The sequence below is a fragment of the Empidonax traillii genome, unplaced genomic scaffold (genome assembly GCF_003031625.1).
Source record: "Empidonax traillii isolate 1590-97213 ecotype Southwest subspecies unplaced genomic scaffold, ASM303162v1 scaffold286:size1162393, whole genome shotgun sequence".
Lineage (NCBI taxonomy): Eukaryota > Metazoa > Chordata > Aves > Passeriformes > Tyrannidae > Empidonax > Empidonax traillii.
Window position 1 is genome coordinate 660,855 of NW_020955479.1, and position 60,653 is coordinate 721,507.

A 60,653-nucleotide genomic window follows, 5' to 3' on the forward strand; every position below is an offset into this window, starting at 1 on the left:
GCCAGGATAAATGGTATTTTGCTTTCTCAAGGCTGTTTTGGGGACTGAAGAGAGCTCTTGGCTCTGGCTCCACTGCCACACGCTGCCAGGTAAGTTTAATTAAGAAAAAAATACATATACGAGTTGTGCCAGCTTTAAAGAGAGGTGCCCACGAACAGCTCTGGTGCAGCTTAGCACAGCTTCCCCTCCCCAGAATCTGAGTGGGAGGCTCCCTATAACATTTTATAGCTTCATGATATTATTATTATTATGATTTATTATTATTTTATGAGCTTTTAGGTAAAGCTGCTGCTCAGCTGTTGGAGAGCCCAGCCCTGCCTTTAACCCAGCCCAGGTGCTCAGGCACACACGTGGTGGGGGCTCATTGCAGCCACTGAGCTGTCATCAGCCCAGACATTTCTCCTGCTCCCCACCTGTGCCCTCCTGGCACCAGGACATGGAAAATTCCCCAGGCACAATGCTGGGCTTGTGAGATCTGCCCTGGCTGGCTCCTGCTCACGGGGCTGGGGGGGCTCTTCTGCACAAACACACGAGCTGATTGACAAAGGGATCACCCTGAGCTGGCAGGGACATGGGGGGTGCTCAGTTGAACAGGCAAGAAGGGGAAGGGGAGGCTGCAAACACCTTCCAGTTCTGATGCTCGTGGTCGTGTGTATAAATTCCCATTTATATGAAAGGCCTTTTAGGTTGGGAAAGTGATTTAAAAGGGCAGCAGGGGAAGGGATAATCATGCTCACACTTTTGCTGATCAGCAAGAATTGAGCTCATAGCATGTAATTTTTTCCTCAGGGCTCTGACCCTACAGAGGCTACTAAAGTTAAATGCTGGGAACTCCCAACTATTTTTCTATTAATTCTCTGAGAGCCACTGTCCAAAATATGGTGCAGGTAGCTGCTTGCAGGAACATCACCCTCCCAGAGCAGCAATCAAAAACAATATTCAGCCTGTTCTCCTCCAAACTAGCAGAATCCAGTTGTACCTGGTTATTCCATCTTATTCTACACAAGCATAATTTTTTCCCTTAATTCTCCTGGTGCACCTGTGCCCTGCATCTCCACACTGTATCACACCTCGCCCTGCTTTCTCTCCTAGATCTCCTAAGTGCTCCTCTCCCATGGGACAGCTCCAGCTGTGCAGGGAGAGCACAGCAAACACTCAGAGAAACAGGTGATTTTACGGACCAGAGGATGAAAAACACACACACCATCAACATGTTCATCCCCCCTCATCTTCTGCATCCTTAACCAGTGGAGAACAGCATTTTCTCACACTTCCAAGGAGCCCCTCCCAGAAGCTCTGCTGCCTCCTGTTTAATCCCAGTGGGGCTGAGTGGATTTCCCTTTGCCAGAAGGTCTCCCTCTCAGCCTGCCTTCGCCAGGATCCGCTCAGGTTCAGTCTCTGAGTTTTTCTCAGAGAAGGCAGAGGGGGAAGTATTTGTTTCCCAGTTCCAGATTTTCTCCTGCACTTACATGTTTGTCCATGAAAAAAAAAAAAAATCCCTCTATTGTAAAATTTGTCAAATGAGACCACCCAAGTGGCCAAAGGGAGGGAATTGGGAAGGAGGAAGAAATGCCTTGAAAACCATTTTCTTTTTGATGGTTTAGAAAGGGAATTGAATGTTATTGTCTCACTTTAAATATGTTCTTTATGAGGAGGTCATGTAGCAGGCACATAATTTTCTAATTACAACCGTGCAGATAACATGGAAACAAAATATATGGAGATTTTCCAAAACAGAGGACGCAGTTTCAAACAATATACTGTACAGTTCATCTTCCAAGTCCCAAAATAAAGCAAAGAGCTTTGCTCAGAATGAACTAGATATAGCTGTAAGCTGCTAATCACTTCCTTTTACCCACTGGTTTATTGTCAGCAGAAAACCTAAATTCAGTCAGTCACCAGATAATAACTGGAAAATGTTGTCTGAGCTTTGATGGAGTTTTCTCAGGACGTGCTGGTGCCATCCATGGGAACAGTGTCCCTAAACCCACTCACAGGAAAGGAGGAATTCTGACCCGCTGTAGCAACACCAAGATCCAGACAGTTTTCCCAGCAAAACTTGCTCACTGCAAACTGCATGAAGGGAACTGCACGATCAGATCCCATTAAATTGGCAGGAAATGAGGCTTAAGTGAAAACCAGTGTTCATTTTCAAACATCTCAGGCAGTGCTGCTGTTCCACCAGGGTTGGTGAGACTGATTTTCCCCCCCATCCCTCTGGTGCTTTAGCTCCCCAAAGTGGGTTTACTGGGCTAGAACAAGGTGTCCTGTGCTGTCCACCTGCCCTGGGACCTGCAGGGTCAGACGTGCTCTGGACATGATCCACTAGTGCCTGGTTCCATAGCAGGGCCAGTTCCTTCAGGGAGGTGGAAAATTGTGGGACAGCGCTGGGAACGTGACCCCAAGATGCCCTTCTTGGTCTGTCCCACCTCCTGAGGTTGAAGGAGGGGTTGCATTTGGGTACAAAATGGGATTACAAGTTATCTATGCCTTTTATCCCTCCCCAGATTTGCCTTCACCAGAAAAAGTATCCTGCGAGCTTCAGGACTGGTAATGCCTTTGTGCAAAGCTTCATCTCTGGGGTAAGCAGGGAGAGTCACAACTCAAGGCACAGCAGAAGGCCCTGGTGAATGCCAGGAGGGAGCAGGACAACTCCTGACCAGCCAGGACTTCAACATCCTCAGGGAATGGCACAGTGACTTTGTATCTGTTATTCACAACTCTCCAATACACATTTTCCCAGCAGACAAAAAAAAAAAAAAAAAAAATCAAGTGTCCCTTTGGCTCCATCCAGCTGGATTTGACCATAATGAGTGATCAGGGTTTTCCAAGGAGGGTAATTTAAATGTGTTTACACTGCCACTACCCCCCCTGCTTTGTTTGCCCAAGATGCTCAGGATAAAGGGATGTGTCTCTGGTCTCTTTGTAGTTGAAGTAACGCAGTAGCTTGTAATTGAGTGGATCATTTTTAGGCTAAACAGTTCTGGTTGCAATCCTGGATAATGACAAATTACCGTGGAGTGAAAGGGAAGATGATGGGCTGGATTTCGAGCTCCTGCTCCAGAGAAAAGCCTGATTTGGGAGAACCCAGAGATGCCTCTCAGCTTCTTTGCTCACATCCCTCCCTGTCGAAAGCAAACCCATCCTTCTCCTTCACCACATCTGTTCCTGATGCTCAGGAATGCAAACTTAATACACACAATAGATGAAGCAGCTGGGAACTTCTGACCAAGCACAGAATAACCCTTTATGACCTGGAGTGACCGACCTACCTATGCAGTTAATGCACTCACTGCTCCTGCTGCTTCCAGTTACACTCTCAAGTAAAGCTCAAGCAACCTAAATTTCCTCGTGGCCTTTAGAAATTTAGACCAGGAATGTGATTTCATAGGTTTGCTCCAGGATGAGAAAAAGATAGGGGGAAAAAAGCGCATTGAATAAAGTAAAAGAACCCACATGGAATAAGGACATAAAAAGAGCAGCAAAGGACAGAAGGGGAAGGCAGGAGCAACCCCAGGCAAAGCAAACTGCTCTTTTTGTTCAAATGCTTTCTGTCCGAGCCTGCCCAGCAAGAAAAGCCCCTTTGAAAAGGGGCAGAGCTGGATTTCACACCTGTAAGCTGGACCTGCTGCTCCTGGCATGGAGATGGCCACAAAGACCCAAGTCAGCTCGGATCAGTGTCAGAGCAGTGGGGGCATAAAGGGGGCTGAGCCTTCCCCTTCACACCGCATTGCTCCAGAAGAAAGCTGTGTTTGTTCCAGGGGGGCTGAATAGGCTTTGGGGTTTTAGTGGGGGAGTGGTTTTTTTGTTTAGGGTTTTGGGTTCTTTTGTGGCTTCTTTATTATGTTTGGGAGGGGTTTGTTTCTGTTGGGTGTTTCTTGTTGTTGTTGTTGTTTTGTTTGGGTTTTTCTTTTGCTTTGTTTTTAAGCATCCACTTTGTATCTGTTTCTATCCCCAAAAGGGAGAGGAGTTCTGCAAATCCCCATTCAAGCCTCCCTGGGCAGCAGTGAGGAGCTGTGCTGTCAGAAGGCTCAGCCTCCTTGGGCAGGAGCACAACCCACCTCATTGCTGCAGCAAAACACCCATCCCCAAAAACCAGCTTTGACAGATCACAGTGAATCAGCTGCTGGCCCACCCCACCCCACGCTCCATTCACTGATCCCACACAGACACCACCGAATTTGTTCACCAGGAGCAGTTTTTAACCTGGGGATGTTCCAGAAAAGCTGCTGCTTTTCTACCCTGTCCCTGCCCCTTTTGGGCTGAATCCTGGTCCCCACCTCAGCTTGGCGAGTTCGGACCCTGGCACAAGGCAAAAATAGGTGACTGCCAGGGATCCACAAATTTGGAACCCCTCAAGGGCAAGTCTTTGGGCGCACCCCATGCCAGGCTATGTCTCAGGGTGCATCATTTCCTCTTGGTACTTTACAGAAAATAACTAGATCCCCCCAAATCCCGTTCAAAGGCACTGCCAGTGGAGTCAGTTCTCCCATCCCTGCACCAGGAATTAACGGCCTATCAGTGCCGTAATGTCTGTCCTTAACCCGGGGACCATTTGAAGCCCAGTATCTTCCCCATTCTGCACATTTCTTTTGCCAGGCAGTTCTAACGAGGTCAGAATTATTTTCCTCCCTTTGCTCTAATCTCCTCGAAGAACAAAAAGAAGTATGAAAAGAAAACACAATATTTATTGTAAATCAGTGACTTCTGCATTAAAATGATCAAAGTGTGTTTGCTGCACACTTGAAGTTCAGATGCAAAGGGATTTCCAACTTAAATAAATAAAAGATTGTTTTTCTGTAATGCAAATTGCGAGGGAGCAATCGGCACAAAGTCGTCAGGCGCGCTCTGCAGAAGGACTGGCCCACTCCTGCACCCCACATATTTTGCATGGATGATGCTCTTCATCTTTTCAAAGGAACCACCACTCCACCAGGGCATGCTAATGCGTGCCAAGGGGGTAAAGTGGACTCCACTTGATGTCTGATTACAATATGCAGCTTAATAATATAATTTCTCAGTTCAGATATTGATCCTTGGGAGCGAAGCAGTGCTGGGAATAGAGCGGAGCAGGGGGTGGAGAAATATCTGCTGCCTGTTTTCTCATCTAACAACTCCCCAAAGAGACAGAGCCTTACCCATCCCACACACCCAGGCGTGACAAGAGATCAAAACTCGCTGGGGACACGCACTGTGCCTTTCAGGTAAGTCAGACTATTATTAATGATCATAAAAGAAGCTATCAAGGTATTTTACATTTCTTTCATCTGGCAAGCCTGTGAGCACGTTTATTAATTGAGGAAGCCTCACTTTTCTGCAAGGTAGACTTTAACATTTCTTTACTACATCGGGAAGCCACGGCATGGGGAAGGCTCTGCTCACCCAGCACGGGCAGGGCACGGCACAGACACCACAGTCCTGTAACGGGGTACAGGGCACTGCCCCAGCCCCCCAAATCGAGGGCAACACCCTACCCTGTGCACCTGAACCTCAGGCAGGAGAGCAGACCCAAAGCCAACCTGCTCAGACTCCGGGCTGTGCTGGTGTGAGCAGAACAGCACTGCTAAAATTCGGAAAATAATCCATATTCCTGAAAAAAAGGGATCTCCTGCCATCTGGCACTACCCTCCCTCAGCCCTTACCACACTGCACAGAGCCAGCAGTCAGTACATGGAGGTGCAGCACACCCAGCACTGCTCATTTCTCAAGGACAGCCAGCCAAAGCTGGGAATATTTTCCCACATGGCAGTGGCACTTCAGCCAATGTGATGTTTTCTCCCTTCTCCCCGTGTTTTCGGAAGTTGTTCTGGTTAACCCCACGACCACCACAGCTACCACCACCATCCTGCGTGTCAGGAGCACTCACTCATCTCCAGGAGACATGTGGGCCCTGAAACCACCAGAAAAAAAATCCCCTCTGAAGATCAGGGACACGCTCATGTCGACATGTCCAAAGGGCAGGAAGGGGATTAGTGCATCAAAGTGACTAATTAGGGCAATGAGTTGTTTCTGAGACAAGACCAGCTCCAGTTGAAGGGATGTGAAGCGCCAGCTGAACCTGGAATATTTGTGGCAGACTCTTGGACCCCGTGAAAACCAGCACATGTGTTTCACTGTGTGCTAAGTGGGCACTCCTGGTTAAGTGTGTGAAGCAAAACATGTGCGTAAGTGTTTGCAGAATTCGGGGCTAAATCTAAAACTGATGGGCAATGGAGGGATCAAAACTTGAGGAGAGCAAGTTCACTCGCCCTCCACGGCTTCAACCAGACCATTTCACAAGATCCACTAAGAAAGTGCAAAGTTCAACCTCAGCACATTCCAAGCTCACTTGTACTGGTCCAGATTTTATCAAAACTACACCAGATTTTTAGGTTTTTCTCCCCCCACCTCTAAAAACAGGAGAAGACCAGCACAGCTCCAGGCCCTGACCAAGGATCGTGCTGCAGAGCTTGGATTCAGAGTAAAGCCTCCCTAAATTTCAGGATCCCCCTGTCCTGCACAGTTTACAACCTCCAGCTCCATGAGATGCAATTGCTTGACCCAAGGACAGCCTGTGACAGCCTCGAGGTGTGTTGTGCGCTCACCTTGTAGGTGACCACCACGAACTGAGCACAAACACTGCACTTTTAATCAGCTACAGCATCAGCTGCTGTATTCCAGCTGGCAGGAGCAGTATGGACTCAGCTCAGCAGGATGCTGTTTGTTTAGCTGGAAGTCTAGAACACGGCTCTTACTTATGCATCTGGGTGAATGACTGTATTAAACTTTAATTTCTTCCAAATAGAATAAAAATAGACACTCATATACAAATTAGCCACTGCTTTATGTACATTGTGTACCCCATAATTAGCAGGTGATATCCACTCTTTAATTTAAAAAAAAAAATAAAGTTGTTATGCTAAATAGGAGGGTTTTTTCTTAATTACAGGCTAATCCTATTTCCTCAGAACATGTGATATTTTCTTATCTCCCAAAATGGGAAAAGCACATTTGAATGGGAAGCATGTTTGTGTTCCAGATTGCCATGGATCTCAATATTCTCTGGAGCTGGAAAACAGGGAGGAAAGCTCCAAAGAATTACAGACCCTGGGGGCAAAGAGGCACCTTGGTTTGGCCACTCTGTGCCAGAGTCTCACAGCTCTGCCTTACACCTCCCTCAAGCTCTCCTGTGCCAGGTACCCCAGGCTGGCATCCTCAGCACTGTGTCCAGCCAGACAGGGAGCCCAGGCAGCCAAACAAGATTTTCAGACACATCCCTGGCATTTAATATCTGCACTTCAAGACAGGCACAGGGGCTGGTGAAATAAGACATCCCACTCAACATCTACAATTTCCCCAAAGGACCCCCCCTCCCACAAAAAATGTGAATTAAAACTAAACCTGGCAGAGTCTTTTGGCTGTGAGAGTTATCCTGCCAAAAATATAGAGTAGAGAAACCAGGGAAGTGAAGCAACAAGCCTCGTGTTGGATCAGCAGTGGGGCTGGAAACAACACCCAGCCAGTGCCTTCCTCTAACCACGGGCCTCGGTGGCTTTTGTGTTTCTCTTTCCATTATGCATACCCTTCCCTTTTCCCTTAATGATTTAGTGATGTTTGTTCCCTCACACTGCGTGCAGACCTTGCAGATCAAAATAGCCAGTCATCTAAAAAAAATTCCTCATCCTTTGTTCTTCAAAGAAACCAAATAATCTCAATCCTTTGAGAGAACTCAAAGGGTGAAGGCAAAGCATCAGGACTGATGAGAACAATAGCGGTGTATCCCCCCGACGGACGAGCATCTCCAGTGCTCTGTGGTTATTAAAAAAAAAAAAAAAAAAAAAAAAAAAAAAAAAAAAAAAAAAAAAAAAAAAAAAAAAAAAAAAAAAAGAAGGAAGGATTCCTTGTAGTGAAAATTCTTGGGTCAATTACTTGTTGCCACAGGGAGATTTCCTAGGAATTTTATTGTTATTATCACCATTCGATGATTATCTGTAGCAAAACAAAGGTGAATTTTGATGCGAGGAGATGCGATGTTTGGTAAATCTCAAACAACAGAAAGTAGAAGGGGGTGGAGTGCTGGGAGATCAAAGTCCCCTTGATTCCTGTAATGTTTTGGAGCCAATGCTGGACATTTACTGATGCTTTCAGGGGCCTGAAGTTCTTTTTTTTTTTTTTTTTCGTCACTTTGGAAAGGTTAAAGAGTGGTAAAATAGCAACTGGCCATATAACCACAACATTTCTGCAGCGAGCAGGGTCTCCCTGCCCATCCCTCACTGCTTGTGTCAGGGAAGGAAAACCCTTCAGTCCAGGACGTGGCAGTGGCAAAGGCTGGTTTGCCTTTTCTTTGGGACCAAAGAGAAAAGGAAATATCAGAAAGGGAAGAGGCCAAAGCATTTCCCCCACACTGGACTGGTGTCTTCCTTTGACAAAAGCAGGTGAGCATTAATTATCTTTTTAAGAATGAAAAATTAATGTAAAATACCGTATTTTTCACCCTCAGACACGAATTGTTGTGCATTTTCCAATCAGCTACAGCAGAAATGCTCTGATTCACACCTGGAACTTTGACAGACAGCAAAGCTTTGATTCGAAGCCCTTCCTCAGGCTCTGACAACCCCACTAAAGGATTTGCAGGTCCCAACTCCACTGGGGTAAGGGACAACCAGACACAGCCTCCACCTGCACAACCCCTTTGCTGGGGAGCTGGTGGCTTCACACGGGGATGGGATGGACAGTTTGTGTTTCCCCCGCCCTATTTTCCACATGGCAGGACACTGGGATTTTGCCCTGCTCTGAATCACATCCCAGGGGAGCCCGAGGTGCCTGCAGTTGCTCAGAGAAGCAAAGGTACCTGCCATGGCAAGTCTGGCAGAAGCAGGGCCAGAAGAAAGGATGGCTCCCATTGAACTGGTTGCCTGAAGAGAATTAATCCACTAAACATATGTTCTGGAAATGATACATTTGGATATGAGGGCTGATAGGAAAATGCCACCTGGGTATCAAGTGGGAAGCTGAAATATGCCTATCAAGCCAGTACTCTTTGATCACCAGCAGTGACTCATCATTTACACATCACAGCAGGATGCTCAACTCCACAAGGCACAGTCAGCCCAAAAGGAACACGGATCAGCTGAGTATTTATGTCTTAAAAATGTGCAGCCATTGAATAAATAACAAAAAACAACCTAGTCAGCCTCCCAAGGGCAGCATCACCCTAAGCTCAGACAATTTACACGTGTTTGACACAACTATGAGCCCCACTGCTCACCAGAGTCGAGGTGTTCCCATGAACACCACGGCAGGGACCAGGCTCTCCCTGCACTCCCAGGGCTGGGAGCAGGGAGCAGCCCAGCCACAAACCACACAGCCACTCTGCAGAAAACCCTCCCCCAGCCCGTGCACGGAGCTCACCTTCACAGCCTGGGGGTGGCTCAGCCCGACATCAGACACTCCCTGGTCTCCTCATCCTTCGGCTTCGCGGGTGTTCATCAGAGCAGCGACAGCACAGGACCCTCTGCCACGTTGGCACAGCTGAGCAGCCACGTGGAAGGCCACGTCAACAGTGTTCTCAGCCCCCTCCACGTCCCAGGGAAGGAGCAGGGCACTCCTGCAGCCACTCTTAAAGGCAGCATCCCTGGGGAAGGCTGGGCATGTTCTCAAGGCAAAACAAGAGGCACCTGTGCTGAGCTGCCCTCCCCTCCCCTCTCCTAATGTGCCCACCTGGGCTCCCTTCCCAGCTCCTCTCTGAGGAGAAGGTCATCCCTCCCCCACCATCCCCCTCCCACTGCACCAGGCAGGGATCAGCCCCCAGCACCTGTTTGTGACGTAGAGACATAGAATGTACATGGAGTCATGGAATGGTTTGGGTTGGAAGGGACATTAAAGCCCATCCAGTGCCATCCCCTGCCATGGACAGGAACACTTTCCACTAGCCCAGGTTGTTCCAATACCTGGCCTTGGACACTTCCAGGGATGGGGCAGCCACAGCTTCTCTGGGCAACCTGTGCCAGGGCCTCCCCACCCTCACAGGGGAGAGTTTGTCCTAATCTGTGGTCTAACCCTTCCCTCTGTCAATGGGGAGCCATTCTCCCTTGTCCTGTCACTCCATGCCCTTTTCACAAGTCCCTCTCCATCCCTCTTGTAGCCCCTTTAGGTGCTGGGAATATCCAGGACAAAACCCTGGGCTCACGTGGCTCTCCTCTCAAGTCCAGCGTTCAGCTGAGCTTTGCCCAAAGACTTTGGCTCAAGTTTTCAAAGCCCTGGAGCAAACCTGGTCCCAGTTTTGAGCTGATCTGAACTCACTTTAAGCTGATTTATAGTTCAGCATTAAAAAATAACAACAAAACCAAATGTTTCCTGAAATGGCCACTTTGACCATAATTTATGTGGGGCCAGATGGAACTTAGTGTTTTTAATTAAACTTCATCTGGATTTTGTAATTTCAGTTGTGTTCTTTTTCAGAGCAAAACATGGAAGAAGGAGTGGAAAGCAGCAATTAATTCACATAAAATGTAATGGGGGGGGTAGTTACATAAATGTCTTGCAGCAGAGCAGTGTCCTTCCAGGTACATCCAGCTGCAAATGGAACACAACAGTGGAAGTGCTGCTTTGAGCTTGCCCCTGTACTGCTTGCCCAGGATTTGTTTCCCAAAGCCACACCTGATTCTGCAGTCCTTTTGCATCAAGTGTGCCATGCATAATACTGCATCCAAGCCATTTGGACACTGCCTTGTAGCTCTTTTCCTTGAGATGCTGGTATTTTAATAGCCAGGATTAACTCACAGCAAAAGCTGAACCTTTGACATTTCATCCTAGCAAGTAACTCACAAATTGATGCTAATATTTGGCTGTGCTCAGCAGAGACCCAGTCAACACTTTACAAAAATTTGCTCCTCCCTGAGGTTCCAAGGCTGGGTATTTTGTTGATTTTTTTTTTTTTTTTTTTACAAGGGGAAGAATATCTGGAACCTTTTAATGGATTAAAAATAAGTTGCAGTTGATCATTTGTTTGCGAGACAGAAAAGGCTTCAAAGATCCACAAGCGGATTAAGCGGGAGCGGTGGGATGATTCACAGGCTGATACGGGCCACCAGGCAGGAAGCGTCTCAAATGACTTGCTCCTTTGTGCCAGCATCAAAGCACCCCTAAATGACTGGCAGACCCCTCCTGGCCACCCTCCTGGGGGTCCAGGGTGGCAGCAGTGACGCAGTGACACGAGGTGTTCGAGGTTTTGGGGAGGAAGAGGGGACTCTGCCTCCTCGCTCACCCCGCTGCGTTGTGTCTGCGGTTTATGGCAGAAGCTCGTGCCAAAGCGTGTGTTTTATAGCCATAACCTTCTCTTCGTGTTGTTTTTTCCTGCCCTGCTTTTCTTTCTTTGTCTTCCCATCCCTCCTTTATCTTTTTGTTGTTGTTTTTTGGCTGGGCAGGAGGAAGCCGGGTGTGTGTGTCAAAGTCTGCAGCTTGAGCAATGGTCCCCTCTTTGTTCCTGCCTTATAACCAGGGCTCCTGTGCCAAGAAATGCCATCCCAGAGGGAGCAGGGTGCCTGGTGCTGATGCAGGGGCAGCTGAGGGTCACCTTGTGGGAGATGGATTTATGGCCCACTGAAGACAATGGGAAGAACACCCCTGACAGAACTGGGTTGTGGGTGAAGCTTGGGCTGATTGATTCAGGAAACACTGAGTAAAGGGTTGGAGAAGACAATTATGAGTTGTAAAATTGCTGCTGGCAGTCCTGGACCCACAATTGCTCTCTTTTAATGTCTTTCTACCTTTATTCTGAAGGTTCTGGGGGTAAAAGGGAGATTTCTGCAACCTCAGTCCTGCAAAGCTGGGCAGGGATGAGCAATGACGAGGTGTGGGATAATTCCTAATTGCAGCTGCCCAAGAGCAATGACAGCCAAGGGAGCTGTGGATCAGGGAGAGGGTCCTGAGCTGGCCAAGGGACACCTTCTGCCCCTGAGGTGCAAGGATTTGACATTTCACAAACTCAAGGAGGTCAAACTTCCCATCACTGGAAGTTTTCCAAACACATCCTATCCCTGGAAATGTTCAAGGCCAGGTTGGATGGGGCCCTGAGCAGCCTGGTCTAGTAGAGGGTGTCCCTGCCCATGGCAGGACGGTGGAATGAGATGATCTTGGAGGTCCCTTCCAACCCAAATCATTGTTTGAACTTTTGCTCAAAGGCTGCCAAGAGAAAGTTGGACCCTAGGGCAGAAGGCAGAGAGCTCGCTGGATTCCAGAGGCCAAGGATTAAGCCCACTGATCTTTGCAGAAAGGCTGCAGGAGATGGAGGCTGTCCACGTTAATTCAAGGCAGATACACAAGCATGGACCATGTGGCAGCAAAACTTCCAGATTTCACAGCAAAGGATTGGTGGTTTAATGGAGTGTACTGTGGAATTAGCTGGGAAAACTCTGCATAAAGGGAGGAGAAATATTGCATATACAGCATGTGAGATCATTATATTACAGAGACTTTCAGCACCATCTCATAAGGAACACTGAAAAAGACCTTATAAGAGACTAAAAAAATCCCTCACCTCTTAACATCCTGCACTTTTAACCAAAGGCTTGACTTGCACAGAGAGCAATGCTTTTCATATTTAAATCCCATCAGCACGATGATGGCAGGCCAGGAGGAAATATATCCAGGCTTTGGAGCCCAGCTATGAAGAGGGAACATATGAAAATGGGGTCAGCTGGGAAAAGAAGCTGACAGAAACCCCAGTGTGGCCACCAGCTGGGTGTCTGGCTGTGAAAGGCAGCAAGTCACTCTGTTCCACCAAGTCACCTTCATCCTCAGGTGGGTCTGGTGCTCCAGACGCTCTGTGGAAGAGCAGGAGCTGCTCTCTCATCACCAGGGCAGAGACCCCTGTGCTTTGAGATGGTTTGGAGCAGAACTGAGTGGAGCTGTACAGGTGGTGGGAGGTCCATCACTGTTCTCTCCAAAGCCATTCTGTCCCAGGCAGAGCACACAAATTGGGGGCTGTGGTCCCCTGTGCTGCTCTGGCTCCCAGTGCCTCTCCCTCCTGCAGTCCTGGTGATGGTGCCCAGGCAAACCCAGAACAAGAGCCAGCAGGTCCCTCTGCCAAGCATTCCAGCCCTTGGATCCATGCTCACAATGCTCTCTCCTGTCTTTTGGCACTCCAGTAGTCTGGCAGCTTCCAGCTACTGGAGCTGGTGCTGCTTTTATTTGCTGCCAGAGAAAACTCTCAGCCCACAGCTCTGACCAGCCATTGGGTTTGCAGCTTCCCAGCTCTCAGAGGTCTTTCAAAGTAGCTCTTTCTTTTGAGTTTGGCGAAACCACTGGCTTTGGTGAGATCTGCTGCTTCTCTTTGGATCTGGGGTGTTTCCTCACACGAGCACAACTCCCTCCACTCATGCAGATGGTGCTCTGAGTCACCCATTACACCCAGGCAGTTGGAAAGGGGCTGTCCTGCCCCCCAGCCCTGCACCTGGGCTCTCCTCTGCACCTTTTTCCTGGGCATCACAGCAAGGAGAACGCCCAGAGTGAAGGTGAACACGTATTTGGTCACATATTGCACATCCTGCTCAGCTCTGCACACACAGACTGGCAGACACCTCCCTCACCCACCCAGGGTGCTGCCAACCCGCAGTCAGGGGTCAGGCAGGGAACCTGTCTCTACTATCTCCCAAAATTTACCTTTCCTAACAAGGCTAAAAAGATGGTGTCTTAATGAGATGGGAAAAGTACATCAAGCTCATTAACTAATTACGAGGGAAAGTCCCTGCAGCAGATGCCTGCATTGCCTGAAGTACTGCTTACTCTTAACTGCTAACTCTGAAAAGGATTCTGCTTTTAAAGCATTATTTTGTTCCAACAGCACAACAGAGTCATTTATTTTTTATCATGCCTCTCCAAGCTCACCCCTTGCAGCTTTTACAAAGCTGGTGTGTGAGAGGCAGGGGCTGGGGGCACGGGCAGACATCCCTACAGCTTGCTGGGACCATTCCCCACTGGCACCAGCTGCCCTTTGAGGGACCATCCAGTGCCCAACACACTTTCACTGGCTTCAACTGGTGCCTCTACAGCTCTGTCAGGACCAAAATACCAAATGACCTGAGGGATGAGGGCTGGAGTATGAACTTATCAAACTGCCGAGAATAAACTCCTTATGGTCGGCAGGAGACTGTCCTCCTTTCCAGTGGGAGCTGATAAAGGAGGAGAAGGAGATGAATCTTGTGGCTACTCCTCATTGCACCAGATAAAAACTTAAACTAGAAATTCCATTTATATCCCTGAGCACCTATCATTGCTTCTGAACCAGGCACAGCTGTCATGTTGGGGCTGGACTATTCAAAGGTTGGATATTGGGAAGAAATTCTTCCCTGTGAGGGTGGGCAGGCCCTGGCACAGGTTACCCAGAGAAGCTTTGGCTGCCCCATCCCTGGAAGTGTCCAAGGCCAGGTTGGACAGAACTTGGAGCAACCTGGGCTGGTGGAAGGTGTCCCTGCCCATGGCAGGGGGTGGAATGAGATGATCTTTAAGGCCCCCAAAACATTCACCCCAAAAACATTTCCTCCCCATTAACTCCTAATGAGAACTGAAGAAGTTTCAGAGAACTGCAAAAACAAAAGGACCCAAATTTTGCAAGAGCCTATCCCAACCCAAACTTCCCAAAGCCCGATGGACCTGGAATTCTCCCTGAGGAGCAGCAGCTCGAGCTCACCACCACCCCCTGACAAGCAGGCAGTGCTCTCTGTGACCACCCCTGCACAGGAGAGCTCTTCAGGTGCCTGTCCCCTGCACTACAGGCAGCAAACCCTAAACATTTTCTAATTGTGTTGTAATCTCAGCTCTCACATGACCTCAGCGACAGAAAATGGCCAAACTCAGGGGGAAGCTGTTTGCACACACCTATCATTAGCTCTTTTCCTCCCACCCCCCCACAACCCACTTCAAACAAACAAACAAACGACTGGAAAAAAAAAAACCCCACAGCCCGCGAGGGTGTTGCTGCTGTTTTCCTTTCCCTAGAAAGCCCGAGGAATTGCATGGTCAGGGAACTTCAGCTGTCCGGGGAGAAGTGAAACCCACACCGGCGGGAACAATCCGCGCCTCTGCTTTCGGGAGCGTTATCAATAAGGGGAGTCATAAATCGCCCGCGGAACAGGAACCCGGAGACCAAAGCCGTGTAACTCAAACAGGCTCAAAGCAAAAGAGTCCCTTTAGTGTGAGGGTGGTCTGTGTAAAGTTAGGAGACACCTGCTAGCAAGTCCTGAGACACAAGCATCTGTGTAAACTTGCCCCCTCCCTGCGCCCGCAGCCCTTATAAGGTGTTGAATGAAGCAGTTTCATGAAAAAGGCTCTGTTTGGGGCAGTTCTAAGGCTCCCATGTACCTAAGCAAAACAGAGCCGGTGCTGTGCAGCCCTGGGATGGATTACCAGGGACCACAGGGAGGCCTATTAATTATGGTGACACGCTGATCTGCTCGCTGAGGGGTGGCTTGGGTTGGGTGTCCGGGCGATAACAGCCCTCTCTGTGCGAGGGTTTGCGGGGAGCACAGTAAAATCCAGAGGGTCTGAGGAAACCAGAGCTTGGGGGGGGGACCCAAAGCTGAACGAGCATGTCCAGAGGGCTGAGAGTTTGGGGGGGGGGTCAGACCCACGCCCCCTGTGAGTGGCACCCCCAGTCCCACTGCAGCACCGTGGTGAGGGAGGGGGTTGGCAGCACAGATTTTGGCCATCCCACTGTGGTCCTTCACCCCCTTGGATCAGCAGCCAGCAGGATTTGAGCACTGACTTATTTTTAATTGGAAAGCAAATGCCAAACAGTGAAACCTCTGCACACAAGGCCATCACACCTTCTTATGAATTAAACAGTGGAAACGCTTCAGCGCTGGCAAGGCTGAAATCTGGAAATACCAATATTTCACCAAAGAGGTTTTTAACATGCAGAAGTGTCACATGTATTGCTCTGAAGTTTCTAGCTGTGGGTGAAATCTTCTCATCATCAACTCTCAATATAATATGTGCTTATCTTAAAGGACATTTACTTTCCTGTGCTTACAGCCTGTATTTGAATTGTCAAATGACACTTTGCTGAAATTATTAAAACCTGGAGGTCACAGAGAACCCGACTTGAAAGCGGGAACACACATCCTTTGGTCTGAGCAAAAGTGCATATTTGGAATTTTAAATGCAAATTTTTTTTTTTTTTTTTTTTTTTTTTTTTTTTTTTTTTTTTTTTTTTTTTTTTTTTTTTTTTTTTTTTTTTTTTTTTTTTTTTTTTTTTTTTTTTTTTTTTTTTTTTTTTTTTTTTTTTAAGAATCGCTTTTCCAGCAGCCAAGTACAGATGGAGCATTTGAAAGAAGGTTCTGCTTTAATTTTTCGACAAGGGCTGTGAAGAGACACCGCTCTGCTGCGAGAGGGAAGGGCTGGGGCAAAGCCCCAACTGCAGTGGGGAGCCTGGAGGGGTGAGCAGGGGTCTCACCCTCACACAGCTCTCTCTGCTGATGTTTCTGGTGGCTGTTTTACAGCAGGGGAGACCTCAGGTGAGCTGGCAGCCTGGTCCTTCAGGGAGGGAGGCCAGACAGGGAGGGCTGTGCAGGGCACTGGGTGCTGTCCCCCACCAGCCTCCGACCTCTGGCTCTTGTCCCAAGCCCCAGTGGACAGCCAGGCTCTGGCAGATGATGTATCCAGGCTCCAGCTGCTGGGATACTCAGCGTGGCTCAGGCTGAGGAAAGGCAGGAGGTATCTGGCTTATATACCCTGACTACAGGAATGTTTTCCTTCTGAGGGATAAGGCTTATCTGTTCCCCTCGCTCACACTTCCTTTTAGGGTGTTCAGCGGACAGGTGGGAAGGAGAGAGTAAAGATGTTCAACACCTCTCTCAAGAAAACCCTCCATGTGCCCTCTCATCATCTGTGTGCAACAATTCCATAACCACGCAGAGCCACTGGCCCTTTCAAACCTCCAGGAGCTACAGAATCACAGAACAGGCTGAGCTGGAAAGGACCCAGGGGGATCATCAAATCCAGCTCCTGACCCTGCACAGGACCAACCCCAGGAGTCACACCACGTACCTGAGAGCATCATCCAAACAGCAGGGCTGCTGCCCTCCCTCCCTGCCCGTCCTCTCCCTCGTCACCTCGTTCTGATGAAGGTGTTCAGTATTTTAGCTCTATGAAGCTAAATACAAAGCACTTGAGGCAAAGGGTGGAGATTCATCTGCCTCTGCCCTGAGGTGAGTGACTTCTGCACTCTCACCTACAGGTGCCAAAGCAGTGCTGCAGCCTGAACTCCAGCACCCGAAGGGGAGCACCAGCAATGCAGAGGTCACTCTGAAGAGTAGCAGAGCAGAACTGGGAAGAAATTTCCTACAAAAAAGGGCCCTTCCCTTTTTTCCCCTTCTACCACAAGTAGAGATGAGGTCTGAGGTGTGCAGACTCCGGCCCTACCTCACTCAAGCGCTGACAGAGGGCAGTGACACCACCATCACTGCACTTACCAGGGCACCTGCAAACATGCTCCAGTCTCTGGCCCAGGGTTTTCACCTCTGCCCAGGTATTCCACCTCCACAACCTGAACTCTTTCACATAGATGTGCTTACAGTCACCTCTTCATTCTGCTGTAAATCCAGAACCTTCTTCACTAACATAACATAACCTGACTCAACTACTCAGGCTCCATCCTGGTTCCTGCCCAGAGAGTGGGACGCTGCCTGCCAGCTCCTCACCCTCCTCTCCACCAGCAGAGCCTGCTCCTCAGCCCTGTTTCCATCCCTCCTGGAGAGCTCCTTGGTGCTGATCTGAAGTTTGGATGCAGTGTTGTTTTTATATATAAATGACATTATGACAAATGATGAAGGATTAAATTACACTTCAATCAAATCATGCCAAACCAGTAGGGATCGAGGTCCCAGTGGAAAGTATACATGGNGGGGATTTGGCCTAAAATGAAACATTTTCCTTTTAAGTTGAACATTTGAAAATGGCTGGGAGGAAAGAGCTGAAACACTGTAATGGCTGATACTGAAGAACAGTCTGGGACTTTTGCTTTTCGAGAACAGAAGGCAGGGAGAGAGCTGTGGTGTGAAAAAGGCAACGCTGTGTGCCTTGAAGGGGAAGGTGTTTGCAGCAGCCCATCTCCTGCAGACACTGAAAGCCCCCTGCAAGGCACTAACCCAATTAGCTTTGCGAAGAGCTGTGCTCTGCAAAGGCAAAGGCACTGACAGTGGGTTTGGTAAAGGCTAAAGACAAGCTTCACTCTGCCTTGCACTCCATCAGAGCCGCTTTATTATCTTTGTGTTACCAGATCTTGCAAGGGTTGGCTCCAGAGCCTTCAGCACTGCAGCTCTGTCCAGCCAGAAACCTCTCTCCACTGTTGTGAATGAATTCTGCAGAAGCAGCCATTCCATGGATGAGTTTGGCTGTAGAGAGACAGACAGACAGACAGGCACTGTGCTCTAGGATTTGCAGGTTGTTATAAATATTACCCACCTCCTTCTGATTTCTGAGTGTAAATCCTGGGTATTGTGTCCAACAGATCCCGTCAGTGGTCAGGCTTTGGAATAAAGTGGTGGAGTCACTGTCTCTGTGAGTGTTCAAGAGGTGTGGCACTTGGGGACATGGTTTAGGGGTGATTATGGCGGTGCTGGGTGATGGTTGGACTCAGTGATCTGGAAAGTCTCTTCCAGCCTTGATGATTCAGTGATTCTGTGATCAATGAAAGCCCAAACAAGCCAAGCAGAAGACAACAGATTCTCCTTTGGCCTCTGAAAGGTTGGTTCAGCTGCGACACGCTCCAGGTTGGCATCAGTTTGATGAGCTCAGACCAACACACAGCCTTCCTGGCAGATGAGAACATTTCAGTGAACACTTCTGAAAGCTTTGGCTCTGTGACTGCATGCGAACCATGTGATGTCTGAAAAGGTGGAAGACCTTTACCCACCTCCTCATCTGATTATTGCTGTCCTCAAGCAAAGGTCACCCATGAACCTGAAGAAGGAATGATGGACAATCATTACATTGTATAGTTTACATGATTCTGGTCATAAAATGTGTGTCCACCTTGTGGGTACCTGCTAGAAGAACCTCTTCCGTTTCAGAAATGAAAACCCTAATCTTGCCAAAATTAAAGGCAAAAAGAGCCCTCCACTGGGTCTAAAATGCCACTCTCGTGGCATGGCAATGCCACTTCCACTGAGAGAAGAAGGAAGCCCTCAAAAGCACACACATGGACACATGTCCACACGTGCTCAGGCACATGCTGCAGCCTGTACCTCGACAGGATAAAATCAGAAGATCATCCCTTTCCCAAAGTCTTTTTGCTATGAATTTTTTCCCTGTGGTAACAGGTTTTTCAAAGTATTTTAAAGAATAACTTCAGCAATAATTCCCAGGAAACCATTTGTTACCTATGGTTAATGTCCAATCTGCTCACGTCGCAGCTCAACTTTCTGACACAGAAATCAAGGAGAACACTTGCAGAAATCAAGACCCAAATTGGTTCAGCCTCTGAGGATAATAACGACTTAGAAATATGTATAAATTTAAGTGGTTTTGAATAAGAACAGTGTTTCAAAAAGCACTCGAATTGTTACTTTGAAATAAGCCATTATTTTCTGCTTTTTTAAAATTCCAGTCTTTAATAGGGGATGAGACCCAGACTGTCAAGAACCAAGGAGAGTTTTTGATGCAAATGAAAAGCAGCATTTAAGAAGTGCAAGTGTCCCATAATAGAGCCCAGAGCAAATTGCCAGCTCCCAGATCTGCCTGGAGCATCCAGGGCTCCATCCAGCCCAGGAAATTGGAGCAGGGGGGTTTAGAGGCCACGTCCTCTCCAGTGCTGACCTCATGGCTGACCTGGTTTCTTCTGGTGAGACCCCAGGGCTCACACCACAGCCCCACACTCAGGTGTCTCCAGTCAAAGACCAAAGAAAGTCCAACCTGGAGTCAGAGCCAGATGTCCCACATGGACAGATGTGGCCATGGCAGGAAAGGGATGGATGGGAGCTGAGCTCCTGAAGGCTCCTTGGGCTGTTTTTTTCTACCCCTGCCAAAAGTCCAGAACAAACATTTTGCTCCAGTGGAATTTGTAAGGAAAAACCTTTCTGTCCCCCAGTGCCATACAGGGAGAAAAAACATCTGGCAAGGATGCCACAGCCACACATTTTTTGACCCCTTCCAGGGACGGTGAGTCTTATCACTTCCCTTGGGTGTTTTGTTCCAGTGTTTTACAATCCCTTCTATGAAATTTTTTTCCTACCATCCAATCCAAACCCCCCTGCTGGTGCATCCACAGAGGGAGAGGCTGCCCCGCGTGCTGGGAGGGAGGTGGGATCAGGGAGGAAGGTGGGATCGGGGAGGATTCCTGCTGCAGCGGAGCACAGCACAATGGGAGAGCGTCAGCAGAGCAGAAACAGGAGCTGGCCCCAGACAAAAGGCCCAATTATCCATCCTCCTGCAAACAAACAGCCCCTCAGCCCAACTTTTTTTCAAAGATGGCTCAGAAGAGAAAAGGGCCACGGGATCGGAGGGATCAGCCTAAGTCATGTACATCTATTTAACAAGAAAACTCATTGATAAGCAAACCACCTGATGCTTGCACAGCAGAAAAGAAAACACCTGGTTCTGCCTGTGGGTTGATAAGCCAATATCTTTAATCTTTTTTTTTTTTCCTCTCTTGATGACTGAAGTACACACTCTGTGCGGCCCTATGCTCCAGCCACATTGGTAATAGTAACAAAGCTTTGATGTCCCCCTCATTCAACAGAATGTTGTTTAGTTCAAAGAGAAGAACAGAGGCAATTCTTTGCTTTTAAATTATTAGCTCCCTAAGTCTTCTGTAATGATATAGTTTGACTGAAGTGTGCAGTTTATTAACTACATAAAGACGATATTATTAGAGCGGAGAAAGGCAGCCGAAAGTTTTGCCTTTCAGCTCAGCAGCAGGGGTTTTTGATACTTTGATCTCAATCAATGCTAAATGTCTTTGTGAGATAGAGGGAGCAGCAGAAATTACCTTTGGCACCATGACTACATCAATTATTTAGTTCTTTTTCTTATAAATTAAAGTGTTCTTCAACTTTTACCCCAATTTTTTCTTCATCTTCCTTTTTTTTTTTTTTCTTTTATTTTCTTTTTTTTTTTTTCCCCCCTTCAGTTATTGGGTCGGGGGGGAAAGGCTGACTGGAAGAAGTCTGGGTGTGAGCATTAATAAAAATCCCACTGACATTTCCCAGTCCTGGTCTGGGAGAGTCTTCTCTGGGTGAGCAGATGGATAAATGTGAACAACAACAGCAAAGGGTGAGCTCCAGGTAGTGTGCTGTTTAACCAGATGACTGTGTAGGCTGTTGTTCCAAATTTGTTTCTCTTTAGACTAAAATCCTTCTTTTTTTTTTCCTTCCTCTTGGTCTTTTCCAGTACTGCTAGCATGAATACAACTGGAAAAATGGGATACCTGACCAGAAAGATGGAGAAAGACTCTTTACAAAAGCCTACAGTGACAGGACAGGGGGAATGGCTTCCCAATAGCTTCCAACTGACAGAGAGTAGGGAGAGTCATCATTCCTAGAAGTGTGCAAAAACCACCTTAATGTGACCTCTGGGGACATGGTTTGGTGGTGAATACAGTGGTGCTGGGTTAATGGTTGGGTTCCGTGATCTCACAGGGCTTTTCCAACCTTCACAATTCCATGGTCTATGATTCCAGTGTCCTGAGGCTGAAAGTAGAGCTTGCAGAGCAGCAGGCCACAGTTGTTGAAGCATGAACTGTGGGAACTTCTACATACCTATATGTGGACTGTGCTGGAGAACCACCAAATTCTGTTTTCATGGCGATCAAAGTTTCGCAAGAAGGAGGACTTGAGACAGTGTGCTGGGCTGCTATGGCAACATGAATTTTAAAAAGTAAACTGACTTGCAAGAGCTTATCTCTTACCCTTCAGTGTGGTGCAGAACAGATCTGGCAACCTCTGCCTAAAAGAGAGGTGCTCTGGTGTACTGCAAAAAATGCATAAAACATATCCCTGGCAGCGAGGGGAGAATCACCCTGGTGGCTGGGTTTGTCCCTGCATCCCTGAGGCTCCTGCACCCTGAAAAGCCAAGTTACGGTGGTTCTTTCATGACATATTTATCCCAGCTCAGGCATTCGGGTGCTGGGGTGAATGCAGCATTGAATCTCTTCGGCTGGGCTGCCACCCCATTCCGGGAGCAGGGAGGGCTGTAAGGGGATGCAAGCCCCGCTCAAGAGGTGGATTCCGCCCACGGAGCGGCGTTTCCAAGAGCACCGTGACGTGGGCTCGGTTTACAGCTCGGCTTTCAAGCCACCCTCACAAAATGTAGAGGCAGCGGTGTCGGGAACTCTCCTGACAGCTCCTTTCAGGAGGGGATGCCGTGAAGAGCTGTCACACTCTGAGTCAGCTGTTCTGCCAGGGCTGGCATTCCAGGCAGGAAGAGCCTGCTCGTGGAGCTATCCCAACCACGCCGCCTGCCAAAACCACACTGGGAATCCCATGGGAACAAGCCCTCTCCTGAGCCAGCTGGTACTTCCTGCTCCCGAGGCCTGATCCTGCTGGATGCTGAGCATTCTTTGTTCCATTTTTAAATTCATGAGGCTTGAGCAATGCGCGGTCCGAGACCCCGGAGGGGGAACAGCCCCTTGGTGTTTTCAGGCGTGTGGCCCAGCTGGAGAGGAGGGAGTGAAATGTCAGGCTTGAGGGGAGATCTGAGAGATGCCAATCGCCTGGAAAATGGATCTTTAATCTGGATATTTTAACCAGGTTCTCCGAGCTGGCCATGGCCCCCCACAGCCTTCTCCTCTGTACCCCAGCCCCTCAGTACAGCCAAAGAGGGGCTCCCCCAAAACCAGCTGCCCCTCACAGCATCCACATCCCACTCAAGGCTCCAGGGAGAGGATCACCAGCATGGGACTCGCTCCCATCCTATCCCAACAGTGTCCCCTTGAGGTTGGTGGCTGAGGCAGCCTGGGAAAAGCCCTCACAGAGCTGTGGGAGAACCCCCAGAAGCTGCTCTTTATTTCCAGGCTGACCCACACAACAAATCCCGAAGGGTCAGCCTGACTGAAGGATGCTGGAGGAACCCTCTCCAACCTGGGGCGTGGGACCTCCACACCTGGCAGCGGAGCACTCGGAGAACCACTCGGATTAAGCGTCCTCCTTCACAAGTTCACTCTGTGAGCATCCACGTTCAACCACCGCAGCCCGTCCTGCAGCACAGCAGCTCGGACTGGGAGCGTGGGAGCTCCTCCAGCACCTCCAGGAGCTGGAGCAGGGCCATGGCTGCTCCGTGGGGCTGTGCAGCTGCTGTGGAGAGGGGACGGGGCTTCCTCACTGCTGCTGCCGCCGCCGGAGTCTCCTTTCTTCTGTCAGCCAAGCAGCAGGGAGTTTTCTGAGAAACTGCCCACAGGGAGCGATCACTTTTTCCAGTCATTAACCTCACACATCCCTCACATTATCGGAATACCTTGGATGTCTAAGTTGCTGCAGTGAGCTAATTCCTCCAGGTGACTGCAGGCAGCGTTAAGTGGGCTCCTGCACAGCGAGGGGATTTGAACTGCCAGAGCTGAAAGCGCTCCCGACTCCAGCACGCCAGGCCTCCAGCGGGGGCAGAGCCTCAGATGTCACCGTGCCAGCACAGAGCGGTGGCAGGAGGGATCCAGGGCCTCTGGAGCTGTCGTGTTCCTCCTCCACTCAGCAGGCACTTGGGGGGTCCACGGGAGAAGGGAGGAGAGCAAGGCACTGGCTTGAGGTGCACAAGGCAGAGACCACTCTCCCTGCCACAGGAAAAACCTGCAGGAGTTCTCATGTTGAAAGATATTGGGAGGGAAAAAAGCAGTGCCCTGAAGGGAAAAATGTTGGGAACCCCCAGTGCGGGCCTCTGGGATAAGGATGTACCTGTCTGTCTGGGTGTCACTGCATCCCAGCCCTGACAGAGCAGCATTTTTGGATCCTGAAGTCCTTCCTCTGGTGTAGGAGATGAACATGAGGAGTAGAACACAAGGAGGTTCCCAAGAGGAGCCCCAAACCAATGAGAGAAATATTAACAGTAGGATGGCTCTTGTCCTAAGTACATTAAATATCATATTAGTAACTGTGACATGTCACAATGTCCTCCTGTCATGCTTCCTGGATCATATGTTGTCAGTGCCCCATTAGGAGTGGCTGAGTAACAATATTAACAAAAAACACCCTCAAAAACCACGACATTTGTGCCATCAATAATAGGTGTCACCACCAATGACTGTGGAGCAGGACCAGGTCCCTCTGACGGAGCAAAGCCAGCGAAAGCCAATGTGCATTTCTACTAGAGAAGCATCCCGGCCAGTGTGGGGCATCAGCCTCGTGCCCAACCCTCAGCTCCCCTGGGAAGGAGTCTTTGGAGACAGAAACAGCCCCTTGATCTTCCCAAACTGCCCTGTGACCAGAAGGGTCACCCCAAGCCCTGGGGGAAATGGGGAACACTGAGCACGTGTGAGGAGAGATTCAAATCCCACGGCAGGAGTGAGGAACCACGTCAGCCACACAGGTAAAGCTCCATTTATGATCAGAAAGTACAAAACAGCAACATCATGGCCAAGTTACAGAACAGGGACCCACAGCACACAGAGCGAGGAAACTCCTCCACATGATTGAAACACCACCTTCAAACAACACAAGACATGAGGAAGGCAATGGTCTAACACTCCTGGTATCAGCACAGGTACAGGTTGTGGCAACGCATCAATCTGAGTTTGGAGGGTCCCAAAATTTGGTTTGGATCTTCCCAAGGTGTTTCTGGGATGCAGTTCAAGCTGTGGTTTCAAACCCATGCACTGGGAAGCTGAAGCTAGTGCAGGGAGGGCTCTGGAGCCTCCGCTCTCCCCCTCCACTCCTTTCCCTCTGGGATCAGTTTTGGTTTGGATGAAGGAATGATGCTGTGCCACACCGCTTCTGATGAGGGGGCACTTTATTTTCCCCAGCAACCATCTGCATCTTAACCAACTTGCTTTCAAATTAAAACACTGTTATTAATAAGAGGTGGTCCCAGGCTGGGGACACAAACACGCCCCAATCTTGGCACTGCAGCCTGAGTCCTGCTGTGAAAAACCCCCGCCAGCCCTGCTCCAGCTGTGCTGTGTTCAGTGTGCTGACACCTCATGGCCAAGCAAGAAACTCCAGTAAGACACCGTTTCCAGGACATTCACACACACATGCACTCTCCATCTGCTCCAAGGCCAGGAAAGAGGTTCATTTATCGAGAAGTCTGTCACGAACAGAGCTGGATATACCAAAGGTAGGGAACAAAACCAGTCCAGAAACACTTTTGAGTTCTTGGATGGCAAATGGGCACTGCAGGGGCTGTTGTCCGTCGCTGTGGTGGTCTGAGTTGTCCCCAGTGCTGAGGGATGGCTCTCAGGTAGTTCTCCCACATGGTCCACGTGCTGAGCCGCTGCTGTCTCAGGCCTGGAAAGAGCATCCACGCCGGGGCTGCTTGTTACCCCGCTCTCCCCTCCTCCGTGGGGGTCTCCCAGGGGCAGATGAGCTCCTTTGCAGAGTCCTTCCGAGCCCGGGGGTGTCCGTCCTCCCCCTCCTCGGAGCCCCGGGGGCACGCTCGGCTCTCCGAAGGCGCGTCCGCTCTGACTTGGAAGAAGCTGTGTTGTGAAACAGAGACTCATCTCACACACGCACAGCACTTTTTGATGTGCTCCGAGGCAGCGAACCCAGCCCGGCTTTGAGACTTCCACTCTTCAAACCCCCAAATCCCAAAGCAAAGCGCCCGAGCATGAGCCCTCAGAGAGGGAGAACAGGGGGGGGAATGTGAGCTCCCACCCCTTTGAAGCTGAAGGAGCCGTGTGACACGGCTCTGGAGCGCCGAGCCAGGTGGAGCAGGAGCCCCCAGGTTTGTGCTCTTGAATTTATAATGTGGACTCATCCACTCGGCCAGCAGTAGAGGTGGGTTAAATGAGATCAGGGACACGGTGCTCTGAGTGAGGGACACGGCCAGGGGTTGGTTCCAACAGGGAGAGCCTCTCCTGCAAAAAATCCCCCCCTCTCACACCTCCTGCCTCGGAGCAACAAACGCTTCCCGGCCCTCCCTCAAGATTTCTCCTCCCTTGTCACTTCTGGGTCTCCTCTGACTTGAAACCACTAAACCAAACCTGAACCAGCGCTCAAGAACAAACAAATATAAGAGCAGTTTTCCAAACCTGGGGATTAAAAGTAAAACCTGGGGGTTTGCACCCGCAAAGAGGAGGTGTGAGCACAGCAGCGGCACCACCAGAGTGGGCTCCTGCCCCAATCCCAACAGATAACACATCCAATGTGGATGGTAGGCACGGAGAGGGGGAAGAGACACTTTCAGAGCCTGGCTGGGATTTAGGGCGGGTGGCACGGGTGGGATTGGTGGGATTTAGCAGCACGGGTAGGAAAGGCAGCTGTGGGGCAGGTTCGTGGAGACCTCTGGCTAACTCCAAAGAGCAATGGTGGTGGAGGGGAGGATGCCCAGGTGCGGTACTGACCTGCTGACCGCCTTGGCGTCCGGGCGCAGCCGCCACTCCCGCTCTCCCAGCGGTTGCACCTTCCCGTGGGGTACGGCCGGGCAGCGGGGCGAGAGCGCGGCCACAGTGGGCGAGGTCCAGCAGCCCCTCCTCAGGAACCGGCCCAGGGACCGGGCGGCCAGGCGGGACCTGCTGCTGCCCCAGGGGAAGGATCCAGGCCCGGCCCTTTGGGGTTCTCCGTCCAGGGCCAGGCTGGTGGGCGAGGGGCAGGCGGTGCCCTGGGGCAGGGCCGGGGGGCCGGGCAGGGCGGGAGGCAGGGCGGGCAATGGAGGGGTGCTGGTGCCAGCGTGGGCAGGTGGGCGAGGGGCCCGGGAGGCGAGGTGGCACGGCTGTGGGGAGGAAAAGGAGACAGGCCCGGTCAGGCTCAGGGGTGGCACGCTGGGGGCTGGTCTCCCCAGGCTCCATCAGGAGGTCAAGCCCTCTGCTTCTCTGGAGAAGGGCCCGGTGCCACAGTGCTGCCAGGACAGACAGAGTTCAGCTGGGAGGCAGCTGTCAGCCACCCACCCCAGCCAGGCCTGTGCCAGTGTCCCCACCCTGCAGCTCTGCCCCCTTCCCTGCCCTCCAGCAGGGGCACGGAGGTGTCACAACTTGCCTACGGAAAGCAACGGGGTCATTGCTACCAGCCCCAGTGGGTGCTGACAGATCCGGCCCCACGCCCGCTGGGATGCTGGAGGAGACACCAGCTCGTCTCATTCCTCACAAGGATTAGCTCCAGGCATGGGGGAGCCTGTCATCCCGAGAATGTGATCTTGGTTATGAGCAGCACAGCCATGTCACACCCAAGGCAGCGCTGGCTGCTCCCTGCCCAAGAAAGAGACACTGAGCCCAAGCCCTGACGGCTGGTAAGACAAATCACATCTTGTGCTGAAGCCCACAGTGTCCCTGGCTGGGGCTGTGGAGGCTCTAGCTCAGCTCATTCAGCCCTCAGGACAAGCCCAAGTATAAACTGGACAGGACAAGCACAGGACAAGCAGCAGAGGACGAGCTGCATGCTGGGCCCCCTCCCATTTCCCGAGGACTCACTCCCAGCAGAAACGAAATGCAGCTCAAGTGCCCAGGGAGAAGGGCTGAGGGCAGAGGCACACACAGAACATGTACACACACATGCAGTGATGACACAGGGAGCGATGAACACACAGAGAAGGATGAACTTGGTACTTCTTCCATTTTCTACATTTATTTTTATTAGACAGATGAATGCGCGGGAGCGACGGCCAAGAAATGAAACAACATATTGCTCTGATTTCCAACGGAAACAAACAATTTCTGGCACAAAGTGAAGTTCAGCTTGTACCAGGCGACCTTCCTCTTCGGGGACTGAGCAGCAAGGGACGAGGAGCAGGAGGCTGGGCCGTGCCAGCTCGTTCAGCCTGTGGCAGAGCAGCGCCAGCTCCTGACACTGCGTGTGTCAGGCAGGTGTTCCACAAGCAGTGGCTGGTGTTCCACAAACACAGTGACTCCTGAACATGCCACACTAACCCACGGCAGGGGGAAGAGCGATGCAAAGCAGAGATGACGAAAAATCAGAGAAAGGAATGGGTACAGAGAACGCAACAAGCAGAGCAGCAGACAAAATAGAAGTAGAATCAGAGGGACTGACTGGAACACACAGATTTGTTATTTATTATTTATACCCTGACTTGATCTTCCACATGTTACTACACACTAGCAATCCCAACATGCTCAGTGCTCCATGTTACACAGACTCTGGAGAGGCTGGAGAGCTCATCACAGCCAAGTAGCTTTGGACCAACCCTGCCAGGTTTTGGAGTATCTTTCAGTGCTCTTATGTCAAGGTAGGCCGAGGGTGCTCAGCACCTCGTGTAACAAAGTCTTGGGGTTTTAGGAGGAATTAAAGAAAAGGCTGATCCTGCTCCCTTTCAGAGCGTTGCAAAATGTGCCTTTGCTTCCACCAGGAGTAAGAGCAGAGACAGCACAGGCCTTGACATCAGAGTGAAAGTCTCGGGCAACTCGGTTTCAATTCCTCTAAGAAGGTTTATCACTGATAGGTTAAGGAAGGTCAGGAAAATCTCCCTGCCTCAGCCACAAGTGAAGGAGACAAGTTCTGCAGTGACACCAGAGCAGACTGTGCAGCCCTGATTCTGCCCCTGATAACACACAGGGAGAGCAGGAGTCACTGTTCGGGCTGTTTTGGGACACAGTGACATCCTGACTGTCCCCCTGTTCACAGGCAGTTGTCCTGCATGGACCCCAGGGCTCCAAGGGGCTGGTCTGCAAGCACCCCACTATCTGAGGGCCCCCCTTCCCATCCAGCTTTCTCCAGAGGTTGTGGCTGCCCCATCCCTGAAAGTGTTCAAGGCCTGGCTGGCTGGGACTCTGAGCAACCTGGTCTAGTGGAAGGTGTCCCTGTCCATGGCAGGGGGTGGAATGAGATGTTTAAGGTCCCCTCCAACCCAATCCAATGATTCTATGATCTCCCATTTCCTGTAAAATCCTACCAGTATTTAAAATGGATGAACAATACAAACCAGAGAGAAGCAGCTTCCCAGACCTCAGTGCTTCCAGACAGTCTCTCTGCTTCTCTAAATTTTAGCAAACAAGGAAGATTTTCTGCCCCTCTAATTCCATTTACTGGGCTTTGCAGGAATCTTTGCACTTCTGGTAATCATTGGCCAGGTTCAGACATGCTGTGCTTTCCCAGCAAGGCCTGGAATCTCCCTGAGCTCTTTAGCACTAAAACGGTATTTTAGTTTGCCTCATTCTACAGAGCAAAAGAGACTGAGCAAATAAAAAGAAAAACACTACTTAAAGTTGAAATCGGCTCTTAACATCTCTACCCTGTCCTCTCTTGCCTCTGGACTACAACTGGGAACTACCTCCTGTTGGTTTTTCTAACAAGAGAAGATAGAAGAGCAGGAAAAAGACAAGACAAGAGGTGAGAAGGACTTGATAAAATCTCTCAAGGCCTCGTGCAGGCTCTTGGCAAGGGGTGGTGGCTCTTGGCACCTGCACACCCAGCTCACGGCACAGGGAGAGCAGAGCTTCCCACTGATCACCTCCAGCATGCTGGGAGGATGTGGGAGTGACATTCAAATTCTAAGGGTCAACCAAACCTTCAGAAACGCCCACCCTGCCGACCTCACAGGGAGCCTCCCTGGCCCTTCTGCCTGTGCTCCTGTTGCATTAGCTGGGAGGTGCAGGATACTTGGAGTGAGGGGTGTGCTCCTCTCAGGGGGTGCCAGATGCGCCCCTTGGGAGGGTGCACGTCCTCCCAGGGGATGGAAGCCAGCGTGGACACTCTGAGATGGGTCACCTCTCCCTGCTCCCCGTGGGGTCATCCACTTTGCTCCCAGGAAGGCTGGTTTGGACCCAAAGGACCGGGATGGCAGCACTTCACTGGGTGCCATCCCACCTCCCTGAAGAGCAGGAGGCAGGGAAGGGCAGCTGGGCTACCTGGCCTCCTGGGGGGAATCTCAGGGCAGTCAGAAGTCATCTCCCCTCCGAGGTGTGTGTGTGGGGAGCCAGGGTCCTGCCCCCCGAGCCTGGCACAGGCAGCAGCCCGGCCCTGCCAGCACTCCCTGCCTGGCACGCCTGGGAAGCGACATCTGCTCTCCAGAAGCCATGGCAACGTGCAGGGAAGCCGGCTGGTGGCAGAGCCGGCCTGGGAAACCTAAAGCAGCACTGACACCTTCAGGAAGGGGAGACGAAGCTCAACACCAGCCTCGGCTTGTCTTTTCCCTGCGGGGCTCAGAGCCTACTTGGGAGGAGGGTCCTTCTGGGGCTGGTTCCTGCGGTCCAGCTTGCTCATGACCTGCGTGATGTCCACGGTGGCGGCGGCTTCCCTGGCTTTGGCCTCTTCCTCCTGCTGCCTCAGGATGATGGGGCTGGGGCTGGAGCGGAGGTGGCGGCGCCCGAACAGACCAGTGCTGGGAGGGAGTGAGGGAGAGGAGCAGGGTGTTAGTGAGGAGAAGGGCACCAAAAACTCACCCCTGGCAAGCAGAGTCGCCAGGAGGGCGAGCTAGGACACAGGGATGGACAAAGAAATGGTGCAGAGGAGGTGGCTCAAAGCAGGGCTGGGTGACTCGTGTTGTCACACATCAGCTATAGAACTGCTACAAGCGTAAAGGCAGTGCTGGAGCTCCTGAGGGGCTCCAGTGACCATCCACACTCCTCCTGCTGTTGTGTTTGTACATAACTAACACTGGCTGTGGAGCCAAACAGTGTCCATCAGTGGAATTTTCTCTAGTGCCCTCAGTAAGATCAAGACAGGGACCTGTATGGGCGTTTCTTTGTGATACCTCAAAAGAACACCCACTACCTGCTACAGCAAAGCCACTTCCAGCAGCAGTGGAAACCAGTGTCAACCCAGCTCTGGATGAGGTACCAGCTCTCCAGCCTTACAGGATGCTGAGCACTGAGTGTCCAGAACAAGCACTGACGGACACAAAGGCAGCCACCAGGATCAACCAGCACCAGCCAGCGACCTCGAGATGTGTGGCTCAGGGAAAAACTAGCCAGACCCCAGGCAAGTCAGCAGCAGGGCTTTTTCCACTGCCTTGAAACAGGCTTTAGATGAAACAACAGCGTGAAAGTCCACGATTCCTCTTTCTTGTTTGCTAGGTTGGCAAGTGGAAGAGGAACAGAGAGAGGAGCACATCACCCAGTCTGGCTCTGACACTGCCCGCTCAGCTTTAGGAGCAACTGCAGTTCAAATGGCCTAAATGCTGCTCAGGAAAAACCCATTTCTGAGGTCATCCACCTTGTGCCAGCTGTCACTCACAAGCAAGGTGCTGTTGTTCCCACGTGCCTGTCACCTTCCCTAAGCAGCTTTGTCCAGGCAGGGCTGAGCAGATCCCACAGAGGATCCTGAACCCTGGCTCTGGCTCTGCTCTGGCAGTCAATGTTTCATGGGCAGGAGTTTTCCCATGCCCAGGACACAGTGCTCACTCCTTCCAGGAAAGGAGCCATGATTAATTCAACAATCACAGCCCTTCTAAACAGACCCAACAGAGGAGGCAGCTGAGAATTGTCAAGTCTATTCCGACTGTACACAAGCCACTTCCAGAGGGCTCATGAATAAACAGCACCACCAGTCTCAAAGCAAACCATCTTCTCAGTGAAAAATTTTATTTAATTAAGAGAACATCTAAATCATAGTAATTTTGCTGCAACTTGGGCTTTTTCTACCCTTGCTACAACAAGGAAAACAAACCCCACAATTACAGCCAGTTTCACTTGCCTTTTTTTGACAGTCTCTTGTGGCACAACAGCCTTGGCCAGCATTTCCTTGTATATTGGAGACTTTAAATAGCGGCCATAGGAGTCCTACCAGGAGAAAAAAGAAAAACTGGTAGTTATGGGCTGCAAACACCCTTATTAAAATCACCACCAAATACAGCTGCTCAGGAGCCAGGGAGGCTGGGAACTGGCTAATCTCCCCCAGCAGCCCAAGGGACTTTGCATCTTTCAGGCAAATGTAGCTATTTAAACCAATACCCTTTCATCTTGGGTGTAAAATTCCCAGGATTTTCCATCTCCCAGTAAAGCTTCGCAGGTAAGACCCAGCTCAAAAGATCTGAACGGAGCTTAACCCAGGCCAGCAGGGTGTCACAGTCACTGCAAGGTGAGGAGTTCGCGTTTCAGGAGCCAAACTTTTCATCAGGGGGTGAAAAATCAGTCTGGTTCTGCTGCTTTTGGTGCAAGGGTGCAATGTGAGCTGGTGGAATTAGATAGCAGGACTTCCAGCAGCCACCTGACCACCTTGGGGACAGGCTGCCTCAGAGGGAAGAACCAGCAGCCAAACACAAAGGCCTGAAGCAGCACTTGCTTAACTCAGCAAACTCGGGGGATTTTCAAACAAAGGCCCCTTGCAAGAGACAGCTGATAACACACAAAGGCAGTGGGAAAGGCCCAGAGGACTGGAATCCCCCCTGAGGCTCTGGAAACAAATCACAAACCTTTTTCATCAGCATGTAAATGTGGGTCTGGGCAGCATCTAGAACATATCGGTGAGGGTGCTTGAGGCCTTTGACTGTGATGCCCATTGTCGTGCCATCGATGTTAATCCAGCGCCGTGCTCCTGGAGCCAGGAAGAGCCTGCAAGGAGGAGGGATCCACAGTGCCATCAGCAACTGGAGAATTCATGGGGATTCCTGCCTATGCACGAAAGGAAAAGTCCCTTCAGCTCCCCACTCAATTTGCTGTCCTGATCTTGGCCAATCTCCACGTCCAGAGACATGCAGACACTTCCTCTTGAGCCGTGAGCACACAGTATGAACCAAATTTTAGCCCACTGGAAGCAAAAGGGTCTTTCCACTCTCCTCATGGCAGCCCCAAGAACTTTGCTATTCCACACTCCTATTTAAATTACATGCTGATACTGAAATGCAATAGTGGAGAACACAGAGGAAAAGTACCAGCATAACAGAAGAACACTTCTGCTTTCATCTCCAGAAGTTCCTTTCCTATGTGAGGTCATAAGACAACCACAGGTTACACAGAAAAGTTTCAGGAATAAATACTTTGGAGAATGACAGCCAGTGGAAGGTGGTGGGACTCGTGCACAAAGAGTTTAAGAACGTAAAATTTTCACACTCACTTGTAAATTTCCTCTGCTTTTTCTTTGACCTTGGATTGGTCTCCATACTTGAGATCCTCACAGGCTTCCCAGAAACTCAGATTCTCTCCTGCATAACAAGGACGCAACCGGCAGAGAGTGAGACTGAGGAAAACACAATCCCATTTATTAAATCCTAAACTGAATTTGTTTGGCTCAATATGTGTTGGCCCTAAATCAGTCTCTCCGACTCTTCAGCCAGCGCAAAATCCTCTTGGGACTGAAGGAGGAAACAGCCTTCCCCTGCTCTCTGCCCACTGCCACCTGTAAGACCTTTGGAGTTCAGCCAGTTCCAGCTTCTCTAGGAGGAATCATAGAATCCTAGAATGGCTTGAGTTGGGAAGGACCTTAAAGATCATCTTGTTCCATCCACTAGCCCATGTTACTCTAAGCCCCGCCTTGGACACTCCCAGGGATGGGACAGCCACAGCTTCTCTGGGCAACCTGTGCCAGGGCCTCCCCACCCTCCCAGGGAAGAATTCCTTCCTAAAATCTCATCTGAACACGCCGGGAATGTCCTGGCTGTACCGTGTGTCCCGTGCCACTAGATGGTACCACCTGCCCTGGCTGCACAGCCACTGCCTCCAGCAGCCCTTCCCCGCCGGCACTCGGTGGCATTGTCACTGCCTCGGCCCAGGGACACAGGCAGGGACATGGACACACAGCAGACCCACCGCTGAACTCCTTCTTCAGGAAGAGCTGGAAGTTCTGCCGCCCTTTGGGGTCCCGGATCAGCTCGCTGAAGTTGAAGGCCCATCTCTCCACCCGCATCCTGGTGGGGACTTCCACCCTGCCCCGGGGGAGAAAACAAACAGCACTGCCAACTTCATGTGGCCCACCTAATTAGCAGATTAATTGAAACCAAAATGCCCTTTGCTGGAATGCCAAGGGACTTCTCAGCACTCTCTGTTTTCCAGAATGGTGTAATGAGCTCCCAAAGTCAACCCAGTAAGTAAGTTGTAATTAAACAACTTGGTCCGCAGCGGGATGAGGATTTAACTGGGATTTATGCTGCTCTCTGAGTGACAAGCCCAGCTTTGCCCTGAGGTTTGACTCAGTCCCATTCTGGAGGAGGCACTGGTTGCTGCCCAAAGCTCTGCTTCTCATAAAGGCATTCAGGGAAGGCATCCTCTGGGGCTGCCTAATGGGATAGGGTCACCCTAACAGGATTGCTGGTCTCACACGAGAACCAGTAAGATGTTGTTTGCTTCAAGCCCTGAGATGCCGCTGTGTAATTAGCAAATATTATCCAGAGGGAAAAACAAGGGAGAAGGGACAGACCACCAGTGTGTGCCTCCAACCCAGAGTCTCTCCTGAGAAAGCAGCCTGAGGTGCGAGCAAAGACCACGGGGAGCAGCTGAACCCTGAACTGCTAAATCATTGTCAGCACCCAAACTAGGATAACACTGAACCACGTGCTACACCTGAGTGTAACTGGTCACATCCCATTCCTGTGCTAGTAAAGGTGGACTTTACTCATCCAAGGGGTGGATGAGACACACTCCCATCATCAGTTCAGGAATTTCTGTAATGTTAAGGAAGGCTCCACTTGAAGAAGGAAGTGCTGGAAGTTCATGGAGTATTCTCAAGTTTCTTTAGCATGGCCCAGCTATGTTACAAAGGGAACATTAACTGCTCATGACCAGAGAACAGATATCACAATGAAATCAGTGGTTCCCTTTCCTGATTTCTATCAGCATAAAGGTCAGATTAAACCACAAGCTGGCAAAAGAATACAAATACATACAGCTTTGCATTGAGATCCCAGAAGTCAGGGTCATCTGTTATCCAGGGGTTGCTGGGGAGGCATCCAGACAGGATAGGATCATTGGAGAGGAATTGCCCAGAGTACTTCACAATCCTGCAACAATTCCAAAATCAAAATATTAATTTGAAGCCAGAACTGCAGCCAGCCCCACCACAACCACATAACTGATTGTACAGATCTCCTCAGAGGTGCAGCCCTATCAGCAACAGGGATCTGGAACGTGACCCCTGCCTTCCTAGAAAAACTGTTTCATTAGCTCAGTTAACCTTCTCCATTTCCCAAACAGAAATCTCTGGCTGTCTTTCAAAGCAGTGGATTTGTCAGTTCTGGTGTAATGAGATACGAGACTCTCCTCAATCACCTCCTTTTGCCTCTTCACTTCAAGAAGTGGGACTAAGCCCCCCAGTGGTTTCTGCCTCCTTCTCCAGCCAGCTGGCAAAGGGCTGATCCTGCACCATCCGGGGAGGGAAGGCCAGAAAAGAGGAACACAAGCTCTGTGCTGGCTCAGGTAGGTTCTCCCCAGCCTTCCCACGGGCTGTGGGAGAGCCCAGGGAGCTCCAGAGAACTGGGGGAGTCCTGAGGGCTCATCTCAGCTTCTCCTTTCCTCCCTCACCTACCACACAGCTCAATCCTCTGCAAATGGCTCTGAGGTCTTGGCACGAAGCAAAACTGTCTCTATCCCAGCAGGAACCAGACAAACACTTCTCCTACCTTTTAACTTGGCCAGACTTATAATTACAACCGATTTCACTAATGTCCCGGAATTTTAGCTCTCTCCTCCCTTTTTCATTCTTGAAAAAAATAAAAAAATCATCTGGTTTCTGCATTTAAAATTCCTCCCAGACCAAAGTGCTTTCATGTGCTCAGAGCTGGGAGTGCACTGTCCAGGGGCTCGTTGCTAACGGGCACCTTGGCACAGATCCTGCAGTTATAAAATGCTCCTGCACAAAGCAAACCACAGGCTGGCATATAAATGCTCGATCCTATCTTCCCACTGCAAGTGCCAAGGCATCCAGCACCTGCATAATTCACTACAATCCATGTATCCCAATCAAACAGATCTCGACCTGTCAACCCAGGTAACACAAGCCCTGTGCTTTCGATGATGAGTGCTCTGGAGCTCCTCCTAAATCGGTGCAATGCTCTGAAGCGTGCACACTGCCTGGCTGCTGCTCGTCAATAATAATTTCATTTGGACCCAATCCTGCGGCTGACACGGAGCTCCAAATTTCCTGAGGATCTTTCATCTAGGTGATAGGCATTATCCCATCAGAACCAATGAGTGAAAAGCCCCATTGCCAAACAGTTAATCAACACAAAATTCCTGGAAGGTAGCCAGGTGTCCCCAGCTCCAGCTCGGAAAACTGAGGCAGGAAGAGTTTGAAGTGACCTCGAGTCAGCGACAGATGAAATGAGCAGAACTGCTGGTGCCCTGCAAGTTCTGGCTCTTGGAAGAATGATTTTCCCTCCCAATTCATTCATCCATGACTGTCTTCTCCAGAGAACAGGCCTGAGCACCTTGTTTATCTTGGATCTGGTATGAATCTCTGGTGGCAACGACTGTGGAAACCAGACAGGTGCTATGGGCTGCACTCGGTCAGCACAGGAGGCTCCAGGTGAGAAACGCCTCTGGCAAACACACCAATGGCTCATGCCAGGACTGGATGCTTTGCACTTAACCGGCTTCACCAAGAATCTGATCAGGAAACACTCCCACTGGGAAGAGGAATGGCTAATTAATTGGTTGGAAGTTCATGGAGAGGCGTGTGTTCCTCTGTAATACAGAACAACCAGCGACTTCCCAGCTCTGCTGCCTTCTGGTGACCATCACCATGGAGCAGAAACACTCACAGGGGTGAATCCAGCCCAGCAGGCTGGGGACCAGGAGCTGGAGGGTCAGCCTGTCCCCTCTGGTTGCTCATCCCTGCTGGACCCTCACGAGGCAGCTCCACTCAGCTGCTTCTCCAGACTGCAGAGCTGTGTCCCAGCACCACAGCCCAGCCCAGTCAGAGCATCCCTTGGATTCAGAGGGAATCTCAACCCAGAGGCTGGTGCTGCTCCCAGGGAGCCTCTTCATCCTGCCTGGGACTCTGATCCCTCCTCTGCCTGGTGTCTCCTGGCCCAGACAACACAGAGCCCAGACAGCCCAGCGTGAGGCCACCACATCGATTCCCCGGCTGAGTCACCAGCTGCCGGAGCAGACAGCTTCATCAGCTCATTAGGAGATAAGCACTGAAGACTAATTAATGTGTGGACAGAAGGAAATCAGGACTTACGCTCCAAGAGAGACAGAAGATTTCACTCTGGTCTTCCCAATGGCCTGCTGATAGTACATGATCTGAGAGGGATCAGACATGGCCAGGGTTAGGAGTGAGGAGATATGAAGACAAGGCCTATCTGAACCTCAAATACGCCCCCTCCTAGGTAGTGAGGCCAACTACAGCAGGGACTGCCTCTTCCCCAATTATTGCATGTCCAAGGAATCAGAGAATCCCTAAATTGCCTCAGTAAAATGCCTGTTTTCACTGAGCTTACTGCAAACATCAGAAGAGCATTTTGCAATGTGCAAGTAATTAAAAAGCACTCCCCATGCTATATAAAAATTGAATAATAGCTACCATCCTCGGCACCTACCAATACTCTGGATGATTTAGCATGTAATTATCATTGATTCTTGGCTGTCTCTGCGCTGGCGCCACTGGATGTATCTCCTGTGATTTCCCCACCACTAATTCTGATCTATTGGATTTAGCCCTGGTGTCTGTCCTTGCCTGAGCCTTCCCGTCACTGGGAGAGCTGCTGGCTGCCTGCACTGGGAGGTGCAGGGAATGTCCTGAAAGCACACTGACCAAAAGCTCCACGGGGCAGGGACTCTGCTTTTCAAACACCCCCTGCACGGGGGGTTTGAGCCCCCATCCTACACTGATGAAAGCAATACATACGGGATGAACAGCTGGAAGTGAGGGAAGCACCACTTACCTCTCTCCTGTAAGCTTCCATGGTATTTTTCTGTAAAAGAAAGAAAACCATTACATTGGGATGGCTGCTTACACTTGCTTTTTCTTTTTTTTTTTTTTTTTTAAGGCATGGAAACACCGTTGCAAGGCTGCCGCTGTGCAGCACTCTCCAATTAATTCTCATTACAATTAAAATCAAACACAGCAGCTGAGCTAATCAGGGTATCATCAAAGCTAAGAGCATCCACACACGGTAAATTGTCCCATTAGCTGTATTTACTGTTTAGCATTGCTTCTCCCATCACAGGCTGCCTGTATGCCTTCAATTAAGGGGTTATTCTAATGGAGCTAAAATAGATTCATTTACGAGACACAGATTAGATCATTCAATATTAGCTAAAGGAGACAGGAACCAACACATTGCAAAATATAAACACCACAATTAAAAGCCTCAGAAGCAGTATCTGCTGTGCAAGGGGTGTTTACGTTGTGATTTGAATAACTCAGACTATGTTACATGTCATCCACAAATGAGCAAGCAATTGAAGGCAAGAAATTAACTGCAGGGTGTTTATTCACACAGCTTCCTTTGAAGCACAGTTACTCTGTGTGAAATAAACTGCAGAAGGGAGAAGGAAAGACAGGCTAAGTCAGGGATGCTCCCAGCAAGACTTTAAAGGCTGAGGAGGGGTTTCAGTTCTTCAGTTCCTGTTTTAGCCGAGATCTGCATCCCAGAAGTTCCATCAAAGTAACCCTGTGGCAGGCAGGGGTCTGCAGAGTGCCTTGGTGAAGTTTGTGAGAGGTGAGGGATGAAGCATCTGGTACCAAATGCCACAGGCAGCCCTGCTTCTCCCCTCATCTCCCCAGAGAACCTGCCCCCCGAGCTGCCCCTATTTTGGGAAAGGGAAGATGCTCCCCCAGGGCTGCTCTGTGAGGAAACCATCGTGGTGCAGATCTGCTTTTGCATTTTTAACCACCATCACTAGTCCCACTCAAGACAGAGGAATTCTTCTCTACATGGAAGAAAAATGAGCACATTTTGCTGAAACTTGCTTGGTTTTGGGAGGGCACACTCACCATTCCAGCAGCAGGAGCCAGATATGCAGCAGATCAGTCAATCTCTACAGCACTACCATGGAGCCAACCCATCTGACCCTAACACTGACCCAGCCTGGCCAGAGCAGCACCAACAGAAATCCTCATGGTGGCTTTGAGAGGGGAGGAAGCTTTTCCTGCTGAAAATGCCAGCTGTGAATGTGGCAGCACACGTCATCTCAGCAGGGACAAACAGGACAGCAAGCCTCCCTCATTGATTCACAGGCTCCTGGGACACATAACCAAGGAACAGCTTTTCACCCTTCTCTGCTCTTTGCTGCACCCCTGATGCCAGGTCACCTTCCATGTGGACACCATTTCTTCCCTCCATTCCTACAGTGTCGTTGTTTCAGACTGTAGAAATGGAAGGCCAAAAAAAAAAAAAAATCACCTGCTTGAGCAGAGAAATTTGCTGGTTTACTGTTCTAGAAGTGTTTCTGTTCACTCTCTCCTTGTGGAACCCAAGATATAAACCAGGCCTCATCAGGTTTACAAGTGCCAGCTGAACAGTTCCATTTGATGGAACTTAAGCGTGGCTAAGGCACTGACTTTAACATATTAAAATCATTAGTTGTTTTTTTAAAAAAAAAAATATTTTCTTCCACTTTTTTGTCAAGTGGGGCCTCGGACAGGCCTGGTGCAGTGGGGTGAGGGGAGGTGGATGCTGGCACAGTGGCTTGGAGGCAACTCATGTGGCAGTAAAGTTGTGTTATCTTCTAGAGGGGTCTGAGAGGTTGGCAGCACACCACACACACACGAGACAAACAGCTGTGGGAAAGAGAAGGAGAACACAGTAAGTTAAATGTTACATAGAAAAAAAGGAAAGGCATGAATTAAAATGCTATGACAATAGAAAAATTATATGTGGGTGAGTTCAAAATCAAAGCTAATGCCATGTCTGCAAACAAGGGAAGATTTTATAATTTTTTTTAAGTGCACACTACACCAAGAATCCCCTCCTGCCACTTTGAGTGTGGAGGGCACTGTGGGGGACAGCTGGGCCTGGGAAAACCAGGGGGGCTTTGGTGGGGTGCTCCAGGTGGGGAGGGGATTTGCCAAGGCTCCCCCAGAAAAGGAGGCTGAGCACCACTGAACTGCAGCAGAACCAAAGGGGAGCCCAGCGCTGAGCACCCCGTGAGGCTGCAGGTGCTGGCTGTGCTCAGCCCTTCCCAGTTCCCAAATGGACAGTAACTGGGAAGAATCTCAGCTATTTCGCCCCAGAGCTGCACATCATTTCATTTCCCTTTCTCCCACATCGCTCCCACAACCAGTTCCCAGCTTCACTGATGCCACAAGTGACCCTGAGCACTGCCAGCTGTCCCCACCATCCCACCCACCCTCACCCCCATGACTGGCTGCAGCGGTGCCAAAGAGCCCTGCACCACCCACCCACTCTCCCTCCATTTGGCAGGAAGTCATAACTGGAACAAAAGGCTCATTTCTCATAATGAGATTAATTTTGCAATGCCCTTAATGAGTGACTTATCGCAATTACCGCGGATCAGCTCCCCAGCCCCGCGGGCTTCAAACCAAAATGGCAATTAGGGAAAGGCCTGGGTCTGTCTCAGGCAAGTGCCACGAGCTGTTACACATCCTCCTCCTCCTCCTCTTCCTCCTCCTCCTCCCATGGCACTCGGGACACCCTGCCTGGCCTTGTCACAACCCCAGTGCCTCTGGCTGAGCATTCCTGGGGCACAAAGGCTGCAGAGCTGTGATAACCCGAGCCTGGCATGAGACTATCCCAACACTCCTCTCTACCATGCTGGTGCATCCAGCCCAGCAGCTGGAAATCAAATCTCTCATAGTCCATAAGCCCAGTTTCTCTCAAAGGGCCAGTTCTCCCCCTGTCTTGTTTATCTGCTCCTGACCCTGCTCTTTCCGAAGATGTGATGATGCAGCGGAGCTTTATCAGCCAAACTACGAAATCAGCCAAACTTATGAAATTAAAGGCCAGCAACGACTCGTTGATCTGTGGCTGATTTGCTGCATGCAACAAGCCAAGGCATCTCACTCACCATCCCTTGAATCCAGCACAACGATTCTGTGGGGGAGCTAAAGCACCTTTTAGAAACCCTCTGGTCAAAGGAGGCAGAAGCTGAGCTCGAACCTGCAGGCACTCAGCGGGTCTGGCAGTTGCCTGGTAACTCTCTGAGCACTGAAGGCTCAGTCATGGGTCTGAGAAGTGGGTAACAAAAGGCTAAAGCATCACTTAATTAGCTGTTCGATGGATGGCCACTTCTGCCTTAGCTACAACCCCTGACTCATTATAACAGCAAGGGATGCCCATGGGTCAGTAATAAAAGTTCCCTTCAAAGGAGTTCGAGCACCTGTTTATCCCCAGAGGACTCTGTCAGTCAGGGAGGGAGCAGCCCACCAAAGGGTCTGAGCAAGTGAAAGATGTTCGTGCCAATATCAGCTTCAAAGAAGCCACTCTGATGTCAAAAATTAATAATTTTCTTTCTCAACTGCCAAGATAAAACCTCCAATTATTTGGCCAACAAAGTGAAGGTGGATTGGGCAGGAACAGAGACACAAGTCAGAGCTTGGCCCATCCTTTCTGCTCACCAAAGCTGTTGAGCCACAGGTGTCTGTGAGAGGAGACTGCAAGAAGTTAAAAAACAAAGCTGCCTGTCCAAAGGTGACTCTGTGTGGGCTTTTGGCTGCCTCACATGTTGTCAATCGCTCTCTCAAAAGCAAAAGGAGGAGCAAGAAGAACATCCCCTCTTCAGCTCAGCCTCCAGGGACCAGCTCAGAGTCCAGCTTAAAGGGGAAGGGCACTGAAGTCACCCTAAAAAGCTGGTGTCTCTTCTCCACTGACAGGGAGAACTGACCACCTCTCATTCCAGGGCAGAACTGAACAGAGATCCCTCAGCTCACTTCCTCTTGGAGCTGGCAGATGGTTGTGGGCTTTCAGACCGTTTGCAAACCTAAAATCCTTCCCGTGTCAGCTGTAAAACTGTGGGCGAGGAGTTGGCTTACTCCTCTTTCCACCACTTCGTTACTCTTAAAAAAGATTTAAAAAAAAAAAAAATAAGGCTTTCAACAGCTGCTACTTACAGCAAGGAAAAATAAAAAATACACCCCAAGCCTACACTTTGCTCCTTTTCAGTCTCTATAGCAACAGAACACAGCTGGCCAAAGCAATTATCCTGCCTCTGGCTGCCGAGATGTTTAAAGGCTGTTACAAAAACGGGAAGTTGGGGGAATACCTTGAGTGTGATCACAGCAACATTTGCATTTAATTGCTGAGAGATGCTTTGGCTTTGCTTCCACATGAACAGTCAAGTGCACAAATACAGGATCACTTCAAAGGACTGAAGGAGAAAGGGAAAGGCAGCTCCTCATCCACTGACTGCAACTGTCTTTTTGTGGACTCTGAACCAGTTCACCCAGTTACAGCCTCCATGGTTTCAGTTCTTTAATGTTCTCTCTTTAAAGTCTATAATATGCATTTTTTGGGCAACATTTTGTGTCTCCCATCCACCACACCAAATTCTTCATCTTCTTACCACACATTAATTACCCTTTTGAAGGTATTCTGTCATTTGATTTTAAACTTGGATCTTTCCCCTGACCCTTTACACCCCACAACCCCACTCAATTCATTCAGCACTAATAAAAAGGCAGCAACGAGCACCTGGAGACAGAGGGTTCCCTAATTCAGTCTCACCAGCAAAGAATACATGTCCTGTAGCCAAGCACTCACACTAACTGGTGTGACAAGAAAGCTGACAAAGTATTTTCAAGCCAGAAGAAGCTGCCAAAGCCTATTTTGAAGGCCCCACCTCCCAGACGAGACGACCTCAACCTCTGGCCTGTTGGGCTGATACAGCTGAGCTGACACGCTCAGCCTGTGATGTCCAAAAAAACAACAGTCCCAGGGACACTGTCTGTGTCCCCCTGAACAAATTCAGTAGGTGTGAATTAAAAAAAAACAAAAACCAAACAACTGTCTCACCTGGGTTACCTTATTCTCATTGGGATCAGTTACTCGATCTACTCCGTACTCCAGGACATCTTGCATGCCCGGCTGTGACGAACAAGAAAAATCAACAGCTTTGTCACTCTTTTGCTTTAAAGTCTGTGGATCCCACAAATGCACGAGGAGACCTCTGAGCCCTGAAGGGCTCCACTGCCAGCAGTGCCCTGGGAAGCTCTGCCCCCCTGGGAATCTGGGAATGCCCCACTCCGAGCACAGCCAAGTCACACACAGCCTCCTCTACTTACGGGGGTTCTGTTCACAAGCCAGTAGGCTCTCTCCTGGCAGTCCAGGGCGTACCTGTCCTCCTTCTTCCGCTCCTTGCCTGCCCTGCAAAGCCAACAACAGGGGAATATGTGAATTTTCCCCTCCTAAAACCAGGTGGATGAGAATCAGGGCACACCTCCAGCCTCCCCTGCCCCGTGGGTCCCAGCGGGTCGCTCTGATGCTGCCTCCTGATCACACCTCGCCTCAGCTAGTTCTGGGGCTGCAGATCATGTTCACTTGGCTTTTGGGAAATCATCATCTTCCTGAGCCGAGCTGGGAGCTGACACATCCCCTTTTGATTAGACAGGCAGCCCTTTGGTAGCTTTATGCTGACAATCCGCTACTTGCCGTCAGTCCTGCTGCTTCATGTTGATCCATCTCCGATGTCCCCAGGCAAAACATGAGGATTGCCACACAGAGATACATCCTGGACACGTCTCATCCCCGTCTCACAGCAAAGTGGGGCCATTTCTCACAAGAAATTATTTGGAAATGGTACCAAGGAGTGTTCCCAGGCACCAAAACCCAAATCACCTCTACAATTAAACAGAAGAGGCACTAGCATGGTTTGGGCTTGGACCAGCTAATTCTTTCCCAGAAAAGTCCTGGGCACAATTTGGGACTTAGCATGGGGAAGGGAGCATTCCCAACAGGCTGTTTGCATGTGGCCTCCCTGCTGTGGTGAGCAGGGTGGATGCAGGCTGCTCTCACCAGTCTGCCCCAGCAGCACCAGCAAACAGCCGCAGACGAGTTTAATCTGCTAGTTCAGACACAGGCTCGGTATCTGACTTGAAAACTGCATTTGGAATCTCTTAGCCCAAGTCTGACCTCAATTTACAAGAACAACAGTCTCGTGTCTAATGAGACAGTTATCTGATGAGCTGTATTCCGGGGACTTGGCTGCCATCCCAGGGAAGACAGAGAGGCTGCTGAGCAGCAGAGGCAGTGCCTGCCATGCTGGGAGGTAAAAGGAGGTAAAAGGGATCCACAGGAGTAGGAAAGATCCTATTCCCAAAGGAGTAATCCCACCTAACATTCACTAACTTTCCTCTTTGAAGGATTCAGCCTCTAAAATCAAGTCATTCCAGCTGGGTGTCTCGGTATGCACCTCACAGTTTTCTCCACAAGTCCCTGCTGGGAACATTTACTGCTTCTTCATTCAGGCGACTCCATTCAGCTGTGAGATGTGCAAGTAATGACTGATCCAGACCAACTACAGGCCCCAGGTCCAGTGGCCTGGTGCACAAACGCTCCAGGACAACGCTGAGCTAAATGAAACTGTCCCTAACGAGGGCTTGCACATGGCAGCATCAGACCTCAGCTTCTTCAGGGAGCCACATCAGGTGCAAAATCCAAACCTCTCCTAAAAGTCATTTTAAACCTGCAGTTGCTGTTTTTGAAGTGTAATTTAACTGTGCACCAAGACAGCCAAGCTCTGCTCCTTGAAACCCTCCCTGGTGATGCAAACAAGGGAATGAATGCAAGTTAACTCACTTATACTGCTCCTTGGCCTGCATAATAACAAAATCCCACTTGTAGTTGATTTTCTGATTGAGCATGTTGTAATGTTCCTGGAATAAAAATAAAAAAGCAGTTAGTGTGAAAATTCTGGCCAGGGCACTCCCATGCCAGGGTTTTCTTGACTCTCCATAGCTCAAGGAGGCCAGGCTGGTAAATGAGCCAGGAAATCTGGATTGTTCTGAACGTAATTACAAGAATTGCAACAGTTCAAAAATCCCATTGCAAGGGAGAGCAATTACCCCTGTTAAAATTATAATTCACTTCACAGCATTTATCTGTGCTGGTTGTTTTCACACTTGCAAAATCTGGGCTTTTGATACTGCTAGAGTAACACCTCATGCAATTGAAGAGGTGATTTTTTGCTGTGCTCCATTAGCAAGAGAGGGCTAAAGCTGTAGCAAATGAGGGGCTTGCCATGGAACAAGTGCAGCATCTCCTCACCTTTTCATATTCTTCTAAAATCCCCTTCCTCTTAATGTTCTTCTTTGCCAGATAAATTGCTGTGCAGGGAGAAGCAAATAAGCAGTCAGTTATACTTAGACCAGCAAGTCCAAGAGCAATTAAAACAATTCAAAATCTACCCACATGACAAACACAGGAGTCTTTGTCCGCTGCAATATCTTCCTAACCATGAGCTCCAGGCTCACAAAAGCCCACTGGAGAAAAAAAAGAACTCGGTGCTTTCACTTTGCCAGGGATGCCCAGGCTGGGAGCAGCCAGGCAGTGCCTTCTGCCAGAAGTCCCCCTTTCCTTTGGGAACTCGGCCAGGCTTTCATGGATCAAGGGATACTGGACCAAATCCTTCAGACGCTGAGGTTCTGCAGAGTTTGACCTCCAAGCTTCCCGAGCACAGGCCAGTGTTTTGCTCGAGTTCTAATAAAAACATTCCAATCTAAAATGGGCTTTTTTATTTCCCCAGGAGATCTACAGAGTAATGCAGATAAAAGCCACAGAGGACAATGTTGGTGTAAACAAATCAGTCTGTGAACTGCACAGCCCACGGGAGCAGACCAAGCTCATCAGCCCAAGTTTCATGACCAGCTTTACACTAAAAAGCATCATAAAGGCAGCACAAGATTTATATGGAAAGAGCCGTCAGGAGATACTGGAAGCCACTGTGCATTCTACAAAGAAAGAACCATCACTGAATGAAGGGCTTGATCCAAATCTACAGGAAGATAGTCTTGGGCTCAGATCCAGGAATACACTTAACTGCTCAGGGAAATCTAATCCTGTGTTTAAAGTCTTCCCTACCCAGGAAGGTAACTCAGATGTGTTCCTGTCCAATGGATCTTAGTGAAACATAAGAGTTTAAGCACTTTCTCTCATCAAGGCCACCACAAGATGGTCACACCCTCAATTCAGCACTACTGAGAATTATTCACAAGGGAGCATGAAAGAAAATGCAAGGGCTGATCACTGCATGTGGAGACACAGCACGAGGATATGAAGAGCAAATGTGGTGCAGGACAGCATGTGCACAAAGCCAAGGGCCTTCCCTACACCTCCCAAACACGAGCAGTGCAGAACTCACCATAGTCTGTGTCGTCAGCAGCCCAGCCCTGCAAGGGCCAGAAATAGGGGGTCTGCAGAGAAAGGAGTCTCTGGTCAGTGCACAAAGGCCTTGAACTCATGCCAAGAGGCACCTGGAACCTACCACACCGGAGGGAGGAACGTTCTGCTGTGCTGTACTCAGAGCCTCAGCTCCTCAGCTGCATGGCAGCTGGCACGGTGCTGCAGCACAGCCACAGAAGGAGAATCGACTGCCAATACCAACTCCACTCCACCTCTCCCATCCATAACGTGGACAGCCTCTCCCTGCTGCCCAAGCACTCAGACCGAGATGCTGGAGCCTGATTTGGCACCATGTGGGAACCAGGCTCCTCATTCCAAGTACCAACGAGGGCACTCTGATTTCCCATCGTGGTGGAAACAGTCCAACCACGAACACTGAAAACATCCCCTTATTACCGTGCTTTTAGTATATTCATTATTCAGTGATCCCAGATCATTCTACTTCCAACCAGCAACTCCATTTGCTACTTTAGGACCTGGAAGGGAACACACTTTTGGAAGAAAGCACAGCTATTATTAAGCTGAACAAGTACACTAATTTAGTTGAAGAAACCATCACAGGTTCCCTGTAAACTGCAATCTGAGGCTTCTCTGTGGATCCCCTCCTCCTGCACACTCAACAACTGCAGGGCTGCACAGCCTGGACTCACAGCTCCTGGGGAACTGCCCCAGCTGCCTGTTTTTAATAGAAACAAGTGCTGAATTCTCTCACAACAGCTTAGAGGAGCTGCAACTCACTTGAAACCTGTACAGGCTGCCATCTGCCTTGAGGGTGAGGTTCTTTGGCTCCTGAAGAGGGTAGATGTATCCATATTTGACAAACAGGTCTCCCAGGTGGAGTGCCTCTGAAAATGGAGAAGGCAGACGTTTTGACTGCACAGAAACACTGCACTGGAATTAAAAGAGAGCTGCTATGCAGGAGAGAAGAATTCACCTGAAAGGTTTTTTCTATGGAGACCTTAAAGTTTTGTTACTTGAAGCTGAAAAAGCCTCAATTTTCACATTTTTACCCACCTTCTGCAGTGATCTGCAAGCGCTGAAGGATCCACTGCAATATATCATTACCTGCAAAGCAAAAAAAAAAACCATCAGGGTGAAAGCGAGACCTCTCCAGTCCTCGCTCCTCACTGAGCTCTGGATCCCACCGAGGGCACAGACCCCTTTTTGCAAATGAACTTCCAAAGGCACCACACAAGGCAGCACAGATGAAATGCACTGCTGGTCTCCCACTGGCCACGCGGTCACTCACCCAGCCACCACCATTCCCTGGGAGAGGGAGCCCGAGGCAGGCAGTGACCTTGGGATGGCACAGCAAGAGCCTGAGCAGCACCTAAACCCTCATCAGTGGCTTAGAGAGGGTTTCAGAAACACAACAGCCTTCACACCCAGGGAAGGTGAAGTGCCCCTTGCTTTGCATCACCTTGTCTCGAAAGATTAACTGCAAAGAGCCTCCAGATCCACAGGCCACAGTCCTGCCTCTGTTTCACAGAAAACCAGTGACTGGTCCTCTAAGAGTCCTTGAAGGAACAGAAGGGATATCTGAATCTCAGACCCAAGCTGCAGTGGTAACGGGATTTATCAAAGGGAGACAAGGTTTCTGCATTCACACACATCTTATCTCTCCCAGTTCTCCTCTTGGAGTGCGAGCAGTCGTACCCACAGTCAGCATAAATCTCCAGCAGTTTTAGTTTTATGTTCCGGGGGGCAAATTTCATGAACCTCCTTCCATTTAAAGAGGGCAAAAATGCACTTGTTCCCTGATCAATTACTGGTGTTTCCTTCCAAACCTCCCTTAGGATTGCAGACTGAGGTGTCGACCTTTCTTGACATTGCAGTGATGACTTAACTTTCTAATAGGGGCTCAGAGCTCTTATCCTACTGCCTGCTTCCTGAAATAGATGAAATTAAAGGATTATCTCATCACTCATTTCTAGACAGCTCTCTCTGTAAGCACTTTCCCCCAAAGGTGCACATTTAACGTCGAGGTTTATTTGTGAGCCATTTTACTGACTTTCAGTGAATTTAACCAGTTGGCTTCCTGCACATGCAGAGCCAGGCTCTCTCCAGGGGATCTGTGTCCGCTGCTCCAATGCCTTCACCACACCCTTGCTAGACACAAATCAGTCTCCTTTGCAACACCCAGCAGTCCATCAGTACCCATGCAGCTTGTGCAGCACTAAAAATATCACAGTTTAGAGAGTGGTGAGCAAAGGGACTGGAACTCACTTGCCTCTCAGAAGTTGACTAGAATTTATGACTTATGCAAGAGGCAACTTGCAGCACTTTTAGTTAAGGAACCAGAATGAAGCAGACAGCACGCAAAGAGGGTGAGTGCCAACAGGCACTGTCCCTCCACATCAGCTGGCCGTGGACTTTTGGGAAGTGGTTATTTCATGTTGGGCAGACATCAAGAGAAGTTCTTGTTCCCCTTCGCTTAATCTGTGTGGGACGTCATCTTCAGCACAGGGGAATCTTCCCTGCAGCGCTGCCTTAACTATTCCCTGACAGCTCTGGGAGGCAAGGCCAGCTCCTCTGCACATGCAAACCTCCACCAAATTCAGCTGCATAATAACTGTGTAAGCCAGGATGTGGTTTGCACTGCAGTGCATGGAGGCTGCTGCTGAGAACGAGCTTCAGATGTGCCCGAGCTCTCCTGACCCCTTCACTGACTGACTCTACCCATGGGCAAGTGACTCCAGTGCCTCTGCACCCTCACTTTAAAAAAAAAAAAAAAAAACGAGGCAAACAACACCCAGGGCCTACCAAACTTTGCAAACACAGTGGGGAAGGTGTCCTGAGTTGCCTGGAGCAAACTTTCCGGTTTCAGTGGGAGTTTTTGTTCTGAATTTCAAAGTGCAGCAGAAAGACCAAAGAGGGAGGAAGAAACTTCGGTAAGGGTATGTGTGAATATTTACAGCAGAGGGTTCCTCTGCTTTTGTGGAGGCCTGGAGGGCAGGGAGGCAGAGGTACTGATAGTGCCCAGTGAAAGAAGCAGCAGGCACAAGGGGGCTGAGATAAGAGCTGCCTGTAACTCGGGAGTGACACAGCACAGCTCCTCTCTGCTGCTTCCTCAGCCTGCCTGAACGAGGCAAAGCTGTCACTTAGAGGCACAGAAGTGGGTTGAGTATTTTGTGCTTTTCCTGCCTGCTAAATAAAAATTATTACTAGCAGTAAACATTAAATGGGAGGCTAATTGTTTGTTGCTCATTTCTGAAGCACCATCTTTCAGTCTGCCTCCAGGCTGCTTATTTTAATGGGGTTTTAATATTTATCTTTATTTGTGATCCAGCCTCGTTGGGAATATGGTAAGTCTGGAGGCTGTAGTACCTACTCACCTCTATGCTGAAGGAAAGCAAGGTCACTTGAGTTAACCCCCATGAGACAGCTGAAAGTGCAGGTTGTCAATCTTTGTGTCTCCGACTCAGGGAGCAAGAATGAAATGAGACACAAGTGAGTATGAGATAAAGGGAGCAGGTACATCTCAAAGGATGTACAGCAAATATTTATCGGGAACATGGGCTCCAGCAGTCAGCCAGGCACTGGCAACCCTGGCCATGGGGTCCACACACATCAGCTTTTCCCTGCTGAACTTCCTTGGCCAGGCCCCTTCCCCCAGGGAAGCTCTCACCTGTCACAGCATGTGGGATGCTGGCAACCATCACTGTCTGTGTCTGTGTCTTGATGCCTGTGTCTGGATTCTGCATCTCCATCATAAGTGCTTCGATCTGCAAAGCATGGGACGGGATGGATTACAGGAGTGGGCAGGAGGGAGCCCCAGGACCACTGCAGCATTCCAGAGGGGTGGGCAGTGGTGAGCCACAGGAATGGATTCGACAGCCACAGCCCTCTCCAAACCTGCCCCGTGCCATGGAGATGCCACCTCCAAACCATGTCAGTTCTCACATTGACTCACAGGGTCTCTCCCTCCCACTGAACACTCAGCCAGGGTTAGCAGACCAGGGACAGGATGTAACCATTCCACGAGAGCTGAGCTCAGAAAAAACAAATAAATAAATAAATAAATAACCCCTCTGCTATCCATCAGTGTTCCTCTCTGGCTCAGTGGGCTCTTTGCTGGGGCAATTTGAAAGAAAAAAAAAAAAGGGAAGAAATAGAATCTGTGCTTCTATTGCACAAATCCCCCAGCTGTGCATAGACTTGTAGATATTGCACCATGCACCACGAATATAAGCAATATTTTGGCTGGAGACCAAACAGCAAAGGTTCTGTTTCTGGTCTGCTGATAATCACCAGGCAGGACTGCAGAAGAGCAAGAGAAGCACATTGCTTTGCTCTGGGGCTGAGCAAGAAGCTCAAACTGGGGGCAGGGGAGATGAGAACTGTCCTTTGATACAGCACAGCCTGAGACACACAGCTTTGAGACAGGGCCTGTGGGTATGAAAGCTCAGTCCCTCCAGGGATGGGGCAGAGCCACCCCATCTGGAGCAATATCTTTCCATCTGGCAGCACCTCACACCTGGACTCCTCAGGGATGCTGATAACTCGTTTTTAACAGAGGATGAATCTCACCCTCAGGGCCAGACCTCTTCCATTTCTTGTTTCCAATTATCTTCAATTATTTTAAAAAAATCTTTTATTTGACTTCCTTCTAGCACCATCCCAAAAGCACAAGAGGCCCTGGTTGCACTTGGGATCCTCTGCTCAGATGGGTGGATTGGGCCATGCTCATCTCCCCGTTTCAGATTATCCGAGTGCCGTGAGAGCACTGGCTTTGGGGATGATGCTCCTCGTTCTGTCTTCTGCTTCCAGAGACACTAAATCAAAGCTGTTTCAACGGGACCAATTTGGTCTCTCTGCACATTCATTTTGGGTGAAGCTGTAGCTTTTTAACTAGGAGTAGAGGATTTAATGAGTGTGACTTGATGACACTCACGCATAATGAAGGGCATTGTCTTCACAGGCACCACAGTGACTTTGTTCCCAAGTCTTGCCAAGTTCAGTGAGGATTTAAGCTGTAGTGACAGAATGCACTCTGGGCCTGTCAGTAAAACTGGATTTTCAACTGTTTTTAAAGGCAGTGACAAATTAATACTAAAACAGAGAAGCCTAGTAAAATTTCACACAAATATTTGTATAAATACGTATACAAAATATTTTAAAATAGCAAAACCAGGCCCAAAGGGATGAAGACTTTCTTAGGCCTTTCAACAGAACCCACAGTTTCAGCCTCAGCAAGTTCAAGGCTGTGCAAGGAGAGATGCCTGTGGAGCTGTGTGGGATGAGGAAGGATGGTCCAGCAGGCAGGGCGCTAATTTAGGAAATTCAGATTCAGTTCCCTCTGAGCCTCTCAGGTATCTTGTGAAGTCACTTACTCTCTATAACTGCACAGTCACTCAGCAGGGAACACTTCAGCACGTGGATACAGGGGGCAAACACAGCCCTGCTCATCCCCACCACACCCCAGCGCTGGGACCACCCGGCAGGTCCCAGCAGGCTGAGGCAGAACTTGTTCCCTACAAATGGCACAACACATCCTGCTGTTCCTCCCTGGTGGGCTCAAACAGGTCTTTAACCAGCTGAGAGAAGGGAATTGGCTCTGAAACCCAGACAGCCTCCCAGCACAGCATGTTCCCTTCCTTCAACCAGCAACTCTTGTCGCCTTCATACCCTGCCACACTCCCTCTCGTCACTGCAGAAATTATATGCATTAAAAAGGAAGGAGCTGCTGTTAGGGCTGCAAACCATTCACCTTGCTGATCAAAACTCAGCCTGTCTCTTCTCCTAAGGGAACAGTGGTGATTACAGCAACCAGGAGTTGCCATCAGCACCAGCCTGCCAACGAGAGGCCAGGAGGGCTGGTTAAAGCCCAGCAGCAGCATCTCCTTGCTTTGCTCAGGGCTCCAGTACATTCTGTCATGCTTTCAGCCAGGAAAAAGCTGCCTGCTTTGAATTCTGCAGAGCCAGAAGCCACTTCCTGGTGCTGGCTGGTGGGTGGAGATGCACACAGAGGTAAATATCAGGACTTCCAAAGGAGCCAGGCTCCGGGGAGAGCTCACCTCAAGCACAGAGCCACCACGGGGCATGACAGCCATGGAGGTCTCCTTTCAGATCAACAAGAATCTCTTCATGGAGGTGACCTCACCTCGAAAGCCACAAAGAAGCAACAGGAAAACTGTCCGTCCCCCATCTGATCGCAGGAAGTCGCAGGGCTCACTGAGTGCAAAGCAAAACTCAGACTCACATGTGATAAGAAAAAGCGTCACTGAATTTCAGGGGCATGTGGGAGCTCAAATGGTCAGTGATTGATGGGGTGTCCATGGTTCTGGAGGAGGATGGATGCAGCACAGATACTGTCCCTTGGCATGGAGCAGTGGGGGCAAATGACCACTGAGGGACTGCTTGGTTGAGTTACCCCAGGGACATTTCCCATCCCTGTTTCCCTGAGCTTTACCCTCCGGGCACCCACCAGCTCCCCCAGGGTCAGGGCATCTACAACATCGAAGCATCATCTGGGTGCTGAGACTCTGACACATAAGAGCAAAACCCTTCCAGGGTGAGGAGTTCAGCCCCTCCCAGCATCAACTCAGAGACATTTTTGCTTTGATGTAAGAAAGATCAATTTTCGCAGCAGGCTCCAGCTCCCAGCCAAGTGTCCACTCCTGGTGCTATAATTAAAGATCTGCTGCCTTCTCCATCACGTGTATTTGTTTGGTTCTAGCCCCTCTCACTGCCTGCTACTGTTTGCGAGGATCAGCCCCCCCTTGCTCTGATTTCCAAGGTAACAATATAATCCTTCATCCCATCTCTGGCCTCAAAGGCTCATTCAATTGTTTTCTAGGACGTCAACCACCAACCCTGCTTTGCACATTGATGGATGGTCAGGAAAAAAGAAGAAATAACAAAAATCCATTGTTAACCACCTAAACCTTCCTGCTTTTTCTTAATTAAAGCTGAGAGGAGGAAGCCTGATCCCAGCTGGTGATCCCTCAGCCAAGGGAAGCAAATGTGTGAATGGGAAGGGCAGGGCTGTAGCTGGCTCTTCCCATAGTCCAGGCTGGCTGGAAAAACCCCCAGCCAGGCTGTGGATGGTCCCTCCCTGGTGGTTGCACAGCTTTGGGAGAAGCCATGGGGGACCAGAGTAAGGAAGAGGCAGAGGAAAAAGGCAAACAGCATCCAATCCATCAGCCTTACCCACAAGGTATGAGTCACGAGGCAGCTTGTGTAGCACAGCAAGGAAAAACCCACAGCCCAGCAGCTGCTGGAAAGCACAGCCCTACCTCCAGCTTTGCCAGGGGATACCCAATGGAGCCAGACCCTGACCCTGACCCAGGAACAGGCACAAAGAGCTCGGGCTCGCTGAAGTTCTCCCAGAATCCAGCCAAAATGCATTTCAGGGGCTTCTGTCCCAACAGACCTTTGTGCCAGTATTCTTCCTACCAAGTCAGTTTATAGAATAAAGCAGCCTAAGTGTCAGCAGGAGTGTTTGCTGGATGAGCAGGCATTGCAGGGCCTTGGAGGGGGCTCTCTAATCCCCCCTTTCTTCAGCCACAAGGACCAAGCTCCACATCCAGCCCGAGCTGTGCAGAGCAGCCTCACAGCAAGAACACAGCACTGCTCACCACCCCTAAAGCAACCCCCCTGTCCTCTCCCTGTGTCAGTGGCAGGACTGCTGTGACCACAAGCTTCATGCTGGAGCAGCACCACAGGAAGGCACACGGGGCCAGCAGCCCGAGAACGCTGCAGGGATCCCCTGTGTGTCAGCTGGCAGCAAAGCGTGAGCACGGGCTTAAGCAATTAACAAAGCTTCTCTCTGGGATTTCAGCTCCTTGTGGATCTAAGCCTGTAAGGTGCTCACTGGATGCTGAGCATCCTCAGCTCCCACCACAGGCAACCCGTAAGGGTTGTATCTGGGTATAACCAGACAGCTCTGAGGACGTGGCTGTCTGCACACAGAGCATGGAACAGCCAAGGCTCCAAACACGGCTTCCCCAAGGTCTGGAAAAAACAGAGGAGGAACAAAAGCAAAGATGAGAGCCAGGGCCTTTCTGCTGACCACCCAGGAGCTTCCTTTCCTACTGCTAACAGGTCTCAGACCTGCAGAGCACGGGCACTACTGAAACCCCCTCGCTGCTCACGGTGGGAGTGGTGAGCGCTCTGTGACAGCAATTCGCTGTGCTCTGACAGATCTTCCCACCTGAGGAACTCGGAGCACTTTGCAGAGGCTGCTGCACTCCCACAGAGTAGCTGAAGCACAGCTGCTGGCGGTTGTTTTCTCAGAGCACACAGCTTCTCCTCTGCACCCCCGCACGCAGCTCCACAGAGTATTACTCAGTGCAGAATCTGGCCTGGAGTGTTTCCCTTGGCAGGGCTCCCCAGCCAAATTTACCCTGCAAGACGCAGCACCAAAGAAAATACCTTCTTTACTTCCTCTGGCATAAAAAGCACACTGCTTGTACCAAAAAAGCAGTAAAAAGCACACATTGCTACGTAAGGCTCATACCTTAGCACTTAACAGCCCCAAATTTCCCTTCCTTTCACCCCTGGAATCCTCCTTAGGTCATGGGTGTTGAGGAGAGCTCACTACAGCTTGAACAGCAACTTGCTGGCTGTACTTGTCACTGGAAATTCAGTTAATTCCACTCAACAGGATAAGCCACAGGCAGGAGAGGTGAGTGGCAGAAAAGCTAGCTTAACACTGTGCTTTTTAAAATCTGCAGATGCCAGTTACACTACAACTGGTGATGCTTTTGAATGAATGCTACAGAAGAAAACAACCAAATGCTTTACAAAATTATGCATTGCACCCAAAAGCGTGGGCAATACTTCTTCCCACTCCTTAGACTGCTTCTGGTCACAAATACGCTCATTTCTGAAAAACTGGAAGGAGGCAGAGAGCAGACACTGGTTGTAATACATCCTCTGAAAGCAGACATCAGCTGCAAACACTGGGAAACACACACTGGACCAAGTGGCCCAGAGCTGCACTGACTGGCCTGGCACTGCAGGTGATGGGTTTTCCCCTGGGAAGCAACACATTTCAGAGGTTTGGGGGGAAAATAAAGGAGGGGGAGGAAATGTGTCAGGAGAATCATTCAGCTGAAGCTAAGTTATAAAAATAAACAAAATTACAGTTCTCTTTTCTCCGTCACTTCAGCACACGCTGACTCCCGGAGCCAGCTGGGATCCACAGGCTCTGCAACAGGTCATGGCCCCAAACTCCCGGGGATGGGGCTGTCCACCCTCGGACCCCACACACCCAGGGGCGCCCCGGGGAGCCGTGGTCGAGCAGGATGCTGTGAACACAGCTCAGCGTGGCTGAAGCACCGCCAGCGCTGCCCCGGTCACCGCATCACCCCGCCCGGACGCGGGCCCCAGCGTGGCCGCCGGCGCTGATGCTCATAACGGTGCGGCTGTGTGTCCCCGGCGCTCACCTTTTTCAGGAAGGCCATCCGCGGGCGGTATCGCTGCCCCTGGTCGAGCCGTGTGACGGTCATGGTGGCGGAGCGGCGGCAGAGCCGATGGAGCTGGAGCTGGAGCTGCAGCAGAGCCGATGGAGCGGTGGCGGAGCAGCCCCGGCCGGGCGCACCTGCCTGTGGGCACCCCCCCCCCCAACACACCCGCCGGGGGCGGCGCCACCGCCGCGCGCCGCAGCCAATCAGCGCCCGCCGACCCGCGCTCATTTGCATGAGGGGCGCGCGGGGGCCGCGGCGGCCGCGGGGGGGCGCTCGAGGGAGAGCGAGGAGGGGCCTGGGATGGGACTGGGATGGGACTGGGATGGGACTGGGATGGGACTGGGATGGGGCAGAGTGGAATGGAATAGGATGGAATAGAGCGTAGAGCAATGGAATGGAGTGGAATGGGATGGGATGGGAGGAGGGGGTCAGGGCCAGGTACAGGGCCTTAGGTCCAGGTTTGGAGCAGGGATGGGGGCCTATGGAAGCCAACGGTCTGGGCAGGGTGATGCGGTGCCCGGGCGCTGCTGGCGGTGCTTCAGCCACGCTGAGCTGTGTTCACAGCATCCTGCTCGGCCACGGCTCCCCAGGGCACCTCTGGGTGTGTGGGGTCCAAGAGGGGACAGCACCATCCCTGGGAGTTTGGGGCCATGACCTGTTGCAGAGCCTGTGGATCCCAGCTGGCTCAGGGGGTCAGGCTGGGGGGCAGTGTGTGCTGAAGTGACGGAGAAAACAAAAGTGTAGGTCATTCTGGAAGGTGCTGAGTGCCAGCCGCTGCCCAGGAGAGCCGAGTTTGGAAGTCACGCTGGAAACAGCCCTTGTGGTGCACATCCTGCCCCTGGAATGCCACCAGCCTCAGGCAGCTCAACTGTGGATGCAGGAGCCAGCCGGGCAGTTTGGGGAGTTGGTGGTTTTTCCACATGGGGAAATGGTGACGAACAGTGATGAGAGGGAGACCACGGGGTTAAAGGGCTTCCTCAAAACGGAGCTGTCTCATGCCCACGGGCGAGGGAACACCACCCAACTGGCAGCACTGGGAAACCAAGAGCTCTGTTTTCCCGGTTTCTTCAGAAAATTGTGGGGTTTCCTTACTGCTGCTCCTTGGAACCATTTGTAGTTCAAAACAGAACGACTTGTTTTATTGTACAAGTGGTGGTGGAAGGACTCAGAAATACTCCAGGTGACGTGCAAACACTGGCCTAAGTAAAGGATTGATTACCACCAACTGCACAAGCCCCACATACTTAGAGGAATAAAAATGGTCATTTCAACCCCAAATACTGACTTTAACAGTTCCACTGAGGAATACATGTGTGTTATTCATGAGAAACATTTGACAACTGGATCTACAAGTGAGCTCAGAAATAAAATTGTCTTGCAGGAGATCCGGGAGAAATAGCTCTGAAAAGCTCATGCTGAGGTGTGAGCTCTTCAGCCTTGCTGAGCTCCAAAGATCCCGGTAATTTTAAATCCTGCTGATCCCCCAGACACCCCCTCACAGATCAGGTGTGGGTTTTTTCCATTTCTAGTCATCTCTGACAAACTTTAATAAAGCTTCTGGATATTTATCTCTTTATTATAAAGCTACTTGGTGCCCCTACTACAGAAGATGTCCAGTGTAAACTCAGCTTTGTTACCATCTGCCAGTGACCCACAGGACCAAACAGACAGTCAGAGTTGAACCACATTTCACCTGTGCCCAGGTGAACCACCCCAATGCTTAATGCTCCTGGGCAGATCTGCCACGTGAAGCACGAGGCACGTAAATCAGATTATAGAGGCTTGTCGAGGGCAGACACTCCTGGGCCGCTAATCACAAAACCCACACTTGAGGAAAGCAAAGAATTCCATAGTCTCTGACACAGTCTTGCTGTTTATGTGTGAATTTCTTGGTAGAGAAAGCAAGGCACTGGAAGAGTGGTGGAGAGCAGCAATAGCAGAGGGGCTCCCTGCTGATTTCTGACTCCCCAGGTTCATCCTGGCCTTCCTGCCCCACAGATAATGTAGAAATACATTCCCTGGGGTTTTTCCTTTACCTCCCCATACCCACTTTCTGCAGTAAATGCGGTGCTATTTATGTAGCTGCATATTTCCATGGATGTTCATACCCCATGCCGGAGGCAAATGATGCTGTAGTGGAAACACGCTCATAGTCATCGCATCACAGGGCAATGGTGCGTGTCCATGAGCTCTGCAGAGCCCATGGATCCCTCTCAGCCTGCACAGAGGTGGGTTTTGTGTCTCTGCTCTCCTTGTGAAGCTCCACAGGCTGTGATGGTTCTCAGCAGACCCGCACGCAACTCTCGGCAGTTTCTCCTGTGGAAAGCACAGCAGAGGGAATCCCCCCCTTCTTAAAGATCACATTTCCTACGTGGTTGCCCCTTCTTCACACATCAGAAGTTGAATCATGCAACACAAAAGGCATGTGGTGAGTAAACTACCTTTCTATCTAAGGAAACTGGGGACGGCCCTGAGGGGAAGGAAGGGGTAATGTAAGTGAAGTAACGAGAGCAGCAAGCGGAGGCTCAATTTCAGCACACAGTTCCTTCCAGGAAGATTTCAAAGCAGTTTACCAAAAATTAAAAAAAAGAAAAAAAAAAGGTAAAAATTTTGCAAAGTGTGTGGCATAAAGACGTGACACTCTCAGGTCTCCCAGCAAGGCAGTGGTTAAAGGGATATCTCCAGGGTCCCTTGTCCTGCCTGCTGGGGCACAAGCACTCAAAATGGGAAGCTTCCTTAGTAGCCACATGGGAAGAGCTGTGAGCACAAATGGGCAGCCTTTGCTTCCCGTCACTCCTGGGCTTTCCAGGAAAGCTAAGGAAAGAAGTGGCAAAGGGGAAGGAAAAAAGCCAAGCAGGGAAAGACCTTACGCACTCTGCCTTAGAGAAGGAGCCCGGCTGCTGTGGCGGGAGGATGCAGCTGGGTTAACACCTGACCTGGATGATGCTGAGCCCTCCCCAGGGAACACCGTCATCCTCAGCACAGGAACAGCCCTTCCCACTGTGCAGCACGCTGAGAGCCACGCTCCTGTGCCAGGAGATTGGGAATGACATACCTGGGAGGTGCTGGAGAGCTGCCCAGCCAAGGGGAACGTGACGAGGAAAGGAGGGAGGAAGTCAGGGACTCCCCAAGACTTGAGTGACGTGGTTGTAGAAACCCAGGAGACCTCTTCAGTTCTGGAGGTGAGATGACAGTTGTGTCAAAAAATTGGGTTTAAAACTTAAAGCAGAGCTCAGGAATGTCTGGCTTCCACATCTGTACTAAGACCACCAGGATTTGCTCCTTGAATCACTGCATTAATTTTATACCACATCCTTCTCTCCTAAGAGAAATGCTTTTTTTAATTTATTTATTTTAGGTAAGACCACATGAAACAATTCCTGTGGAATTTACTTCCACGTGGAGCCACCCTCTAATGTGTGAACACTAATACTCACTGGAGTGTTATCTGATATTTATGAGATAATACTCATCACAGATTTTGAAGGTCCTTCTAGTTGAAGCAAAGTGACATTTCCTTGTGATAAGTCAGTAGCAGATAAAGATTTGCTCACTGTCTCTGTGCAGCCCCACATGAGACAAGACCCAGAATGTTTGCTCAGTCTGGTGCCTCAGCCCAGCAGCTCCAGGAAGCTCTTCTGAGACAGGCAAAGAGGAAGTACGTGCCAATTTTTCAAAATGTTTTAAAAAAACCCGACTCTCTTTCTGTACTGAGAACAAAAACTGCTTAGCTGGCAAGTGCCATCCTGTCCCCCCGAACGAGGGCTGACCTCTCTGGGCCACTCTCCTGGCACCTTCCCTGCAGCAGCAGGGCCAGCTGAGCCTGGGGCTCTTTTCCACAAAACCCCATAATCCCATAATATTTAGGGTTGGAAAGGACTTCTGGAAATCATGCAGTCCAAACCCCCTGCCAAGGCAGTGTCACCTGGAGCAGGTGACACAGGAACATGTCTGGGTGTGTTTAAAGGTCTCCAGAGAGACTCCACACCCTCCCTGGGCAGCTGTTCCAGTGCTCTGTCACCCTCAACAGAACGAATTTCCTCCTTGTGTTGAGGTGGAACTTTTTGTGCTTCAGTTCATGGCTATTGCTCCTCATCCTGTCACTGGGCACCGCTGAAAAGAGTCTGGCACCGTCCTCTTGGCACCTGTCCGTGAGATATTTATGTGCTTTAATGAGATTCCCCCTCTCAGTCTTCTCTTCTCTAGACTAAACAGGCCCATGAGACAGGGGAGATTCATACTAGATATTAGAAAAAACAATTTTCACTGCTAGGGTGGTCAGGCATTGGAATAGGTTTCCCAGGGAGGTGGTGGAGTCACCATCCCTGGAGGTGTTCAAGAGGCATCTTGGACCTGGTGCTGAGTGGATGGTTGGACTGGGTGATCTTAAAGGTCTCTTCCAACCTCGATGATCCTGTGAAGTCATTCTGCACCTTCAACTTTGTTCTCCATTACCGAAGCACTGTAAAATTGCAATCATGTGAGCCTATAAACCTTTAACTCCATTACACAGCAGCGCCCTGTGCCTGAATGTTCTTTCACTGTGCGTGTTTCCTCAGGAGCAACCTGGCTCCAGCAGGGAGGCACAGCCTGGATCTGCTCCAGAAACAGTGCCTAAAATCTCCATCTCAAGCTTAAGTTCAAAGCGAGTTTGGGGGGATTTCTTAAGGAAAAGGGAGAAAAAGTTTTAAAAGCAATTTGAGCGTAGTTAAAAGGCAACCAGAAGTAGGACAGGAGGCAGGTAGGTTTCGGTCAGACATTAGGAAGAAGTTCTTTACAGAGAGAGTGACTGGGTATTGGAATGGGTTTTCTACAACCACCTGAAAAGAGGCTGTAGCCAGGTGGGAGTTGGGCTCTGCTCCAGGGAACAAGTGGCAGGACGAGAGGACACAGTCTTAACCTGGGCCAGGGCAGGTTCAGATTGGACACCAGGAGGAATTTCTTCACAGAAAGGGTGATTAGACACTGGAATGGGCCGCCCAGGGGGAGGTGGTGGAGTGC

General features: G+C 50.1%; 2 protein-coding genes across 3 annotated transcripts; both read right to left on the reverse strand.

Moving 5' to 3' along the window:
- Positions 1 to 23,857: 23,857 nt before the first annotated feature.
- Positions 23,858 to 27,114, reverse strand: LOC114060692 (regulator of G-protein signaling 9-like). Its single transcript, XM_027890394.1, has 3 exons — positions 27,097 to 27,114; positions 26,462 to 26,829; positions 23,858 to 25,594 (listed from the first exon to the last, which is right to left on the reverse strand). The coding sequence occupies exons 1-3, from the start codon at positions 27,112 to 27,114 to the stop codon at positions 25,438 to 25,440; spliced, it is 543 nt and encodes a 180-aa protein (XP_027746195.1). The 3' UTR covers positions 23,858 to 25,437.
- LOC114060685 (regulator of G-protein signaling 9-like) lies at positions 26,745 to 58,404 on the reverse strand. 2 transcript variants are annotated; one of them, XR_003571938.1, is made up of 19 exons: positions 58,400 to 58,404; positions 55,632 to 55,724; positions 49,868 to 49,964; positions 47,254 to 47,304; positions 46,978 to 47,084; positions 46,199 to 46,250; positions 45,106 to 45,164; positions 44,638 to 44,714; positions 43,125 to 43,206; positions 42,865 to 42,927; positions 37,825 to 37,854; positions 37,122 to 37,183; positions 34,825 to 34,938; positions 33,752 to 33,867; positions 33,060 to 33,147; positions 32,419 to 32,557; positions 31,701 to 31,786; positions 30,150 to 30,387; positions 26,745 to 26,829 (listed from the first exon to the last, which is right to left on the reverse strand). XR_003571938.1 is itself a non-coding variant. In XM_027890382.1 (18 exons), the coding sequence occupies exons 2-18, from the start codon at positions 55,692 to 55,694 to the stop codon at positions 30,216 to 30,218; spliced, it is 1,458 nt and encodes a 485-aa protein (XP_027746183.1). In that variant the 5' UTR covers positions 55,695 to 55,724; positions 58,400 to 58,404; the 3' UTR covers positions 28,095 to 30,215. The 2 variants fall into 2 exon arrangements, 1 of the variants encoding a protein (XP_027746183.1); XM_027890382.1 differs by lacking the exon at positions 26,745 to 26,829 and having other exon boundaries at positions 28,095 to 30,387.
- Positions 58,405 to 60,653: the final 2,249 nt, after the last annotated feature.

Coding starts and splice junctions, on each gene's coding strand:
- LOC114060692 (XM_027890394.1), bottom strand. Junction 25,595..26,461: donor GACGCCAAGGCGGTCAGCAG/GTCAGTACCGCA, acceptor TTCACAACACAG/CTTCTTCCAAGTCAGAGCGG.
- LOC114060685 (XM_027890382.1), bottom strand. CDS start 55,694: ATGACCGTCACACGGCTCGACCAGGGGCAGCGATACCGCCCGCGGATG. Junction 34,939..37,121: donor TCTTCTGTCTCTCTTGGAGC/GTAAGTCCTGAT, acceptor GAATTGTTGCAG/GATTGTGAAGTACTCTGGGC. Junction 32,558..33,059: donor AAAGCAGAGGAAATTTACAA/GTGAGTGTGAAA, acceptor TCCTCCTTGCAG/GCTCTTCCTGGCTCCAGGAG.